The following is a 72089-nucleotide window of genomic DNA, read 5'->3' on the forward strand; positions in this document are numbered from 1 at the left end:
GTGCACTGCACCATAAGGCTCCCTTGCCTTCCTTCTTGCACGTATGCCGGCATAGGGCGGGATGCACAGTTGCACCATCAAATGCGCACAAGGCATACAATCTTTGCACAAGTGACTGTGAGGATTACATCAATGGGTTTCAGGAAAACGCTGCCCTCCTGTATCTATCAACAGAGCGTGAGACAGAGGGAGGGTTGAGTGTGACTGGAGTTTCTTCAATCAATTACCGAGAGGTGAGATTGAGGGACGTTACGACACTTGGAGTCAGGTATGTTCCCGTTTCCCTATGCACCCACGGGATGGGTCTCTACCTTCAACACAAGACACATCACCCTGTTTTGTACACTACAATGTAAGGCTCCCTTGCTTTCCTTCTTGCACTTATGCCAGACGGGTGGGACGCACTAATGCACCATCAATTATGCACTCTAGCATACTTCTTCTGCACTATTCCCCCTTGTCGATTCCTCAACTGGGTATGCGATATGGGTTTCAATCCTTTTTCCTCGAGTGATATTAGTCATGGTGCGAGTGCCTATTCTTTCATTCCACTTGAGTGACTGCGAGTTGAGTGCAATATCCCTCATCATCGATCAATTTCCTGCGCTTCCTTCCATCAGCTACTTCCCTGGGTGCTGCCGCGTGGTCCTTGCCATGAAGGACGTGTGCTGTAAAGATGCCTTGGTACCTCCTGCAGTCGACCACAACCCTGGACGTGCCATCGACACTCACCCTTGCTTCTTGACAAAATGGGCCAAGTTTTTCTAACCCTCCCACTTTGGTTTCTTCGTGACGGTCATGTTTTAAGTGTGGGGAAGTTAGTGGATGGTCTGTGGCGTGGTCCTAGGTCCCTGTTGCTCGGTTAACCCTATCCGTTAAGGTCTTAAGTGTGGGGACGCGTCCCTGCGCGTTTACATTGCATACCCTTCTGCATATGCCTTAACCTGTTCATGCATGTATGCCATGACTTGATTTTACCCTACTGGGATCCCTTTCCATCTACCTGGTTATGTTCCACCCACCCTTGGGGCTGTTCCCTTACAGTTTTCCTTCATTCCCTACTTTTGAGGTCCTACTATGTGAATGTATCCTACGTTCACTGAAGTCCAAATCCCACCTTATAGCCCTGTTCCTCCCTTTGCGCTGACCATTTTTCCTTTTCACCTACCCTTGTTCCGGTGCACGATTTTTGAGTTATTAATTTTTGAAGCATTTTGCACAATTTAGCCGGTTTTCCATGTGACCGCGCTTTGCTTGCTTCGGAACCATGCTCTGACATCATAGCCCTGACAACCACTTTCCTCCTGATATTTTTCCTTTTTACTCTGAGTCATTCTGCTACACGGTTTGTCCAATATTAATTTTCCGGTTTTTTACACCTTTTTCGTGCGTATTTTTGACATTTTTCCATGTGAACCTACCCTCTTTGCATCAAAAATCCAATTTGATTTGACAGTCGTGTCCTCCGTTTCTTCCCCTACCTTTTTCCTTGTTCCTCCTCCCTCTTTCGACTTTCGGATTTTTACTTATTAATTTTTAAATACGTTTTCGAGAGTATTTTTGGTGTTTTTCACATGTAAACCCCTCCTATTTCCACCGGAACTGCGGTTTAACGTGATAACCCTGTGCCACCTCTTCCTACAAATATTTTTCCTTCTTACTGCGTGTCATTCCGGCGCACGGTTCGTCCGATATTAATATCCGATTCCATTTTCGGGTTTGTTTTTTGGGTTTTTCCCATGTGAACGCGTCTTATCTCCGTCGGAATTATGGTTGATGTGATAGGATTGTCGGGCACATCTTTCTACATAGTTTTCCTTTTTTCTGCACCTTATTCCGATGCACGGATTTTTCGATATTAATTTTTCATTGCATTTTTGGTTCGTTTTTTGGGTTTTTTGTATGTGACCGCCCTTTCCCCCTCCCGAAACCTCTGTCATATATTTTTCTTGTTTTCCCCTTGTTTTCCTGCCCACTTTTTGTTTTTACGCTGTTTCGTTTTGACATCCGGATTGGGAGTTATTAATTTTTCTTTATTTTTACGTGTATTCGCGCGCCCGTTTTGCGCATGAACGCGCCCTTTTTCGATTTTACGCGTCTCCACGCGCCCCGGTCGTGTCCGCATGACCCGTACCGTCATCCCGTTGCCATTTCAATCCCGTCACGGTAAATTTTTTTTACCTCGCCCCGCGCACGTGTGCGGGACGGGGGTACGCGTCCCTTTCCTTGGGTACCCCCTACCCTACCCTATCCCACCCCGCCCATTTTCCCCCCTCCCCACCCTGCCCATCCTCCCCACCCCGCCCATTTTACCCCCTACCCTACCCTACCCTATCCCACCCCGCCCATTTTCCCCCCTCCCCACCCCTCCCCACCCCTGCCCATCCACCCCTACCCCTACCCCTCACCCTTCCCTATCCTCCCTCCCCTCTCACGACCCCTCCCTACCCCAATCGTTTCCTTCCTCTCCTTCTCCCTCCCTGTCCTGCGTCCTTCCCTTCCATCCCCTCCTCCTCCCTCTCCACCCTCTTCTCCATCCCCTCCTCCTTTGCTCCTCTCTCCTTCCCTTCCTTCCCTCCTCCTCCTCTTCTTCCCTTATTCCTACTCTCCTTCCCCTCCTTCTCCTCCTCTCTCTCCCTCCTCTCCTTCACGGCGCCATCTGCCCCCTCCGACCTCTTCGCCCCTTTGGTCCTATCCGCCGCCGACGCCACGGTGCCCTGCCGCCTTCGCCTTGGACGCCGCCTCTCTAGCCCTGCCGACGCCCTGTCCTACGCCTTGCCCATGTCGTGCAGCGCCCGCCCTGTTCGCCGCCTTCATCCGCTGCCCCCGCCTGGTGGACGCCGTGACGACCCTGTGCCCCCCCGCTGCAGCGCTCCTGCCCTCGTCGCCCTGCAGTGCCGCCCGGCAGCCCGCGCCAGCCGCGCACCGCCCACAGCGCTCGCGCTCGCCTTGCCCCCACGCCACCATGCCGCCTGTGTGCCCGCCTCCTGCCGCCTTCCGCTTCTCCCCGCCGCCTCCCGCCTTCATTTCCCGTTCAAACCCCCTTTTTCCTTTTTTGGTATCTTTTTCTCAGCTATCATAATATTTAATTTCACACCTAAATTCCTTAGAAATAAACCACAAATCAATAAAATAACAAACAACCTTTTTTATCCAACACACCTCAACTAACCGTCTCGAGAAAAAATCCAGATATTTTTGGATTGAGGAGAGCGCATTCTTTGCATTTTCATACACCCACTACCAGGTATTTCCCTTTTATTCGTTTTTTTAAAAATACACACAAAATACAAGCTACCCCAAAACCCACGGTTAATATAAAAATAAAAAACTAAATAACAACCAGAAAAAAAAAACACACAAACAAACAGACCAATATTTAACATAAATCAAACCTAACTACCACCATGGCACGTGCATTCGCGCTATACACACACATACTTTTTAATTAAAATCAACCCGCCGTTCACTTAGCACGCGCTATGTGCGCTAAAGAGGCACTTTAATTTTTATTTAAAATAAACCAGCTGTCACATGAGCACGCGCTGGCAAACAAGCGCTCCATATCACCTTAATTTGTAATCAATGAACTTGCATTTAGAGACCCCGTCGGGTATCGAAGTCCGGGATTCGAATTAATGCACCACTTCACCTAATAATTGGTAATTTAATTTATAATAAGGAACCGCCGTTTTCTTGCTAAGGTTTATCACCTAATAAAAATTCACCCATTCTTAATAATTTATTAAAATGAACCCTTCATTAAATTAATTCTCCCCTCACTACACTTAATTCCCCTTTTTAATGAACCGTTTCGTGGGATGGGTATGCGCAGTCATTAGAGTTGTTTTCCTGGTCCCGTCCTGGTTTATCAACGATGTAGTCTTGATATGTGTTGGATGTGGTATTGTTTTGGTTTACTGTCTTTGATACGGTTACGGGTACGGTATGCAGTTTTTTTTCTTTTCTTGCCTGATACGGGGTTCTGGGTGTTTGTTTGCTGCATCGCATGAAGCTTTCGGTCGCATATGTCTCAAGGTCATGTCGAATTTTTTCTAGGATGTGGTTTGCTTGGGGTTAGTTGGTCACGTCACGTTTTATTGGTTGTTCTCTTATCCTTGGTTTTTTGTCTGTTGCTTTGCATGCATTCTCCTTGATTGTCTGTGTTTGTGGTGTGTGTGTACCCATCTGAATGGCGCCTTCTCATGCTCCTCCCCCTATCCAGTACGTCCCACTAGTTAGTAGGGATTACTCTTCCCTACTTACTTTTGAGCCTCTCACGAAGGTGGGCCTTGTTGCTTTTGTGGCTACTTCTTTTCCATTGCTTCCAGAGGATCCGTCGTTATGTGATGAGTTTCTGGCCTCTTACAGCAAGAAGACAGGACTAGTCCAGGGAATTTCTATGACTTTGACACCTCGAGGCTTAGGGAAGGCTCTGTCTCTTCCCTCCAAAGGTGAACCTTTTGTGACCACTCGTCAGCTTTTCTCTAATGAAGAGATTCTGAAGCTGTTGCAAAAGCAGACAAGGAAAATCCTCGCTGTTAAGAAGGTGATCAACTCTTCAGGAGTTTCCTTTTCTATGATCACTGATCCCGTATGGAAGACGATCTGTCAGTTTCTCCAGGACAGGTTTATGCCTGCCAAAATGCCATCCCAGTATTTGTCCAAAGAGCTTTTCACAGCTTCCAAGATGGTCTTGAAAGGAGTTGCTATTGATTGGAGCACTTACCTCCTCACTAAAATGGATCAGCATTTCGTTAAAGTCACCAGGGGTAATGTTACCAATGTCACATATGGATCATATTTGTCTGCCTTCTTGACCTATTCAGGATTACAGAAGACTGTGCCTCTACCTCCTCCATCAGATCCATTACCTCCTCCTCCACCTTCAGATGAGTCAGAACCCATTGACATAGAGGATGATGATTCTCCGCCTCCCCTGGTCATACAACGCAAACGCTTGAAGAGGGTAGCGGATAAAGCTCCTTCAGTACTTCCTTCAGTGCCCATTCCTGCTACTTCTGGCAGTGAACTCCCTGGGTATCTCACTTGTACTAACCTGTTCCGAGCACATCGAGAAGGATCATTGGACATATCAGTTCCCTCCCTGAACAATCTAGTCTCAGGAGTTGCGATTCCTTTCCTCTGTAAAGATATTCAAAGTTCCATTGAGTTGTTAGTGATGGCCTGTGTTCAACAGTTGTACGCGTCCTTTTATGAAGAGCTCATGCAGTCTAAGGACCAGTTGCATAAGGCAACATCTGAGTTAGCTTCTGCTAAGGATACCCTAGCCGATTTATTTAAGCAAATGGAACAACAAACCCAACTGGTTGCCACCCAAAGCGATGAGATTTCTTCTTTGAAGACCCAGTTACTCGAGGCTCAATCCCAGGTTACTAACCTTTCAGAAGAGAAGGAGAGGATGTCCAGAGACGCACAGGAATTCCAAGCTATCTTAGATGACAAACTTTCAGCTTTACAGACTGTTAATGACACAGTGGCCAACCAAGCCTTCCAAATCCAGCAATTGCAAGATCAACTTGCAAAATCCTGCTTTGTTCCTCCAAGCCCTAATGTTCCATTGATTCCTTCTCTTTCACAGCAGGACTTGGCTGCTCTTCAGAGACAGGCTACTTTGTGCCCTCTATTCCAAGATAAAGTGGAAAGATTGCAGTCCCGAATGGACTTATTATGGTCTACATTTGAGCAGTTTCAGGAATATGTCTCACCAGACCATTCTTTCTTTGTCCACTATCACTTACAGAAGTTGGTTTTTTACATGAAGCTTTCCATGATGGATTTACCTCTTCCAGAGGATGGCTGGAATGGGGCTTGGTCTACTGAGTTGTTGACAGAGGTAGTCAGAATGGTGTTTGAGGATTCTGTCACGCCAGACACCATGTTGATGTCGTACATGTATCTATGAGGAGACTTGTTAATTCCAGATGAGGTGGATATGGCATGGTATGTGGGGGATGTGGTCTTACAGGCTGTTTTGTATGTCAATCATTTGGACTTGCGCATAGCTGACATGTTCCAAAGTTATTCCTTCAAAGTAGCTGATTGTCATGATAATTCGTGGCATCCCATGATTGATTCGGTGGTCCTAAATCAAAGACAAAACACAGCTCCTACCTCTGCCCAGAGTACTAATCAAGTGAGGATGGATCTCTTAGCCTATCTTTCCAAACATAATCCATTTGATGCTACCTTTTTTGATGCCTATCATCGACGATCTCTTTTGGGACCTTCTGTTCCTACCCTTCTCTATTACCAACAAATGGCTCACCGCTATGCTATATATCTTTCCCTTTGTCAATCTAATTCCACAACTATTTTACCCCTTCTTTTCCAGCCTTCATCTTTCCCTCAAATTCCCATTTTTACATATTGTTCCTTTATTGAGGATAGGGTATTTTCCCCTTCTCCGCCCTGTCCTTCTCCCTCCATTAATGTACCCTCCACATTTCCTATTTATCAGTTAACACCCTTCCTTAGTGATTCCCTCCAAATTTCTACCCCTCCTTCTTTAACCTTTTTTTTCTTTTATGATTTTTCCTATCCCTCCCTACATCCACTTTTCCTTATTCCATTACCCTCTCCTAACACTTCTATATCTCAACCACCTCAGTTGGTTAGTGACTGTGACGGGTTTGATAATCAGATTTCCAGAAGAAGGGGATGGAGTTCAGATGATTCCCTTACAGGACCTCAGATCAATTGGCCAGTCATTCCAGGAGAATGGATAGCTTCCAGTCAAGCTTATCAGAACTATGTTCATTTTGCTCAGCAGTATTCACAGTCTGCAGATCCCTCCGTGAGATTAACTGCTCACTTTGCTTGGTACTTGGCGTATATGCATAGGCACTCTCATAATGATTCCAAGCCTATTCCAAAATTGTGCATGAATGTCAATGTAAGCATTGATTCCCAACAGCTAAATATATTGTATTTTCATGCCCTTTGTTTGCCTAGCAGATACCTGGTCCTGTTGGAAAGGATGTGCTGTCTCCAGTTTTTTCAAAATCCTCCCAAAAACTTTGTAGATGAATCCTTGTCTATGGATCATTTCCGACAACATCAATCTTTTAAGAGGGATCATCTTCATTGATACCTTTCCAATGTATGATGGATGCTTTTTAATGCAAATCTCTCTTTTTGGAGGAGTCATTCAGATGGTTGTGTGTAGTGTTTGTGTTGTGAGTTCATTTATGTAATACAAATGTGGTGGTTTCCTATTGGATTGGATTTCGTGTACGAGCTACATTTTGGAGATTTGTGGTGATGGGGTCGTGGTTGGAGAGTTGAAGTTGATGCTGATGAAGAAGAAGCAAACTCTTATATCCTTTACAAATTTGTTGTGATTTTTAGTTTGCTAAGAGGTGTTAATGTATAAAGGGTTTTTCTTTCTTTGTATTTTTATATCAGAAACAGGTTATAAGTTGGGGTCGTGGTGGATGGATTCTTTGTGGAAAGATATTGAAGATCAAAGTTGTGATTTTAAATGCACTTATATTCCCTTTTTCCTGGGTCGCGAGGACGCTTCCTTATTAAGTGTGGGGATATGTTGAGTGTTGAAATGACTTGTTTTTTGGCTGATTTTTGTTGTTTTTGAGAGCTGAATGGTTGATTTTATGAGATGATTGATTGATTTGGAAGTGGTTTGAGAGTGTTTTGGATGATATTGATTGGGTTTTGGAAGATCATGATGTTTATTGATGGTTCTGTGATGTTTTGATAGGTTCTGATTGGTTCTGTATACCTTCTATTTTGCTCTATTTTGGTCTGTTTTGTTCTGATTGTCTTCTGTAAGGAGGGATGGAGTATTGATTGATGAAGATTGAGATATTGAGAAAGCTTATTGAATGGTTTGTGAGAGTTTGGAATGGTTTGAGAATGAGTTATGTGGTTTTGATGATCTTCTGTAACCTTCTGTAGGTTTCTGTTTCTGTTCTGCTCTGTTCTGTTCTGTACTGTAGCTGTTCTGGCACTGTTCTGTAGACTGTTCTGTATGCTTATGTATGTGTTGTGATGGATGAGAGTGTAGCTTAGGAAAGTTTTCTAGCCTTGGAAAGAGGTGAATACAAGTGCAAAAGAGCTGAAAGAAGTGGAAGAAGTAGCTGTTGAAAACTCAAGTGAAGACTAGAGTGAAGTGACAGTAGTGAGCTATGAAAGGACACTGTAGTGGCTCTGGTGACTTTTCATATCAGACATACCTCTTTGGAGGGGTATCCATGACATAAGAAGGATTATTGAGTGTGATTTTGAGAGATTGTAGTGAGGATATGATGTATTATTGATGGAGTGAGAGAGAGAGAGTCAGAGATAGCCAATTCTACTGAACCAAAGTGATTGTATATGAGAGATTGAGAGAGAAGACTATGAAGATGTTGAAGATGAATATTATGTGATGTGTTTCCATTCAAAGATGGTGTATTCCTTTGCTTTCTTTGTTCTATTGATGGATTTTGTGAAGATGTTGAAGAATATGGTTGATTCTATCAAATCCGTGGGAGATCTACATGATGCTGCATGAAGATTTGTTGTGCCTCGTGTTCTTTTCTTCATTGTGACATATGAAACATAATAAACAAGCTTGTTGATGTTACAAGATAGATTTTCTTGCAAGAGAATTCTTTTTTCTTTGGTGTTCCTCTTGGGGCTCCAGTCTCCAATATGCTTCAAGATTCTATAGGGTCCATAAAATCTGTGAGAAAGTTTGTTAATGGAACCATCTGCAATATTTCCTTAGTGGCCCCATAAGACACCCCTCCTTTTAATTGAAAGAAAAATTTTTAAACGCCCCCTTCTGTCGTCGGCACCGCAGTTGGTGGAGGGAGGGGGAGCTGCAGTGGTCATCAACATTGGGAGAAAGGAGGATGACATGGTGGGGTGCTCGAGCTATAGCAATGAACGAATGACAATTTTGATGGGGGGAGAGGCACATGTGTGCCACATCCAACAACCCCCCTCCCCCCCCCCCCACCCCCCCACCCCTTTTTTTTCCCTTAACTAGGGCCGCATGGCGATGAGTACAGAGGCCGTGGAGTGGACCTAAGGGCTCCTTATCACAATGCCTTTCCCCCCAATCAATACCCATTTGACCTCTATAAAATTCCCCCCTCCATACAACAAGGGTATGATAATTTCTTCTTCCCCCCTTGCTGCTGATTTGAGAGAGAGAGAGAGAGAGAGAGAGAGAGAGAGAGAGAGAGAGAGAGAGAGAGAGAGAGAGAGAGAGAGAGAGAGAGAGAGAGAGAGAGAGAGAGAGAGAGAGAGAGAGAGAGAGAGAGAGAGAGAGAGAGAGAGAGAGAGAGAGAGAGAGAGAGAGAGAGAGAGAGAGAGAGAGAGAGAGAGAGAGAGAGAGAGAGAGGAGGGGAATCTTAGAGTAAGAAAGAAAAGGAGGGAGAGAGAGAGAGAAGAGCCTCAAGGGAGATTCCTTTTTTGGGAGGAGTTTCGAGTATTCTCTCTCCCCATCGCGATTCCCATGATTTCTCTATCAACTACCCCCCCTATACATGGAAAAAGGTTGCAAAAGTCAAGGCAAAGCATAGGGAACTCCGGCACAAAGGAGTGCTCCAAGAGAAGTGAAGGCCCATATTCCAAGCTCCAAAATGGCCAGGAAGCGCAAAGTCTCCCAAGTAATCGGAAAGGCCGCAACCACAAAAGGTAACACGAATGGGTTATTAGGAACAAACACTAATTCGACACTCCAAAACCAGGTACCACTATGATGTCAAGCCCTATGAAAGGAACAATAAAGTCTAATCATCGTAGAAAGAAATCATACTTTTGCATCCTATAATTTGCATAAATGGAAAGGTAGTTGTCAAGGCTTGAATCAAGTTCATGATGATCATATTTTTCCTTGAATTGATTAAGCATCTATGGGTTGTTGCAATACTAAGCTGATTATTAGAAATGAAGTTTTGAGAGTGCATCTTAGGTTACCAATACATACATACATACATACATACATACATACATACATACATACATACATACATACATACATACATACATACATACATACATACATACATACATACATACATACATACATACATACATACATACATACATACATACATACATACATACATACATACATACATACATACATACATACATACATACATATATATATATGTATGCAAGATTGTGTAGGACAATGGCATCCTATAAAACATTAGAGAGATGTGGCTTGTATTTACATTAGGCATGACGAATTCATGTACCTCGCATCAAGAAAAATATAAGTCACAATTTATGAATTGCAGAAGTTCATTGAGATGAATTCCCAAGAGTAGAAGCTCTACATTGCATCATAAACTTAGGAAAGACTTGCATCTAGATTTGCATGGCATTGTGGATAGTGTCAATTGCACTACTTGATAGGGATTCATTCCTAAAAGATATGTTCTGTAAAGTTCTAAATTTCTTCTTCGCGTGAACTAACCCTTTTAGGTAATGGGGATAATGATATATCAATGTTGATAATTGCCTCAGGATAATGCAAATCTTTTTATTATTCCCCTCCCCAACCAATTGTTGTGCTGGAAGGGGAGAGGAATAGAAAGGTCGCAGAAGCTCCTCGGTGGAGCTCGATGCTTCTAGCTGCCATGGTGATGCGACACATAGGAGAGGGAGGATCCCCCTCCCCTCCCCTATTTAAACAGGAGGTGGCGCTGCCATAGGGGGTAGCCAAATATGTGAGGAGAGATCGAGAAGAGAGGGGACGACACTCTGTAGCATCGAGAGAGGGTACGGCACTCTACAACATCGTGAGAGGGTGGGACCTGCTGTGACACTAGATGGAGGGCCCGTGCCGTGAGGGGGGAAAGAGGAAGGAGCACAGTCGCCATGCCGCATGCTGAGTGTCAGAAGGGAAGGCCTTGAGAGAGGGGAGGATGACCGGGAGCTGCTGCAGAGCGTGAACATACCACCGCCATGGAGACGCCCCGCTGCTGGGGACCTACACCAGCCTTAAGGCCGGCTGTTATACTCTCCCCTTGGAAACGTAGAAGCTTCTAGAAGCTTCTAGAAGGGAGCTTCATAAGCCCCCTTTCCCCCCCTAAGCCCTTTCCCTTGGAACCACCCCCCCCCCCCCCCCCCCCCCCCCCCACCCCCCCTCCCCCAAGCCCTGAACCTACCCCCTCCGTGTTTTATAAATCTTAAGCCCCCTTTTTCGTGGATATTGGAACCACAACCCCCAAACTTTGAAACCCTTTCCTTCCCCCCCTGTGTTTAAAACCCTCACAAGCCCCTTTACCCCCTTTCTCATGGCATTTTGGAACCCCCTCATGCTTAAAGCTCATAAGCCCCCTTTCCCTTGGACTCTTCTATGAGGATTGTGTGAACTCGATCCTACATATCGGATGCTAGCAAAAGTAGAATAGAATCGTTATATCTATGAGGAGGTTGTCAAAGTTTTGTCAGCAAATAGAATTAAAGTAATGGGACAAAACAAACATCATGGCCATTAAAAAACGAGGTTTCCTAAACTTCCCATGACTTATGGCTTCCTAAGAATCCATTCCCCTAATCCATATTACTATTTTGTCCCTGTAGAGCTGAATCCAATAGGGAATTATTAACCTGGCGTTGATGTATCTCTTGGAAAGAAAATCATCCCAGCCAATCTCTATCTATTTTCAAAAAATTGTACTTGAGACTTATGCTTCTTTATGGATAAATAAGGATTCTTTGACTATTTGATTTGTTGCACAGTAGTGATGGAAAATAATTTGCTCATTGATTTAAATTATGAAGAGATGTGTAAATGCAATCCTAACATGGAAGTTTAAATTGAGAACCAAATACAACCACAAACGTAAAACCCAAACCTTGTTTCCACACTAAGCCCGACGGAGGCACAAGAGAAGAAGTTTCTTCTCAAACAAATTAAACCACCAGAATTTGACGAAAAAGGGAAGACTGTTGAAATCGATGCCAAAGTATGGATTGAATCCATGGAGGATTACTTCAGTGCTGCAGGAACATCACCTATAAACCAGGCTATGATTGCCAAGCTCAAACTTATCGACGAAGCTAGGCCCTGGTGGAAGCAATGGAGTAAAGACCAAGCAGTCACGGAAAGCACAATAACTTGGGATAAACTAAAGGAACTAGTGTAGGAAAGGTACATGTCACCTGCATACAGAACTCAGAAGATGAATGAGTTCTTTAAGTTGAAACAATTGGGCCTATCTTTAGAGGCGTACTACTCAAGATTTGTCACCTTGTTAAAATACACCCCGACAATGAGTATTCCCTAACAAGTCTCGAAGTTCTTTGATGGGTTGAACCCACCAATGAACACTCGATTGGAATCAATGCGTCCTTCGAATTTACAAGATGCATTGATAAGAGTAGGACCTATCACCCAAGAAGTCCAACCAAAGTTCAGGAATAATAGACCCTGGTCTCACAAAGACCAAAATCCAAGGATATTGAAAGCTCAATTTAAAAGGGCACAAGGACATAGTCAAGGCCAATGGAAGAAGCCAAGGGAAAATGCAATCAGTGACTTTGTCCCCACTCAAAGAAGTGACCAAAGCTTGCGATGTTTTCATTGCAACAAACCTGGGCACTTAAAAAGGGAATGTCCCAAACTTGGCAAAGATCATCGTCAAGGAAAATTTAGTGGCCAAGCCAAAGCTACCCGTGGTAGTGGTCCTGCAGCAATGGGAAGGGCAAAAACTTCCAATATCTCCACTAAGGGAATCAACGAAGAAGAAGACCCGTCCATGGAATATGAGATTGAGAGGGCATCCGTTCATGCAGCTTTCCATAAAAAGGGGCCAAACTGCCAATTTTTGGTGATCCAAACACGGATTACCAAGGTAAGAAATTCAAAACCCTGATTGATTGTGGTAGCACTCATTCTTTCATTTCACCAGCTTGTGCAAGAAGGTTAGGGATAGCCATTGTAGTTGCACCTACTTTGCTTGTCGAACTAGTGAGTGGGCAAGAAATAACTTGCACTAGACAGACTATTAAGGTGGAATTTCTACTCAGAAACAAGCCCACATCTGTTAAGTTCAGGGTAATGAATTTGGGAGTCCATGAGTGCCTACTCTGGATGGACTGACTAGTCCCCAATGATGCTCACATCCATTGTGGGAAGGGTCAAGTCTCCTTTTGGAATCATAAAGGTGAGTTAGTTACAACTCAAGGAGAAGTAGGTAAGCCAAAGATGCAACTAGCTAAGGCAATGCGAATAGCTCAAGGTATAAGGAAAGGATTACCCATCTATCTGATCAAGATAAACACGTTGGAATAGGTAGATGACTCCAATGAAGAACCATCATGGTTAAAGGAGTACGCAGATGTGTTTCCAGAAGAATTGACATAATTACCACCGCCTAGGGAAGTGGATCATGAGATTAAGCTAATACCAAGAGTTGCACTGGTTGTGAAAAGGCCCTACAAGATGTCCATTCCTGAAGCTATTGAGTTAAAAGAGTAACTCAAAAAACTATTGGACCAAGGGTACATATGCCCCAACAGTTCTCCTTGGGGGGCTCCAGTCTTGTTCCAAAACAAGAAGGATGGTACACTTTGCATTTGCATCGATTATAGAGGCTTGAACAAGGTAACCATACAAAATAAATATCCTATTCCGAGGATAGATGAGTTACTTGATCGATTACAGGGAGCAAGAATCGTCTACAAGATTGATTTGAGGTCAGGATACTACCAACAAATCTGTGTCAAGGAAGAGGATATTCCTAAGACAGCATTCAATACCAGATATGGTCATTTCGAATTCACAATAATGTCTTTTGGCTTGACTAATGCCACCTTTAACAAGATAATGCAAGAAATTTTTAGACCATATCTCGATGATTTTGTGCTTGTCTTCTTTGATGATACCTTGGTTTATTCCAAGGAAGAGGAGGATCATGAGTCCCAAGTTCGCATCATCCTTGAAACTATGAGGACACAGAAGCTCTATGCTAAGAAGAAAAAGTGTGCCTTCCTCAAGAGGCAGATCAAATATCTTAGATTTAGTGTGTCAAATGAAGGAATCTCTGTAGATCCTACAAAGGTTAAGGATGTCCAAGAGTGGCCTCCACCAACTACTATTAAAGAAGTGTGTAGCTTTCTTGGATTAATAGGTTGGTACATGATCTTAATTAAGGGCTATGCCTTAATCACAACATCCCTCACAAATTTGCTGAAAAAGTAGGTTTCCATAGTGTGAATCCCCACTAAACAATCGAGTTTCGATCAACTCAAGCACAACTTAGTGACATCACCAATTCTGAAACTCCCTAACTTGAGCAAGGAATTTGAAGTTGTCATGGATGCTAGCTCCATTGCACTAGGCTGTGTATTAATGCAAGAAGGTCATCCCATAGCCTATTCCTCAAGGAAGCTAAAAACCCATGAAAGGAATTATGCTACCCATGATCTGGAGCTACTAGCAGTTATTCATGCTCTCAAGATTTGGCAACACTATTTTCTTGGTAACAAGTTCTCTTTGGTCTCACGGACCATAAGAGCATCAAATGGATATTCACCCAGACTAACCTCAATATGAGGCAACGTCGTTGGATTGAAGTTTTGAAGGAATATGACTTTGAGATCAAGTAAAGACCTAGCAAAGAGAATGCCGTCACCGATGGCTTAAGCCACAAAGAGTTCCTCAACTCCCTTATTATAGAGGAACCTTCAATGGTAGAATCATTAGCAACTATGGTGTCAATGCCTAGCAACCCTATCCTTGAATTAGCTAAGGAGGAAGCTAGCCATGACCTAGAATATCTGAAGATGATGAAGGAGATTTTGGAAAAGGACCAAACCCCAGACTTAAGATCAAGTATCAAGAATTTTCTGTCAATGAGGGACTTGCCTATTTCAGGATAAGATTATGCATACTTTCAAGCAAGAAACTCAAACAGAGAATACTTTGGGAATCACATGACTCCCCCTTTTCAGGCCATCCCGAATATGTCAAGACCCTCAACATGGTCAGAAAGAGCTATCATTGGGAAAGGCTTAAGGGAGACGTGCTCAAATATGTCATGGAATGTTTATCTTACCAACGCATTAAGGCAGAACATGTCAAGATGCCTGGGAAGCTGCAACCTCTTGACATTCCCCAAATGAAGTGGGAATTTATCAACATGGACCTTATTGTTGGGTTACCCTCAGTTCAAGGAGGATACAATTCAATTATGGTTATAGTAGACATGCTTACCAAGGCTACACATCTCATTCTAGTCAAGAAAAACTATAAAGCTTCAGATATTGTGAGATTATTCATCAAGGAGATATTCAGATTCCATGGGTTGCCTAGAAGGATCATTAGTGACTGTGACTCCCTCTTCACATCTCACTTTTGGAGAGGGATATTCGAGGCCATTGGGACTCAAATTTGTTTTAGTATAGCCTATCACCCTCAAATTGATGGGGCCGAATGGAGAGGGTTAACCAAGTCATTGAACATATTCTTATAGCATATTGCTGTCACAAACCCAAGAAGTAGATCCAATATCTACCATTGGTAGAGTTCACCTATAATGCTTCCTACCAACAAAGCATTCAAATGACACCTTTCTAAGCATTGTATGGGCATGATTGCCATACTCCATTGAGCTTTTTAGATCCTACCTTAATGGTAGAAACTTCCAAGAAAATGCTAGAGGAAATGGATGAGTAGGTCAAGGCAATTAGATAAGACATTAGAGCCACCAAGGATAGGTATGAAAATCTAAATAGATAAGAGCTACTCTTCAAAGAGGGAGATATTGGTGCGCAGATCGGTTGCTGTATGCTCACGTAGTGAATCCCGGAAGGTCCCCAAGAACAATGAACTCTACCTTTTTGCACAAATTACAATGTAAAAAGCATGAACAACAAGAGAAAGAGACCAATTGGGTTCAATCTCCCCCATGCCTTGTGTGAGCGCTTCACAAAGCATGTATTTTATGTATATTTCCATCTTCATGCTAAAAAATAGCCCAATTTACAAAAATATGATAAGCTTTTAGCTTTTTGAGTTTGCTTTTACAAAAATAGGAAATAAAGCTAATGGACGGTGCCCATAGAGTCTGGCACGCCCAACACAATGTCCAAATAGAAATAACATATCCGTGCACAAGGGCGCATACAAAAATAATAATAAATAATCGATGCCTCAATAGACATGACAAAATATAGGCGTGGTGCCTATCAAAATATAATCCATAGATCGAATACTCGCTAGACTCCAATGCTTTCCTCCGCCACTGCTGCTATCTCTACACATCAACTGAAGCATTTACAATCGTTAGTAAAATAATACAATTAAACCGACAAAAGTGAATACCTAGCAGTCTTCAACTACATAAATAAATCAACTGGTTAGAAATAAATCCTAACCTTAATTTATTACGAGTGCGCACTCTAAACTCATAAACGTTTATTAAAATCTTCCTGGCATATTCCACGGTGGATTCCGTGAGGTTTTACGGTGGATTCCGTAAACTTTTATGACCGGGGCTCATACACAAAGTGGATTCTTTGTGCGAGAAGTTGATGGGGACGCCTGTCCTTTTCGGGCGTTTCATTAATTTAGTGTGTACATGGGTGATTCCGCAAAATGCATATTAAATTAATAAACGTTTATGAGTTTAGAGTGCGCACTCGTAATAAATTAAGGGTATGATGCCAGGAGACATATTCCACGGTGGATTCCGTGAGGTTTTATGGTGGATTTCGTAAACTTTGATGACCGGGGCTCATACACAAAGTGGATTCTTTGTGCGAGAAGTTGATGGGGACGCCTGTCCTTTTCGGGCATTTCATTAATTTAGTGTGTACATGGGTGATTCCATAGCGGGTGATTTCGCAAAATACATATTAAATTAATAAACGTTTATGAGTTTAGAGTGCGCACTCGTAATAAATTAAGGTTAGGATTTATTTCTAACCAGTTGATTTATTTATGTAGCTGAAGACTGCTAGGTATTCACTTTTGTTGGTTTAATTGTATTATTTTTCTAACGATTGTGAATGCTTCAGTTGATGTGTAGAGATAGCAGCAATGGCGGAGGAAAGCATTGGAGTCTAGCGAGTATTCGATCTATGGATTATATTTTGATAGGCGCCATGCCTATATTTTGTCATGTCTATTGAGGCATCGATTATTTATTATTATTTTGTATGCGCCCTTGTGCACGGATATGTTATTTCTATTTGGACATTGTGTTGGGCGTGCCAGACTCTATGGGCACCGTCCATTAGTTTTATTTCCTATTTTTGTAAAAGCAAACTCAAAAAGCTAAAAGCTTGTCATATTTTTGTAAATTGGGCTATTTTTGAGCATGAAGATGGAAATATACATAAAATACATGCTTTGTGAAGCGCTCACACAAGGCATGGGGGGAGATTGAACCCAATTGGTCTCTTGCTCTTGTCGTTCATGCTTTTTACATTGTAATTTGTGCAAAAAGGTAGAGTTCATTGTTCTTGGGGACCTTCCGGGATTCACTATGTGAGCATACAGTGACAGATCTGCGCACCAGATATGGTTTTTATTCATGTGCGACCCAAGAAGAGTTCCTTATCATTGAGAGAATTTAAGAAACTGAGTCCAAGGTATTGCAGGCCCTATAGGATCCTCAAGTGCCTAGGGCCCAATGCCTACAAACTCCAACTCCTCGAGAACATAAAGGTTCACAATGTATTTCATGTTAGCCCACTAAAGAAATATGTATCCAATCCTAGCCATGTACTCAATGATCAACAAGTTGTAATGCCATGCCAAGGAGTCCTTGAGCTTTGGCTAGATAGAATCTTAGACATTTGGGAAAAGAGATTGAGGAGTAGAACCCTCAGAGAAGAGTACCTCATCCAGTGGAAGGACTATCTAGAAGAAGATGTCACATGGATTGATGAGAGTACTCTCAACCAACAATACCCCCAATTCCTTTCGAGATGAGAACATCTCGATTCCTTAAGGGGGGAAGGATGTAATATTTCCTCAGTGGCCCCGTAACACCCTCCCATTTTAATTGAACATTTTTTTTAAAAACACCCCCTCCCTGTCGGCACTGCCAGCACCAGCTCTGGAGGAGGGGGGAGCTACAGTGGCCGTCGACTGGGAGAAGGTAGGATGATGTGGTGGGGTGCTAGAGTTGCAACAACGAATGGTGGGGGGCGGGGCACATGTATGCCACCTCCAACCCCTCCCACTACCCCTTCTTTTTCCGTTAACTAGGGCCCCATGGGGATGGGTACACATGCCATGGAGTGGAGCTAAGGGCCCCTTGTCACAATGCCTCCCTCCCCCCCCCCCCCCCCCCCCCCCCCAATCAATACCCATCTCACCTCTATAAAATTCCCCCCTCCTTATGGCAAGGGCACAATAATTTCTTCTTTTCCCACCTATTGCTGATTTGAGAGAGAGAGAGAGAGAGAGAGAGAGAGAGAGAGAGAGAGAGAGAGAGAGAGAGAAGGGGAATCTTATAGTAAGAGAGAAAGGGAGAGTGAGGGAGAGAAGAGCCTCAAGGGAGATTCCTTTCTTGGAAGGAGTTTCGAGTATTCTCTCTCCCCATTACGATTCCTGTGATCTCTCTATCAAGTACCCCCCCTCTACATGGAAAAAGGTTGCGGAAGTCAAGGCAAAGCGTAGGAAATTCTAGCACAAAGGAGTACTCCGAGAGAAGTGAAGGCCCGTATTCCGAGCTCCAAAATGGCCCGAAGTGCAAACTCTCCCAAGTAACTTGAAAGGCCGCAACCATGAAAGGAGGATCGGGTAAAGATACCACCGCTAACATGAACAGGTTATCGGGAATAAACACTAATTTGACACTCCAAAACTAGGTACTACTATGATGTCAAGCCCTATGAACAGAACATCATCGTAGAAAGAAATCATACTTTTGCATCCCGTAATTTGCATAAATAGAAAGGTAGTTGTAAAAGCTTGAATCAAGTTCATGATGATCATATTTTTCCACAAATCGATTAAGCATCTATGGGTTGTTGCAATACTAAGCTGATTATTAGGCATGAATTTTTGCGAGTGCATCTTAGGTTACCAATATATATATATATATATATGCAAGACCATGTAGGATAATGGAATCTTATAAAACATTAGAGAGATGTGGCTTGTATTTACATTAGGCATGACGAATTCATATACCTCGCATCAAGAAAAATATTAGTCACAATTTATGAATTGCATAAGTTCATTGAGATGAATCTCCAAGAGCAGAAGCTCCGCATTGCATCATCAACTCAGAAAAGACTTGCATTTGGATTTGCGTGGGATCGTGGATAGTTTCGATTGCACTACTTGATAGGGATTCATTCCTAAAAGATATATTCAAGATGCACATGTAAAATGTTAAATTGCAAGAGACAGATTAGAGAATGAAATCCTATATGATAAGTAGGGCTAGGGTTTAATTTGATTTATTTAGGGTTAATTGTAAATAAGCTAAGCTATCGTTACGATCATAGGTTGACCTAGTGTCAAGTAAATACGCTCACAGGTCTCTATCCTAGCAACTAGCCGTGATAAGTCCAATAACACCTTTAGGGGTATCATTTTTAATCATGATACAACTCGATGACAATAAAGAAAAATTGAGTGTCATACCCGCAATAAAGAATGACCATTTGCTACATGTTGTTTAATGCTCGCGATTGCTCAAGGATTGCAAATGACTTAGTTTGCTCTTGGCTTGTGGAAGGAATGAGCAAAAGTTTATGTTATGAATTTGTAAGGGAGTGAAACCCTAGGGTAAACTTAGAAACACTATAAGGTTCTAAGGAGAAAAATGGTTACCAAATAACAAATTAAAATCCCTGATTGAGTTATTTAGGGCATGTGATTCCAAGACAAGAACTCTGGACTAAAGGCCAGCAGATTAGGGAAGCTACCATCCGAAAACTATTGGATATAGATCAAATAGCAAAATTTCTTGCTCCTATCACACATGAATGAGGTCGAAATGAGGATATACTCTATCCCTCAGAAGGTTATGGAAATTGACACCAAGGCAAGAAAGATCAAAGAAGGGTGAACGCTAAGCATTCAAAAATAGGAACTCCACCTTAGCAAATGTTTGAGCACTCACCTTCATTATTGTTTATGCTTGTAAATTTAGAATTATTGTACGTGAAAGGATTGTATAAGCTCACAAAAGAAATTTGAATAATGAATCAGGTTGAATTCATGGAGAGGGCATGCCAAACCACCCCCAGTTGGCTGCCAACCCTATCCAAGGGGTTCTAAATATCTGTGACGGGAACATGGAATGAACCCATCATGAGAGGCCTCTTTGTGGATAAGTTTGAATGTAGGAGGATGCTTGGATGCCAAAAGGAACTCTGGTTGTAAATTCCCTACCTTGGGGTCCTACTCAAATGATCTACATGACTCGAGATGGATTCTCGAGGCCCTGTTGCTAGTGCAAGGGTGAAAACTTGGAAGGAATAAGACACATCCTCATGGATTGCGGGAACGGTCCTTTTTGGACAAGATTTGTATCTCAATTAAGATGCATATATAAAGTTTACTTCCAAGGAACCTGTCTGAACTGCTTTTGTGTTAGTGCCATAAGTTACGTGAACGAACCCTGTTCCCTAAAAGGCTTAATTAAGGAAGTTGATTTTAAATGTCACACATAGATGTGATAGGACCTAATTAGATAACTAAAGAATGCCTAAGGGAAGTGGGTGGGTGGAACCCTCGATGGGTCTGTCCTACGGAAGAGTGGTCCTAGAGGACTAGGAGGCTTCTCACAATATTAGGTTAGAACCCGATTCATGCGGGTTTAGGGGACCGGAATGGGACTATGACCTAAGGGTAGAGAGGTTGAGTGGTCCATCCCTCTCTTTTCCCATTGTTTGTGAACCAAGTGCAGTATGGGTTAGCTTTGGCTTGGGTATCTTTGCATGAAGTAGGATGTCCAGCACCCGATGCTAGAATGTTGTCAAGAGATCTTGACCACTAGGAACCCAAATTTTAGGTAGATCCTAGTGGGTTCAACCGTGAATGTTTTGTTGCGAGGTGGACTCGGGAAACCCTAGGCAACAAACCCCGTAACATTCCATGGGAGTTTTGGGTGGCGTTGCTTAGATTCATCTGTCGATGGATTGCTAAAAACATGCTTGGACAACAGGCACATTACATCATCCTTCAAGGTAGAGTAACAAGACTTGGGTACTTTTAGCAAAACTAACTCTCCTTTTTGAAACTCTAAAGGTCACCTCTTATTATCACAACATTCATCTTCATTTTGTCTTGGGCTTTCCTGAGATTCGTCTTGCACAGCTGAAGAGGGGTCTGCATTCTTTCCAGTTCTTCTTTGCTATGAGGATTTATATTCTCACTGAATATGACTATGAGTAAAGACACCCTGTAACCATACATAGCCTCAAAGGATGAAATCTCAATATAAGCATAGGTAGAGTTATAATAAGAAAACCTAACCAAATGCATCTAGGAATCCCACGCATGCTACACATCATGATAAAAATTGTGAAGGTATGTCTCCAACTGCTATTTATTCTTTTTGTTTGGCCATCAATTTGCGGATGATAGGCTATAGAAGGAGCCAACTTAGTTCCCATGGAGCTGAATACTACTTCCCAAAAGTTACTTATAACTTTGTATACCTATCATGAACAATCACTTGTGGTAATCCACGTGGTCTAAGGACATGTTCCATGAGCTGACTAGCCACATGTGAGGTAGTAAATTGTGTCTTTGTGGGAATAAAATATGCTACCTTGGTGAGTCTATCCAAAACCAGATATATGTTGTTATATCCCTTTTTGGTTATAGGCAAGCTATTATAATGAAATCGATGGTTATATGCATCCATTTTCCTTTAGGGATAGGCAATGGCTGTAATAGACCACTTGGCTTATGTGTGTTGTCCTTATTTTGCTGACAAGGCATACACTTCATAACATAATCCTTCACATATCTCCACAATCCTTTCCAATGAAAGCTTTTACTAAATTTGTCATGTCTTAAACACTCCAAAATGTCCGGCTATAGGCAAATAATGCAATTCTTCTATAATTTTTGGCTGAAAGGAAGAAGTAGAGGGAATAAAAGTCTTGCCATAAAGCTAGATGAGGCCATTTTTAAGCTAAAATGTGCGAGTTTTCCTCCATGAAGCCTTGTTGTAATTTTTGAAATATATGAATAAGCTCATCATCCAAAAGGTAGGCCTATAGCTCTTCAATCCAATCACTATGTAGCTGAGTCATATCTAAAACCTTGTATATCCACATCCTTCAAAGAGAATCAACTACTCTATTGTCCTTGCCCTGTAGCTTCCTCATTCAACTTGTTAATCAAAGGAGTTGCTATGGCCACATAATGCTTAATAAACCTATTGTAGAATGATGATAGACCAATAAAACCCCTAAGTGAAGTTGTAGTGCTAGGTGTTGGCTGATACATTGTACCTTCCTAGGATACTTCTTAGGATAAGCTTGTATCACTTCCTCACTAACAGTGTAGCCTAAGTACTTCACCTCTATCTGCATGAATGAATAACTATTTTTCCTTAACAAAGAGTCTATGGTGCCTCAATACATTAAAACCCTCCTCATATGTGACAAATGGTCCTCCAATGTCTTGTTATAAATCGGTATGACATTGAAATACACAAAAAAAACTTAAAGAGAAAAAGCTATAAAATTTTGTTCATCAAGCTCTAGAAGGTAGTCAGGGTATTAGTAAGTCCAAATGGCATCACCAAGAAATGGTATACCCCATGCAAAATCTTAAAGCTTGTTTTAACCTCGTTAATCTCTCGCATACGAATTTGATGATATTATAATCTCAAATCAATCTTGGTAAAGAACTTAGCCCCCTTGAGCTCATGAAGTAAATAATCTACTCTAGGGAATCTGATAGCTATTCTTGATTGTGATCTTGTTTAGATCCTTGTTGTCTATAGACATCCTAAAGGATCCATCTTACTTCTTCACTAATAAGATAGATGAAACATACAATGAAGAACTAGGCTTAATGAATCCCATCTCTAGAAGCTTCTTGATTTTTTGGGCCACTTATTCATGTTGACATTTAGAAAATCTAAAATGTGTCTTATTGATTGGCTTGAAATGTGGCTCTAAGTCTATAGAGTGATCCACTACTTTCTTGGGAGGTAATGACGCATGCACTTCAAACAAGTCCCTATACTCAAGTAGACCTTTTAATGCTGGATCTAATTGAATCCTTGACTGATCAACCTCTTTATTTGTTTGTAAAAAAAAAAATTAGAGCACTTATTATACTCTTTCTTGAGCTACTTAATGGTGATAAGCTAAAAATCAGATTTACTAAGAATTTCCTATAGATAGATAGGTTGTCCATCAATGGCAAACTCCATGTACAACTGTGAGAAATCCATAGCAATCCTCTCTAAGTTCATCAGCCAATCACACCCAAGTACCACATCTATGGATTCCATTCCAAAATCACTCGGGTTCACCTTTGCTTCATAATTTTTAGCCAACTGTATGGGACCCCTTGCACACATTTGGGTGATAATTTCCTCTTCACCATTGGCTACATAAACTCTTATGGGATATTGTAAATCAAAGGGAAAACAATGTAACTTGTCAAGAACTTTCTTATTTACAAAACTACATGTATTGCCAATATCTATTAGGATAAACACATCCTTTTCATGAATGATACCCATCATACCAAGGGTATTAGGGCTCCTACAACCTGTCCAAGTATCCATGGAAATAGAACAAATAGTAGTGGCAGAAGTATGCAAATGTGCCCCAATTGGATCAAATGGAACATGCCCACCAGGATGAAAGGGAAATCCATGAGCTAGCTCATAAGACTGATCTTGCTCAAGATCCTCATTATGCTCTTCAAATTAGCTTGTGCACTCACAATTGGCTACTCAATGATTGCCTCATCAACACCCTTAAGTACCATCATGTTATAGTTCTTGGCTTTAGCATTCTTGTAAGTGCATTTACATGCGTGATCAATAGTATACTTTCATTACATTTGAAACATAGACCCTTCTCTTTGTGCTCTCGAAAAATATCCATATGTATAAACTTGCAATTTCTTGCTAAATTATTTTTGGGTCTAGTGTTATCTTATTTAGGCTCAACTTTATGGTCGATTGTTGGCTTTGAAGCACTTTGTTGCGAAGCATTAAAAGTAGGATGTGTGGGTACTTTGGGACCACCAAATGAAGTGATAAACCCACCACAGTTGCCACCAAAGTTTCCTATTTACCAATATCCCTTTGCTATCCAAAGGAAGCTTCCATAGGGATATCCATTTTGTACTTGTGAGCATACCTCTATGTTAGCTCAATAGCCTAGAATATTGTGGTGGGTTTTTGGGCCATAACACTAGATGATAAATTAGGGCTCAGACCATAGATGTACTCATGCAACTTTGCATCATTGCTTACACTCTCTACATACATAGTAAGGTTTAAGAATTGATTGGTATACTCTCTAGCTTATAGTCTTCTTTGGTCCAACAAATACCATCTCCTAGCCAATTTTCGGGACTACCAAATGAAGTGCTAGATTCACCACAATTGCCACCAATGTTACCCGATTTACCAATAGCCCTTTTCTATCCAAAAGAAGCTCCCATAGGAATATCCTTCTTATACTTGTGAGCATACCTCTCTGCTAGCTTAATAGCCTAGAATAGTGTGGTAGGTTTTTGGTCCATAACATTAGTTGATAAATTAGGCTCGAGACCATAGATGCACTTATGCAACTTTGTATCATTGCTCACACTCTCTACATATATCATAAGGTTTAAGAACTGATTGGTATACTCTCTAATTGATAGGATTCTTTGGTCCAATGAATACAATCTCCTAGATAATGTACTTCTACTATATATGAGCAAAGCCCTCAATGTAGTAATGATCAAGTCATCTATATAAATAACCAAGAATATATATCCTATCTTTGTCTTCTTAGTGTGAAAAAGCTATGATATGAATTTTACATATGCAATCCAAGTTGTTGTAAATACAAGCTAATTTGAGCATTCCATGCTCTTGGTGCATGTTTTAACCTATAAAGTGTATTTTTAATCCTATATACATGATTTGGATAATCATGGTGTACATAAGCCTCAGGTTATTCTATATACACTTCCTAAATCAAATCTCCATTCAAAAATACATTTTTGACATCCATTTGCCAAAGCCGGATTGAACATCTCCTCATAATCAAGACCATACTATTGTGCATAACCTTTAGCAACTAGCCATGCTTTGTATCTCTCCAAAGATCCATTTGCTTTGCATTTCACTTTGTAAACCCATTTATAGCCAATGAGTGTTCTATCTTCAGGCAATCGAAGCTTATGCAAATTCCGACAAGAGTCATATACCTCTGTCAAAGGGTACACAAGAGCCTTTGATGACATTTTGAAGCTTTGGCAAAGGAAAGTTAGTCATCATTTACCAAAAGATGTGTTTGCTGAACTCTTTGTTAGTGGCTTGAAAATAAATATGTAGTTTCCAGTTAGGATAAGAAACCCTAAGTCACTGAAGGAGGCCAAGGTTCAAGCAGAAGATTATGAGAGATATGTTCAAAGGTGTTGGGCGAGCTATTAGAGTTTTCCTTGCACCCTTGAAATTTATATGGATTGGAAATATTTTTTGAATGTTAGTCATGATAGAGGTGCAAATGATAGGCATACTAGGGAGCATGGCATTAACCATAAGACCCCAAGGCCCAGGAACCTTGGCATCCTAGTGCAACCAATCATATGTTCCAAAGCCATGAGCTAAATGGAAATTGGTGTAGACCTAATGGGGGAAGCAGAGTGGTTAAGAAACCCCTCAATAGTCTAAGTTTGACAATGAGATCACTCCCCAAAACATAGCTAATATATGCTACCCTATGGAGGCTATCTCAACTATTGAGAGCCAAGGTGATAGGAAAGCTAGGGTTTATGATGGCAAAGACCCATTTAGGGTTGGATCTAGTAGAAGGATTCGATTTAGAGAAAGTGATAGGGAGCAAGTGAGCGATAGTTATCATGAAATATTATAAAAATAGGAGTACTGGCATCTATTCAAGCCATGCAATGATTAAAAGGAGGTGGGTTTGGAGGCCCAAAACCTCTAAAAATAGGAGTACTGGCATCTATTCAAGCCATGCAATGATTAAAGCAAGTGAGCGATAGTTATCATGAAATATTATAAAACTAGGAGTATTGGCATCTATTCAAGCCATGCAATGATTAAAAGGAGGTGGGTTTGGAGGCCGAAAACCTCTAAAAGTGTGGTTGGTGGATATACCATGGTCAATTCCTGAGTGGATGAGACCAGAGGCCATAATGATACATCTAACAATATGCATCACTCTGGGATGCATCAATGTGATGGGCCTAGGATTGAAGCCCTACCTAGTTTGGGTTGTAATAATGACACATTCAAAAATCCAAATAGGGAAGGTTTCAATGAGCATAAATCTACGATTCTTTCTGTAGGAGGGAAATCGGGAAGAAAGGTTGGATGATCAATCTCTTGGAATGACAATCAAGGTAAAACATATGAGTCCAAGGAGGTCATTCATTTAGCTAATAGCACACAAGAAAGAATAGCCCATATTGATGTTATATTAGTGGGAAGACTTGGACTTGTGGATATACAAAAATTCCAAGATTGAAACTCAATGATTGAATTATAGTGAGCTAGCTTGCATATGTGGCATGAGGCTAGCCCTTGCATTTTGTGGCATTTGGCTAGTCTGATTGGGATGCAATGTATATGCCAAGAAAACCGTGTGTTTGATGAGTTAAAAGAACCCATTCTCTTAAGGCCAAGAGCGCCATGTGTTTGTTTGGTGCGGGTACACTTAATGGTTTTTTGTTTTTGTGTTGTACCAAACACATCTGATGGAGTACCTAGAGCGATCCTCTTGATGTATCGATGCTTCTTATGGCAAAGTCCAAGTGATCTTCTTCCTTTATTATGAGTTATTTTCCTTTATGCTGAATGGTTATATGTATGTGAGGACTTTTCTTTCTTTTGTTGGGGACTAGTGATCAAGGCATGAAATCCCAAAGTTTAGGTTAGGTATGTCTCGGGAAGTTTGAGCAATTGGCTACCTCCTATGAAGACATTGTCGAGTACTCTAAGAATTGTTTTAGAAGGTAGTCCTAGTGACCCTGTTCTGCTAGCTTGCTCAGCAGCTATTTCTAGGAGTTTTTGTTAGTTGTGAGGCTATTAGAGAAGCCTGTCAAATAAAAGAAAGAGAAGAAATAATGCATATATTTGAAGACTATGGTATACAAATGTGTGTAAAAAGGGGTTCTAATCCTTGAAAAAAAAAGAAAAAGAAAAGAAATAAAAGAAAAATCAAAGAGCAGATAATCATCATCTTACGAAGGCCTGGTAGGTGTTTGGGGAGGAGTCAAATGCCTTGTCTTCCTGGGGGTGATGTCTAGCCAAAATAATAATAATAAATAAGGATGTTTGGAGTGAAAATAAAAGTGACCAAAAGAAAAAGATTTAGTGCATCTTGCGAGAAATTGGTAGGTTATTGGGTACCGAGTCAGGACCCGAGGTCGATGCCCTATTCTCCTTGGGTCACTATGCTCAACTCCCTTCTTTTTACTCGCATGAGTATCATGTCTTGAGGTCAGTGATGCATCAAAAGTATTTGCAAATAGAAGACCAAGCTATAGTAGTCCTCGCCTAAGTAGGAGTTCTTGGTCTAGTTGTCCTAGGGTAGGTAGGTAGTTCAAACCATCACTTGTGTAATATTTCCATGCAATAAAAGTTAGTTGGTTAGTTAGTCAATTAATAAGTTAGTAAGATTACTAACTAACGACTAATTAAGGTAAAAATTGACTAGCATTAATAGCTAATAATTTTCATTCAATTAAAAATATATTAAAAAAATAGAGAGTCATAAATCTAACATTTTCCTTAGATTGATAAGGGCTGTAGCCACCCTTCACGAAAAGTACAAGGTGAACGGGACTTATGAGCCATATTAATCACTAGTATTAATGTGTATAGTTGAATGGTCCAAAATATTAGATTCTTGGGGGAAGGGGGGGGGGGGGGGGAATTATATTTTAGATATTATCCTAAAAAGATAGAACTAAAAGTCATTTAAAAGTAAAGACAAGTGATGTTTTAGTTAGTTTTGGAGATTTTATAAAAAGAGAAATAAAGAAAAGTGACTGGCAAAATCGCGTGTGCCGCGATCACAGTCTTCAGGCAATAGACAGCACTTCGAATAGAGAAAAGAAGGAGTGAACTAAGAGCTTTCTAATCAAGTATCTTGGGGTTTTACCCCCCTTTTGGAGCCAATGCAACCATTAGATTTATGATCTGAGCATCAGATCACTGAGTCTTCTAAGAGCCCCTCTACTCTTGTTCTCAGACTTATCCCCTTCTCTCTAATTCATTATAAATATGAGGCATGGGGAGGCACAAGGGAGCATAAGGAGACCCCGAAAGGCTGCAAGAGAGAGGGAGAGAGAGAGTATGACCCTCCAAGAGATTGAGAGAGAGAGAGAGAGAGAGAAGAGTTACTCTGAGAGACTACACAATTTCCCTCTATCTCGATCCTCGATTTAACCATCTTCTCTTACGCTCTCCCATCTCGAATCTATTCCATCTTCTTAATCTCTTGAGTCTACTTGCAGACGATGGCCTCCAAGAAAAGAATGTTGCATGTAGATGACAATCCTACAACCAGCAGTAGAGCTTTGGGCGAAGGAATCATTGTCAATCCAATTGCAGTACCGGTAATAAGTAATGTATTTTCAAATTGATAGATGCTTGTTTTAATGCTCACAAGAGATACATTAGGCTCCGTACCTTGTGATGCTAGAATAGGTCATTGAAAAGGATAAATCGCATCTCAAATATTCAAAGATGAAGTTTGTGAAGTGCTTGTATCAAAGGGAGTTAAATTGCACCTAGTTGCTATGTGATGAATCCATGCATAGCATAAGCAACATATGGGACACTAAAGTATTAAGCACATCGATGAGTCTTTGATTAATCTTTTACTAAGGATAATATTATTTAAAGTTCGCAAATGCATATACATGGTACATAAATGGGAGAGATTATGTAAACTTTACATCGATGACATGTGACTCCTTGCCTTAGGAGAAAGGAAGATAAAGCCAATAAAAAATGTTACATAGTAGGGAAATGCTAAAAGATAATTGTCACTTAGAGAAGAGGCATAAATGCTCTTGCTAGATTGATTAATTTGCATTGGAATGATAGGTCTTACGTCATGTATATTATTGGAACCTTTAGCATATGCCTTAGGCTAAAGGAGGGAATATTAAGTAAATTCTACTCTTTGGCCCCAAGGGGGAGAGTGAATATGCGATGTAATTATTGTCGTATCTATTATTGTATTTTTTGGGAAAAATACAATTAGTTTTGTTGGTTGATTGAACAACACTCTAAATGTTTTTCTTTCAATCAAGGGATTGTTGCATTGTGATTTGGATAAATACTCCAAGGCTTGTGTTGATGGCAAATGCTGGTAGGGGTCTGTAATGACAAGTTGCCATGGGAATAAAGGAATGTTTTTCTAGAATATAAAATTAGGGCTGATTGCTTTGATTGTGCTTGAATTTTAATTGGATTAATTAAGGAAGGATATTTTGCATGCGTGGATCATCTCCAAGATCACATCGCGGATTATCCCGAGAGGGCACTGCTCGATTCACAGGCCGATGGTCGAGTGGTGAAAAGGCCAACCACAGAAATGGCATCTCACTCCTAGACCGCTTGTGGGTCAGGTGGAGCTCTGGACACCCCTTGCCTATCCAGAATGGAGTTGGAGATCCCCGTGAGCCCAACGTCTGAGACGTTGGAAGATCCTATTCTAGATAAAGGATGGAAATTTCGGTGCCATGAGATTTGGACCGGGTACTTCTATTGGACAGAAGGGATATGTAATTTCTCCTGTATGGGTAGGAGAAAAAGATTAACTTAAAGATAAGTTAAGGAACTTGTTTGATAAAAGGACTGCTTGTTTTGTTTTTGTGTATGTGTTGTAAATTACGTGAACGAACTCTGTGCCCTAAAAGGCTTAATTAATGAAGCTGGTTTTAAATGTTGCACATAAATGTGGTAGGACCTAATTAGACAACTAAAGCTATCGAGGAAAGTGCGGTGGATGTGACTTGGCCGTCCTACGAAAGGGTGGTCCCGGTTAGCTCGGAACTTTTCTCAAAAAATGTAATAACAAAATTGTGAAGACCTAGAGTCAGTAGAGTTAGAATCCCGATTTATGATGTTTTAGGGGAGTGGAATGGGACGATGCCTTATGGGCAGAGAGGTTGAGCTTCACATCCCTCTGTTTCCCATTCTCCATGAACCAAGTGCAACATAAATTCGCTTCGACTCTGTTTTTCCTACACAAAGTGGTTCATCTGGAGCTTGACGCTAGCTACTTCCTAGAGACTTGGCTGATAGGAAAGAAACCTTGACTTCAGGTCGGTCCTAAGTGGGAACAACCGAATACTTCCGCTTCGGGGCAGACTCAGGAAGACCTAGATCGCAAACCCCCTGTGACATTCCTTGTGAGTGCCAGGTGGCGCTTTCTAGACTCCCCTCTCGATGGGCTGCTAAGACGTGTCCCACAAGTGGTCAAGCGGACACGTTACAACTTGGGATGACTTCTTTGATAATTCTTTTCAGTCAGTTAGTGTTGGAGCAATTGGTTAGTGACTAGCTCTAGATCTCTATCCGGTTATACTTGGCCTATCCCTTGTGGATCTTCATGCCTTGATTTGGTCAATGGGTAGGGTGAGAGATGTGTTTGTGTTTGGTTGGTTATTCTTCTTTGAAATAGCTTGATGCTCTTTACAGTTTCTTAATGTGCAAATCAGTTGGTAGATTAGATGGGTTGAGTCACCCTATCCTGCAGTGGTCGCCAATGAGAGCGGGATTTTAAGCCAAAAAAGAGCCAAAGACATGCCAAAATGTGTCATTTAAAAGTGGAATTCAAAGATTGGTGGAAGCGAAAGACACAGATTCGACAATTTTAAGTGGTCATGGAAGACAAAAATTAAAATTATTTCAAAAAATGAACCTTCATAGTGGTTGCAAAATTTTTATACTTTTTTTGGGTACCGGATCAAAGCAAGAGAGACCATAGGATCTGAAGGAGTACTAATGGCCATAATCCAAGAGGCATAGCAAAGGAAAAAAGAGAATTAGTAGAGGAAACCTCAGAGCCATCACCTATCCAACATGAGCATTTCTCTCCCACCCCAACAAGCCCGCTTATTTCACTATTGCACTAAAAGAACAAGGGGAGAACAAATTCCACAAGGATCAACAAGACAAAAAAAAGAGCTACTAATGAAAAGGAGGCTCAAAGTTGTCAAAGCCAAGGTAGGAGAAGGAAGATCACTCTTAAAATCCCCATAAGAAGAACCCAGTCTAACTTTGAAGAAAATAGAAAACTGCAAAGGGTGGAAGAGGAATTGAAAAGGCTTGAACAAGAGTGTAGAAAGAAACAAGAAGAGGAGGAAGAGTGGCTGAAGCAACAAGAGGAGGAGTAGGTAGTCCTAGCCATTCGCAGATCAGTGGAGCAACCCTCCCGATCTCAGGGATTGACGATGATGAGCCTAGTACAAGATGTGTTGGGACCAACAAAACTGGGCTCATCGACCCTGGCTCTAAGGCTCTATAACCGGGGGCCTCTATGGTCAATCAAAATATCGCATAGCCTTGTGGCTAGGAGCATCTTGAGGCTACACACACTGATTTAACTTAAACATGTGCTTGTACCATTTATAGTCCAACAGATCCCTTCCTAGCTCCTCACAAGGAGTACCCAAACGTAATGGTGTCTAGTACCTCATAGCACATACACAAGGAGCACCCCTCGGCTAATTGTTGTAGCACCACCTATGGCTCTCCTACACCTCGGGGATTGACCCCAAGATGCACCATCCAAACATATAACACACGTGATACATTTTCCTCTCTTATCATTAATAGTTCCAATAGATATTTTTTATCCTCACTTTATTAGTCCCCAAAGAAATGAACATAATAACCCTACAGCTTGGGACTTCTCACACTCTCAAAATAGGTCGACATTTAGGAAACCAAGTGCTATGCAATCCAAGAGCTGATACTTGTTTGAAACCATGTGCATGGAATGTGATGCAAAGGTGAATGCCCACTAGTGCACAAATAATTTATTTAATCAAATCAGCAATGTGGATGTGCACAACCAATTCTTTTCATGATTTCATAGTGGCATTATATAGGGACATCACCAGGTATACTCGTGCTACTGAACCCTTTAACTTTAAAAAAAAATGTATTCTATATGTAAAATGCTTTATAAAAAGCAGATTTGAAACCATGATCAACACTCATAAATCCCCCCCTCTCCCTATTGTTTAATGTTATGCTTGCGGTGGTAGGTGTAGAGAATGTTTTCACGTCATTTTCTTATTCGAAGAGCAACAAATCACACACTATAACATGAAAATGGAGCTAAGCTGAGGCTAAACCTAATGCCTTAGGCCAATTATACATCCACAAACACATTTGTAACTTTTTGGCGCATGAAAACTATTTTTTCCCATTTAAAACTCTTTTTTTCATTTTTTCTATTTTTAATTAATAAATTACTATTATTTTTGATTTTTTGATTCATCATGATTAGGATTACTAAAATTTGCCATTATCTTTCATTTTAATCCATAAGAACATGATTTTTCCACCTGAAACAAAAAAATCCTTATTTTTCCATTAAAATACTATATTTTGGGCCTTAAATTATTAATAAAAATCATATTTAATTACAAGTTCTATATATTACACTCACAGCCCTCAAAGACATGTCAAAAAAGTTTCATACAAATTTTCATACCATATGCACTTCATTTGGACCAGACTGTCAAAAATAAGAAAATTTTCTTCATAAAATGGACATACCGCTAAATTGTGTGTTTTGGCACATGAAATCTAAATGCCTGGCCATCAGACCCACCATTGAATGCTTGGACAACCATTAGACCCACCATTGAATGCCTGGACAATCATCGGACCCACCATTGAATGCTTGGACAGCTATTGACCCACCATTAAATGCCTAAGACCCATCATTGAATGCTTGGACAGCCATCAGACCCATCATTGATCTCCACACATCACTTGACATCAATTCTCAGCATCCTCTCAGCCTTGCATCAATCTGGTGGTGCATGCTAGACAAGCATTCTTCATCCCATTCTTCTCTTTCTTTTGCCCGCATGAATGATCTCTTGGAGGAGAAAGAGAGAGAGAGGAGAGAGAAAGACTAAATATGGATCTTCACAACCAGGCAGCCATTGCCCGCATGAATGATCTCTCTTTCTCCTCTCTCTTGGAGGAGAAAGTGAGAGAGAGGAGAGAGAAAGACAAGCTGGATCTTTACAACCAGGCAACCATTGCTTGCATGAAGACTGGCAATAGAGAGAAAAAAATTGGAGAATCAAGCCTTCATCTTCCAATTGGGTGGTTGTTCTTTAGCCCAACCCTCGCTCTCTAGAAAATTTTCATCATGGCATCATGCTATTTTCCAAAATGTCCCCCTCCCCCAATCTTTTTTTTTTGCCAATGGCCCCCCCAAAGGCCCAAAGGCCATGCCCACTCCAATCTTGGCCACTATTTGACCTACCGGCCTCCAATTCCTCTCATGTTCGGTACCTAATTCCACATCTGAAAATTTCTTTACCTCCATCTTGAGGTCCTGAACTACTGGCCTTGGAAGCAAGGTTTTTCCTTTTTGACTCCACTGTGGTAGCCAGAGACTCCCCTCTTGCTGCTGCTGGTGCTGTGGCTAGCACCTTTGCTGACGCTTATATTGTCTTCCAGACGTAGGCATTCCAATTTATCTCATCCATGGCATTTTCTACAAGGCTCTCCATCAATGGTACTCATATTCTGTTCATGAGAGCATTAGATCTCTAGCTTAAGAAGAGGGTATGGACCATTTTTTCTTGTAGTTGGATAGTGGGGTCAGGAATGTCAGCATCTAGGTGGATCCCATCATATGTGTAGACCTTCTTTTTTTCCATCCCCAACATCTCATAGACATCCTTCTTTGACCTCTTCTTCAACTTATCTACTACTCCTAGGGCCTTCTCCACAGTTTCTGGATTAAGGACAACTTCCACCCTTCTAGATGTCTCTCCTTGCATGATGGTTATCGTGCCACTATTCCTTTGGGTATTAAAATTTCCTGGGAATTCTGTACATTTGCTGTGGTTGATGTCTTGCCCCTCCAAGTACTTGGCAAGATTACATAATTCTATCATCTATGCAATTGCCTCTTCATATGTGAGCACTCCTTCTATATAGTGTTGTTTGTCCTTGCATACAACCATAGAGAAGTCAAATTCCAACAGCAGAAGTAACCATCAAGCAATGCATCCTGTTGCGTAGGGTTTGTTCACAAGATAAAGAAATGCTTGATGATCCACAAAGAAGGTAAAGGGTATTGGTAGAAGATAGTGTCTAAACTTATTTATGGTGAACACCATGGCTAACCCTTCCTTCTCTGTTGTGGAGTAGTTCATTTATGTATCAGTGAGTTGTTTGCTAGCAAAGCTCATTGGATAGTCTAGGTTATGTTTACCATGTTGGCACAACACTACCCCCACGACAAATTTTGATGCATCGATGTGCACATGGAAGATAATGGACCAATATGGGGTTGTTAACATAGGAGCTAAAGTTAGAGCCTGTTTAAGCCTTTCATAGGTCTATTAACATTCTTTAGTACACTCGAATACTATTACTACCTTGCACAAAGGTCTAACAATCAATGCATAGTTTAGAACAAATTGTGAGTAGTATCTTGTGTGGTGTAAGAAACATTGAACTCCCTTGAAGTTAGTCGAAGGGGGAAGGTCTATAATCACCTTGACTTTAGAGAAGTTTGTGGCTATCCTATTCCTCAACACAATGTGTCCTAAAATGCAACTGTACTTCACCCAAAACTGGCACTTTAAGGGATTCAATGAGAGATTGTATTGTTGACACTGTTTAAAGACTATTCACAACTTTTCCAAGTGCTCTTTCAAATTGGTGTGGATGCACAGATCATCGACAAAGACTTCCAACCATTTTTTGAGAATATCCTTGAAGATGGCACACATGAGGTATTGAAAGGCAGCGGGAGCATTGGTCAGTCCAAATGGCATGACTATGTAGGAAAATATCCCCCATTTGGTGGCAAATGTTGTCTTGTGCTATCATCTGGATGGACTTGCACTTAGTTATAGCATGAGAAGCCATACAAAAAACTATAGGCTTCCTTTCCTACCACTCTCTCTAGCATGTGCTTAGTGTGGCAATAGGTAGTTGTCTCTCTTTGTAGCTACATTGACCTTCTTATAGTTTACGCACACTTAAATCTTCCCATTCTTCCTCATGACTATGACTATGGGTGATACCTAGTCTATGAGCTCTATCTCATAAATGAATCCTACCCTCAATAGCTTATCAATCTCTTCCTTTACTATGTGTGCATGCTTAGGATTCATCGCGTATGGTTGTTTCTTGATTGGTATTGCTTTGAGAGTCATGGGAATATTGTGAGTCGCTATGCTCAGATCTATTCCCTTCAGCTCTTGTCTAAGGACTATGCAAAGACATGGGAAAATTTCCTCAAGAGATTTATGAGATCGTTCTCTTCCTCCTCTATTAGGCCGTTAGCTATGTACATGGGTTGAGGATTGTCCTCCTCTCTTGCCAAGTTGACCTCCTTAACCTTGGTTCGATGGGTTCACTTGCTTGCCCTTTATGTTTGGCTCCTACTAACACCACTATTTGATCACCCTTTTTATACTTTATGAAGCACTTGTGGAGGTCATGGGGTTTCTTCTGCCGTTTCACTTCCAAAGTCTTTCACTATTTGTTTTTCTCCTCCTTTAGCTTTCTACCCCTTAGTGGATTGAAAGATCCCCCTTGGTATGTCAGGTCCTAGGTGGTTGAGGTATTTTGAGGTCACTATCAAAGCCCACCTCTGACTCAGAGGAGGTGTACTTGTCCTCCTCACTAGAAGATCCTGTCTTCCCTAGTGGTCATAACTTTGAAGCTGACTCTACTCCAAATAATGGCATGGTGTAAGGCTGAAATAATCCTGCTCATTCATAGTCTATTACCTAGAGGCATTCTAGCCAAGCTCAATCACAATCTACCTTGGCAACTCCTTTGCTGATTCAAAAATTGTTGACCTCTTCGAGTTTAGTGTCTGATATGATTTGCTCAATCACTCTTCCATCCATGTCATATTATATGGTCTCTAATTCCTCTTGGCTCTCCTCTCATCATTGATGGAACATCAGTCTTTGTATGCATCATCAGAATCCTGATACTGGGAATGTGTGTCACTTGCAAGGTTCCTATTCTCAAGCTCTGCCACACTTGTCATGAGAGTCCAATTATATGACGTGTTTAAGTCATGTACCTTAGTCCATTTCCACTCTTTGCTTTCCATAAGATCCTTGAGGGGATTTAAAGTGGCAGTTGGGTCGCCAGCTAGCTCACTTGATAGGTACTCAAGGATTTTGTGAAGTTCCAATTTTTTTGTTGGGATGAGATAGTTGATTTGCATTGGTTGGCTGATGAGACTCCCAACCATCATGCACAAGAGCACTATGGGTAGATAAGAAGTGATGGCATTGTTGGCCTTATTAGTTGAATTCACAACTTTCCTATATTTATCCTCATCCTCCGAGAATGGGAGATCAATGGTTGCCAATACATGCATCCAGTCACGCTCATCCTTAGGACAAGGAATGTACCTTGTTATAGGTCGATAATCACTTCTAGCCCTTGAGTCACCATTTAGCATGGTAGAGATGGCATCTAAGTCCAGTGGTGAGGTTTTCCACGTGTCCATCTCTACTTGCACTACTTCTGAACTATTGCCTAAGAATATCAAGCCATTACCCTAGTCCTCTATCACTCTCGCATTCCTCATCCAAGGTCTATGCCTAGCAGGATATCATAATCCAGTCCCTTTATGACTATGAAGCCCACAAAGAACTAGATTCCTGCTATCTTTAGAGGCCTATCCTTCAAGACTCTAAAAGGTCTAACCTTCATCCCATTCACTAGAGTGATATTGAATAGTGTGGTTTCCACCGATGGGTTTCCCTAGGCTTGCAGGACTAAGTGACTTAGTATACTAACCCTTGCCCCTATGTCTACAACGACGTGTAAGATTGCATACATCTCAGTGCCTTCCCAAAAGGCATTCACTTGTGGGGATTTAGACATTGGATTCAATGGTAGTCTTGGTATGTGTATCATGATGTCGTGATTCGGGAAGTCCTATGGGTTATATTCATTACTATGTTCTACCCATTGCTTCAATTCTTGCCAAATGTGGAGTTTTTCTTAAGCAATTCTCCCAATGACAATGTCATAGGATTTGTTACTAGTGTGGTTAGAAATTTTCCATTTTTCTTTCCCTCCTTAGCTTCAGGGGCTCCCTACCAATGCTTTTGAGCCGTTTTCCTAGTCGTGGCCCTTTCATTATGTCCCCATATAGTTGTTCATGTGGTGGTGTTGCCTCTCTTGCTCTTAGATATGTGGGAGAGATTGGTAGGCTTGTGGTTGAGAGTTCGTTTCTCCCATCCTCAATGATAGGTTCAGCTTCTCACAAGTGGGATTGTGCTTCCTTCATCCATTCCTTGGCCTTATCCACAACTGTTAGTGCTGTTTGGAGTCAGGGTATGCTCCAACCCTAACACTTCCCTTCTCTCTCATCCTAGGAGGAGATGTTTCTGCTTCAGTATCAATGACTTGTTTTCCTTTTTCTAACATGGTCTTTCTCTCTGTCTTAAACATTATTTTTGCCTCGATCCTCTTTTTTGAAAGGGATGCAGGAGATGCGGGAGAGAAGAGCACACACAATGTAGGTGCTGTCAACAATGTTATGACAGCCTTATTGCACTTTCATATATATATGAATAAAGAAAATGGGTGATCATTGTACACGGGTAGGCCCAAGGGCCTTTTACCCCAACAACCTCCCACTAAAAGGCCAATGGGCCAGGGAGTGAAAAAACAAAACAAAACAAAAGAGACAGGGTAAGGAATCATGACATCTCACCCAATGCCCAATCGAAAAGTGAGCTGTGCAATAAAAGACGGAAACCTCCTCACAAGAAGATTCAAGCATCCCTGAGTCCATGACATCCAAGAGATAAGCAATCCCATAGCTCTAGACAATAGAGCAATCCATGACTGCTTCCCATGAAGCAAGCAACACAACTCATAAGTTCACGGCTATAAAGTATTAGAGTGGCGCATAGCATCAACACAACACATAAAAGACAACAGAGAGCATACAGACTCTCCAAGGTCAATCATCGAAAGAGGGCCAGCATCCCAAACACAAGTCGTCAAACGGTGTCTCAAGACAGTATGCAGCCTCAACAAAGCAAAAGACTGACATATAGCTATAGAATCAGCCATAAAGCGCACTCAACGTGCATCAAGAGGCCTGAAAGGTGCCTGTGTCTCATAAAAGACAACATGACGGCTGCGTATGACTAGTGGGCATCCAAATCCCATAATATGTAGGCCTTAAAGTCACCAACTCCATAACTAAGGAGGATACATCTACGTGACATAGGCTCATGTGGCATACGTACATATGCATGACAACCAAACATCCTCAAGTAATCATAGGAGGGCTACATACCACTCCATGTCTCATGGGGTGTAATACCATCCAAAGAGAAACACGATGTCTGATTAACCAAGTAGATTTCCGTCATAAGGGCTTCAGGCCAAAAGCCATAAGAAAACCTAGCTATGGTAAGCATAGAAGCAACCTTTGCCGCCTGTAAAGTCAGGCACATGCCATGAGCAATCCCATAATACCGTGGGCATAAGAAATCAATGCCATATTGTTGACAAGAGATCCGTAAGCCTATTGTAAGTAGTTGCTAACCAGGAAGAATCCATAAGCTTGTTAAGCATAGTAACAACATCCTCAATCCGTACCAAAGGGTAAGCCCAAACACGGTTGGGTAGCATGATCCATGAAGGTCACAAAATATGACGCTCCACCAAGTGACAAGGAAGGCATAAGTCCATATACTGTAACATGGACTAGATCTAGAGGAGCATGCCTCACACGATCGCCATAAGCCAAAGAGGCTCTGCACGGACCATGAGTACAATGAGGGCAAGTAGCATGGGGAAGAGCATGCAATAAGCCCATATCACATAAACCATCCATCTCAGTGTGTCGTACATGGCCTAGGTGACAATGCCATAACAATGCATGTGGTATCTACATAACTGCAATCATAGAATCTCCCACATGAGAGACATGCACTACATAATCATTGCCATATCTAGCACCTCTGGCCAATACCAAGCAACCACGGCGGATTTTCCATGAATTATCCCCAAGAGAGATATAATATCTTGCACCATGCAACTAACTGACAGAGATCAGGCTCTTACTGAGCGTAGGTATATGCAAGACATCACGGAGTATAAGAGAAGATCCATTTGGCAAAGCCAAGTGTATATCCCATGTACCAATAACATGACAATCCTACTCAAGGCCCAAAGAAATACATCCATCAACCTCCTTGTAAGAAGAGAATCAAGCTCTATGCGGAGTAACATGACAAGATGCCATACTATCTAAAAGCCAATCAAAGGTATAGGCTGTATCATTGAGCAAGTAATCTACAAGGTAACACGATGCCAAGAGTCTAGGCGTAGTTGCATCATCATGGGTAACTACATGCACCATACTACTATCAACAATGGTCTCACCTACTGTATCACTGACTCTGGTTTCATGTCTAGTGCGGCACAATCTTTTCTGCTCTCTAATCCACTTGAAGCATTTACGCTTCACATGCCCTGTCTTTCCACAATGAAAGCAAACAAAACCTATAAAATTTGTAGAAGAGGACAACTGCTCTGTAATAGCATAAGAGTAGGGCTATCCAATACATCCAAGGAGCTCAAAGAATCAAGAGAACTCTCATAAGAGAGAACAAGCTCATCAAGAGGACTGTCTACATGACTAGAAGAGTTGGAAGTTGTCATAGCATACTACAAAGGGGACTCATCCAAACCAGAAGGGGAGAACGCAAAGGCATCAACCATGGATGCAAAAGCTCCCACACGGACAAGCCTAGCAGACAAAAGCATGACATATCCAACCACTATAGCTCACAACCATAAAAGCATAAGCATGCCTCGGAGCCATAAATGCATAAGCATCCCCAAAACATAGGAGTATACATAACTTTGCAGTGTCTCATACCACGTACTGACATACATGTCCAGCCAAGAACGACAAGTGGCAAATAAACCTGCAAGAATCAAGCTCCAATAAAAGCCCAAATATGTATGTAAAAGCATCCAGGTAAGAGGCTCTACAAAATACATAGCAGCAGACCAAGTGCATACATAGGTGGCCATAAAGATCAACTGCTCGTTGATATACACGAGAAATAGCAGCCCAAATAGCATAGATGGCATACAACAGAGAAGCACGATGACCATGATGGTAAATCCCAAGCACTATCCATGTCCACTGATTAGTAAGTATCCTGCATATTAAATGCAAATGAGCAATCACAGCTCAATAGGAAACTGTCAAAACAAGGGAGCAGTTCACTGCTCAATACATGTAAGTGCATCCAAGTAATAGCCAAGATCCATAATCAGAGAATCAAATCCCATATAGCATCTAAGGTTGTAATGGAAAAAGCCAAGTCCTAATGGAAAAATCCAAGTCAATGTCCAACTGCTCAAGGAAATACTCGAATGAATGTTGAGATGAGCTCAAACAACAGCCATCCACAACCAAAGCATAAAGCATTCACCAAGACATCATAACCCGTAATGGGTAGCCTAGACACAAACCATGTCATAGATGAAATGCCAGCTGCAAAGAAGTGACAGTCAAACCCAAATCAAGCTCTAATCTCAGCTCAAAAGCATTCCAGAGCATAAACAAGTCATGTGGCATAGTCCAAATACATCATGACATCATATCGAGTAGCCGGGAGCACCCTGTAACCAATAGGCATATAACCCAACTGTAGCATAAATAGCTTTAGCCTTGAAGTTTCCAGCAGCAAATAACAGTCCAAAATTGAGTAAAATAATCCTCAAACAGCAAATAACAGTTCAAAATTGAGTAAAATAATGCTCAAACCAAGCTCAAATCAAGTGCCAACTCATAGGCATACATTCCCAGACATGTAGGCACCAACCGGGCATAATTAGGCATCAAATGACCACGTAGCATGAGCATAAAATGTAATGATAGGGGGCTGCCCTGTTTGGGCTGCCTGTGGACTATGTAAAATAGTCAATGGCTTAGCAAGATCAGCTCTAAAACCATCTCACATGATAGGCATACATTCCCACATCATTTGGGGAGCATTCGGGACCAATTGGGTGACCAATGTCAATGCCAATTTGGTCCAAACATAAAATGCTGATGTAGCGCTGCTGTAAACTATCTCTGAATAGTCTTGGACTGAAGAAAATCAGCCCAAAAATCAATGCCAAGTCAAATGCCAAGTGCCGGGGTCAAATGCCAAGTGTCAGGGGGTCCAATGGACCAAGATCAAGTGCCAATGAGTAGCTAAGTGGGTGGGGGAGTTGGAGAATGATCACGTGCTATCCAGGGATTGCCAAAAAATGGTGCAAACTATTCTGAAGGGGAGGCTCAAGGGAGCCACAAGGGGGCTCAATAGGTGTCAATGAAGGCCCAAACAAAGCCTCAACAAGCCAAGCAAGGTGGGAAGCTTCAAGCTTCAAGGGGGAAGCTCATCAATGGTTGCCCCAACCTGTAAACCCTGCTGTACCTGTGTGGACTAAAGAATGAGAGAGAACAAGATCTCATACCTCGTGTAGATTCTGGGAAGAGCTTGTGAAGGAGTGGCTCTGATACCAGTTGAAAGGGATGCAAGAGACACGGGAGAGAAGAGCACACACAATGTAGGTGTTGACAACAATGTTATGACAACCTTATTGCACTTTCATATATATATATGAATAAAGAAGATGGGTGATCACTATACACAGGCAGGCCCAAGGGCCTTTTACCCCAACATTTTTCCTCCTTTTTCGACTCTTCTTTCCTATAGAGGATGCAGCCAGGTTGCTAGGTAAAGATTGATGAAGTCGACTACATCCAAACAATTTATTGTCATTGCTGCTTTTTTTGAGTGGGTTCTTCTTACTCCTAACAGTTGAAATTGGATCCTCCATGGGTTGTGACAGGTGGTCTGACGACGGGAATTTAGCCAAGTAGGTCAACTTAATTCTCTATCCAGGGTAACAGCCAATGGTTATTCCTTTCAGTTCCCCCAGACTGCTAGGTCAATGTTTTTGAGTGCAAAAAATTCTATGGTTTCCTACTGGTCTAGATTTCAACTTGGTTGCTAGTTAGCTAGCAATAGGTCCTAATAGGTCTCAATGTGGCCAAAAAATAGTCAAAAATAGGGTTTTGGACAACTTGTTTGAGTTCTAGACTCGGTTGTCCAAGTCCTTAATTCGGCCTTCCGAGTGGGCTCCTCAAGGTATATGGCTATCCGAGTGGTCATCACAAGGGATGCCTATTTGTGTGTTTGAGTGGTTGTCCAAGGCCTAAGATTTGGCCATTCGAGGCCTCAAGTGTGATGACTTGGACCAAACTCTTGTCCAAGTTAGACATTCAAGTGGGTCAACTTAAGTGGCTTGGAAATTTGAGCTAGGTCTTGCCATTCAAGGCCAGTGGTTGTTGTCCAAGCGACACCCAAAAACATGTCGAATGACACAAATATCCACATTAATGGCTTGATACTCACTATCTTATGCACCCAGGGTTCTAGAGAAATGCAACAATTAGTAGTAAGGATTGAGAGCATACTTGGAAGGCCTAGATGTGTCAATGGCAAAGATCATAGGTGTTGTTGCTTGTAGACCTATTGCTCCATGTCTCTCTCTCAATCTCACTGAGTGCAAATGAGCTCTCTCTTCCCCTTTTTCACATTTTGTGTTCTCTCTTTCTCCCCTCACACTCTATTTTCCTTCTGGACATAAAAAATCTATTTCCTTTCTTCCCCTATTTCCCTATTTCTTGGTTATATAGAGAGTTGTATTTTCCTTCCTTTTCTTTATTTCCCAAACCTTAATGTCTCAAATCTAATCAAAATACACATCTCCTACTCTAACCAATGCACAAAAAGCTTCCTAAACCTAAATTAATCCACAAAAGAGATCAAATAGCCTTTGACTCCCTTGCTTCCTACATAAAACAAAGTGCCATTTCAAAGATGAATTCTTACTTCGTCACTCGATTTGGATTGCACAAGCACTCAAGCTTGAATCTATTGATCCCTGCCCAATGGAACCAAAATGTCATCGCCCTCATGGGAAAACCACCAAGACCCACGAACTGCTTATTGCTTCAAGTGTTTCAAGCTGAGAGATATGGCTACCTGCCTCATAGCCATGTGTGCAAGAAGGGGAAAGAGAAGAAGAATAAGATGAAGAGAGGAGAAGAAGAGCTTCTCCATGGTCCCTCACTCTCACACACACACTCTCTCCCTCTCTCACACACTCCCTTTCCCTCTCTCATGCACAAGAAGGAAGAAAGAGCAAGAAGCAAGAAGAGAGAAAGTTTGGCCATACACAAGAATGAGCTTTTTCATTCATTTCTTGACTTTTATATATGCCCTTATCCCCTCCTTGGGTGGCCATCCCCTTTTTGGTCTGGCCTTTTTCCATTCTTCTACTCTCTTTTCTTTTCCTTCTCAGGCCTCAACCTGCACCTCTCACTCTTTACAATTTGCTCAGGAGAGATCCCAAAACTCTTTTACAAAATGAATTGCAATGCGTCCGACACTTTTCTTGCTAGCATATCATAGTGTGGTTATCATTGCATGCTTCCTTTTACCTTTGAGACTTTTTCCTGCACTTCATGTCTTTAGATTTTCTTTAATGTTCCCTTCTCTTTCATTTTTCTCTTTCCTTGGGAATGTCTTCCATTTTTGATTTTTTGACTTTTCCATCCTGGTCTTTCGAGGGTGTAACACCTTAAGAAGAGGAGTCCTATCTCCTCAAATGCCAGGAATGATGTATCCACCAAATGCAATCTTAGGGACCGTTCTCTATGCCTACCCATAGACACCAACAATGGCCCACTATAGTGCACTAAATCCATAGTGGCCACAAATAGTGCCTCAAATGATGGTCCCCAACCACAACAATAGTGGTCTCAAATAGTGTTCCCAATGCCAAACTACAACAATAGTGGAATCCTACCAAATGGAATCAATAACCAAAAGTCCAAGAAAAATCTCTAAATCAGAATCAGAACAGATGCCCCTTTGTATCAATCCACCTAGTGTATGCAGTGATTACAAAGACTCCCCAAAACCCCACTACAATTACTCCATGAGGAGAAAATTTGAAGGACTACTTGTCGAACTCAGTTACAAATATCAAGAAAGAGTTGTTGGATGTGATTATAGAATAGTTACAAACACTAAAAGTGAATATTACTAGCTTATCAAACACTACAGGAGTAGGAAGAAATCACATCCACTTTGATTTTTCTTTGATTTTTCTTTGTGGATAAGTGTCCCATTTGATATCACTTTTCACACCTAGTTTTTGTTCAAAGAAAAATCAAAGTGGGCATTATCCCATTCCCTAGTTAGTTGAAGAAGCCAATGGATTCCGTAAAAGAGTATGACTTGGTGAAAGACAATGATACTTTCCATCCTAATTTGAAATTCTGGCAACTATTGATGTTATCTCATAGTTGTAAGAAAGAGGTTCAAAAGCATTCTTACACAAAGAAGTGGCCTAAGGGTTTCCCACCCCTTGCAACTACTACCTAAAGAAATAAGGCCCTGGAGCCTATAAAAGAAGTATATGTGACCAACACTTTCCTAGATCTTGGCACCCCAAAGACTAGTGTTTGGATAGAAGGATGCTTTATTGCAAGTGCATTGATACACGAAGGTTCCTCAATAAATATAATGACTGATGTGATGATGAAATATTTGGGTCTACAATGCAAACAACCGACTCATCATTGGCTTATCGGACTGTCAGATCAAAGAAAAATTAAGCCCTTAGGCATCCTTCCTTATGTTAAGACCATAGTTATAGGATGTCATTATTGACTAACATACTCAGTGGTGAAGCGGAATTCTTATGGAACCTCTTATCCCTTGTTACTCTGGAAAGATGATGTCTTTTTGAAGCATGAACAAAGATGGATTGGTTCAAAGGAACCCTAACCCTAGGTAGGGCACCCAACAAAGTGGTTCTAATGATCTATGGCTCGTAGAAAGGACATGGATCCACCTCCATAGAAGTCTCATCTGACTCTTTCAATGAAGTAGTAGATGGAACATCAGCCGAAGAAGACATTGCCAAGAAAATTTTCCCAAAGAAACCTGAAGCGATATGGATAATCACATTTTAGATTATGATGCATCTACACATGCAAGGTTGAGTTTGTATGTATCTAAATATCTTCTTGAGTTTATTATATCTGCTTAGGTTTGAGATTGATTTTTTCTAATGCTATTGGTATTTTATTTTATAGTTTCATGGGCATGAGGTAGCTAATGAGCATCATTGTAGCATGCATGATACATGGATGCAATTTTATGAAAGGAACCTTTTCACTAAGATAATGTGGTGCAATAGCATGATAATTAGAATTTGTTATGTTTTTTTTTGTCATATACACTTAACCTTTTTGTTATTGCCAAAATTTTTAACACATCTAAAGGGACAAGGAAATGAGGCAGGAAAAAGCAAAAGGGGCCAAGAAAAAGGCAAACAAGAGTATAATGAGGAGGGCATTGAGTAGAAAGAGATGAATAAGTTGCATTATCCCATGGCACTTCACATACTCTTTCTCAAACTTGGCCTCATCGGTGAAGCTATGCTACAAAACATAGACACATGATATTTTTAGTTTTAAAAAATAGATAGAATATTGAAATGAAATTTTGATTCCAAACTTAGAATAGCATAAAACTTACAAAGTCGGTTTTGAAGGAGGCCTAACTGCCACTCCTAAGATGTGATGATGAGCTTGCTACAACATGAGTGCATGCTTCTTCCACTTGTTAGGGTTTTCCTTTTTAGCCATGATCTTCTTCCATTGCCTCTTATCAAGCCTCCTAGGTTTCTCTAACCCATTTCAATAGGCATCACATGCCTTTGTCAGCTAGGTGTCTACAAATGTGCATGTATATATAATCACTTGAAAACTAATCACAATGTAGTAGAGAACTATGAAAACTCAATATGTGGTCTATGTATGATATAATTTTGGTGGATCAGGTCTTCGTTTCTCCACTTTTCAATGATTCTATGGTAGTATACCTACACAACAAGCTCATCAACTTGATAATAAGTTTTCTCCCTTTGTTGTTCATGACCAATTAACTTGTTTTTTGAGGGATCATGTACAACATACTAGGAGGATCTTAGAGATGCTGAGCATGTGAGGTGTGGTAGTCTCAAAGTGAGGGATGGTTACTATTGATGGATGGACTGTATCTCACAAGAGGAGGGATGACCCCCAATTAGGGTTAATATGGTCAAGTTAAGTGGATGTAGGGATGCCATAATGGTATTGCCAAGGGTCCTCTAATCAAGGATGGGAGAAGGAGGGCTTGAACCATATGGTAGGTGAAAAATCTTGAAACCTACTTAATAGTACCAAAAATTGTAAAGATATAGTCGTATAGATCTAGTGTTAGTCCCTTAAAGTAGGTAAAGTGTATGAGAAGTAGTTATAAGGTCAATGTGATAGGTTGGTAGATTGGGGAAGTGGATGGTCATGCAAAGGCCTTCCAACTTGTGAGGTTGAGGAGGAGGTAGGAGTAGTAATATTCTAAGTGTAAAGAAGATGATGAGATAATATGGTTGCCTTGATTAGGATTATAACCATGATGGCTATGAGAAGATGAGGAGAGTAGCAATAATGTATGCATTGATTTATGCATAGCATTATGAGCCAAGTAACCAACTAAAGACTAACTAAGATAAAAACTAACTAACATTAATAAATAACAATTTTTATTTAATTAAAATTATTTTATTTAAAAATTGAGAGTTGTAAATATAATATTTTCTTCAAATTAACAAGGACCATAGCCACCTTTCACAGAAGTTACAACATGAACGAGAGTTATGAGCCATATTAATCACTAGTGTTAATATGTATAGTATGGATGGTCCAAAAATATTAGATTTTGGCAAAACTAGCATATTCTTGATATTTTAGATATTATTCTAAAAAGATATGGAGATTTCTAGAACTGGATGTCGTTTAAAAGAAAAGACAAGTGATGTTTTAGTTAGTTTTGGAGATTTTATAAAAAGAAAAAAATAAAGAGAGAGATTTGGTGAAAACCCACGCGTTGCAATCACAGTCTACACTCAGTAGACAACAATTTGAATAGGGAGAGAAAGAAGGAGTGATCGGAAAGATTTTTAACCAAGTGTCTAAGTGTCTTGGGGTTTTACCCTCCTTTTGGAGCCAGTGGAACAATCGGATTTATGAGTTAAGCATCAGATCACTCATTTTTCCAAGAGTCCCTCCACCAAGAAATCTTGTTCTCAGCCACATCCCCTCTTCTCTAATACATTATAAATATGAGGCATGGGGGAGGCACAAGGAAGCATAAGGAGACCTTGAGAGAGAGAGAGAGAGAGAGAGAGAGAGAGAGAGAGAGAGAGAGAGAGAGAGAGAGAGAGAGAGAGAGAGAGAGAGAGAGAGAGAGAGAGAGAGAGAGAGAGAGAGAGAGAGAGAGAGAGAGAGAGAGAGAGAGAGAGAGAGAAGATTCTTCCTCCCTTTTCTCCTCCTTAGAGGGTGGCCACACGCGTTCTCTCTTTTCCTTTTCCCAAAGCCGATTTTCCTCAATTTCCCTCCTCTTGAACAAGTAGTTGTTGAATTCTTGTGCGAGTTGTGTTTAAAAGAGAAAAAGATCATGGCCCCCAAGCAAAAAATGTTACACGCACATGGCAATCCCTCAACAAGCAATGGAGCCTCGGGTGAGGGCATCACTACCAATCCAACCGTGATTCAGGTCATAAGTAATGTATTTCTAAATTGATAGATGCTTGCTTTGATTCTCACATGAGATACATTAGGCTCCATACTACAACATACAAGAATAGGTCATGTGAAGGGATAGGCCTCTTCTCACATATTTGAAAGATGGAGTTTGCAAAGTGCATGTATCAATGGAAGTTAATTGCACTTAGTTATGTATGGCTTATTCATTGATAGAGAAATTGGTCAGGGATTATGAATAGCATAATCATAAAAAGAACAACATTAGAAATTGTGCATACAAGTATTAAGTAAAATTTTCATAGAATCACTCTTTGATCCCAATGTAGGGAAGAGCGAATATGTGACAGAATTATTATCATGTCTATTCTTGTATTGTTTGGGAAAAATACAATTAGTTTTGTTGGTTGATTGAACAACATCCTAAATTCTTTTTACAATCAACTGATTGGTATCAAAAGAAAAGCTATTGGATGCATAGTATCTGTATACCTAGTTGATACCAACACTAAGTGTGTAAGATTCCTTTGTTGTAGAGTAGCAGGGTGATCTTAAGGGAAATTTTGTATGAGGATAATAAATATATCTCCTAGTTGTGCATTATCAAAAGAGAGGGCTGTATCCCCTTGTTCTTTAAGTTTGAGACAGTGCGTCTTGGGGGCAATTCTTGGGGTGTAGGAGAGTTGTAGGAGCCACATCAATTAGTTGGAGGGGTGCTCTATCTGTGCATATAATGAGGTGTTAGTTATCTATATATATATATAGAATAATCCCTCTACTTGGGGTCAGGATCGGTAGTTGGACTACAAACACATTCATTAGACAAATCATTTTGTAGCATCTAGATGCTCTTGGCCGTGAGGCCTTGGGGGTTGTTTGGAGTGTGTATGGAGCCCACCAGGTAGAGCCTTAGAGCCAGTGTTGGTGGGCTTGTTTTTCGTCTCGAGAGGTGGTACATTTTCTAGGAGCTACTAATAAGTGGAAATTTTCAAACCTTGATTAATAGGAACCTAGTTGGTTATGCCAAAAAGTATTGGGATAGATCCAATATATCCTAATAGAGACCATCAAGCTAAGATTCAATTTCAAGAAAGAGCTAAAAGGGCTAGATTGAGAGTAGAGATCCTTAAAGGTATTTTTCTAAGTACATCAGTCTAATATAACCAAGAGTGAGAGGTCTTATTGACCCAATTAATATCCCAGTTAGTTTGTCAAAGGGAGAAGGAAGCTCTAGCATTCACCTTTCCTTGAAAAGTTAGTCTATCACCTTGAGTGGGAGTGTAAACCCCTAGAGCAAAAGCAGTCATTATGATGGCACAACTAATTGCGATACTTGCAAGAGTGGTGGATTTTCCAATGCTTGGTTTTCCCCTATTCATTTCTAATGGGTTAGCAGAGAAGGATGCAGAACTCTATATCAGTGAGTTCCAAAAGTTAATATTTAATTGTCAGATTCAAAACAAAGGACATTTTATGATGCTCTTTAATATGACTTTGAAAGGAAGAGCTGCAATGTGGTATCATGGCTTGGAAGTCAGAACTGTAACTATGATAGATCTATTTTATGTAGCCTTCCAAAGAGAGTTTACTTGCAAGAGAGGTGGTTAATATTGGTTGCATGTTTTGAATGTAACACGTCAAGAGCCTCATGAGAATGCTCAAGCTTACGCCAAGAAGTTGAAGGAGGTGTCCTGCAAACTGCAAGTCTATTTCTATTCCAAAATACATTGTAAATGTCCATAAAGGGTTCACATAGCCGGCCATGGTCAAAATTCCTCTATTCATGACTATGATAATCAAAGTTTAGCATATTGAGAGGATGAACCAAATAATTCATTCCACCTTCTTTATTGAGACCTACAGGGATACTTGTCAAAAAACTTGTATACTGATTGTAGAAGACCATAATTGCCCAAATAAATGTCCCATCTTCTTACTCCAAATAGGGAATCAACCACCCCATCAATCAATTATGGCATAAACATGCAAAGCATTTGTCCCACTAGTATGCTTATAGATAATAAGGTTTAATATTCTTGTTAAGATTAACTTTATTCTTACATTCCACCTCCTTTAAATCTACTAATAATACGGTGGAATTGTTTTTACCTATTCTAACTATTATGTGGAAGGGACATCCCACTTAGGCTCTAATTTTCCAGGAAAAAGATTCCTACATGCATCATAGTATAGGACATGTTGTCCTTTTTTCAAGGTGTATTTCTTCACTTGTATATCACAAGTTGTTCCATGTGATGCTTTGTTGTGATGTAATAAACTCTAAAGTTTAAGCTAATCGAGATGTGCTAAGGTCATAAAGTGTTCAAAAAGTGCATCTTCATCCTCCAGAGAATGGTTGATCGTGAATCATATTCTAGGTAACTCGATATCAAGGGGTAAAATATATTCCTCTCCATAAACAAATTTGAATGGGGTATAGCATGTGGCTCATTTAAAGGTCGTATTATACATCGATATAGCCATATATAGTTTATTGTACCAATCTTGTTTATTTTCTAAGATGATCTTTGATAGGATGGCCACAAGTTGCTTATTGGTACTCTTAACTTGCTCATTTGCATACGGATTGTAAGGTGTTGCTTTGTTATGCTTTATCTTCTTAGTTGGCTTTTGATCACCTTATTTAGGAAATGAGTGCCATGGTCCCGACACTAGCTCTAGGCCAAAACCAATAGATTATTTATTCAAGAAGGAAACTAGCACTCTCCTTTGCATCATCCTTCCTCATTGATCTTGCTTTTGACCATTTTGTGAAATAGTTAGTCGCTACTATGATATACCTCTTTTGTGTAGAGGATGATAGGGTAATTGGACCTACAAAGTCAATGCCCACTTTTGAATGGTAATAAAGCCATAAAAGAGTTAGTGGTGGATGCTTTTGATTCTCTCAACTATCATGTGTCTAGTATATATCACACCTCTTTACATATTCAAATGCATCTTGGAATATGAACAACCACCAATATTTAGCTCTTAAAACTTTTTGTGCAGTCAACTATTTAACAAAGTGCCCTCCATAAGTAGAGTCATGATACTCTTCCCCAAGACAAATGGAATCTCATTAGGAATAACACATTGACAATAAACAATATCTACCCCTTTCCTATATAGATTTCCTGCAATTAAAGAAAACTTTAAAGCTTGCTAACTAATTTTCCTTTTCTTAGCCTTAGGTAGAGGGTCTCCAGTCCCTCCTATAGATAGATAATGTGTTCTTGCAGTATACTAGGATGAAATGGAGGATGTGTCTATTTTCAATAGACCCTCAAGGTTGCTAACTTTAACCAATACTTCTTTTGGCTCCTTGAAGTCTTCAAGACACTCCATGATGCCTTGCAATCTTATTGACTTACTCTTAATCTCATAATCACATTATTGCAAAGTGATTAACCACTTTCCTAAGCGATTGGGTGGTTGCAACTTGTTCAATAGTAACCTTAGTCCTTCTACCTTTGTATAAAATACTACTTTCTCATATATGATATAGTGCTTGAAATTCTTCATATAGAAAAGATCATCCCAAGTCACAAAATTTCCATATACATATAATTAATTTTGAACATAGCCAATTTGTGATTGGCAAATGTAGTCAGGTGATACCATTTCTTCTCCTATATTCTAGCTAAGAAGCAGTTCATACTATACATCATGGCAATCGAAAACACATAGAATGTCTCACCTCTTTTGGGTACTTTCAAGACTAGTGTTTTAGCCAATTCTTGCTTCACATTCTCGAATGATATTTTGCATGTATTACTCCAAACAAATGAACGGTTGTATGATAATAAAATTGTCAATGGCAATGTCTTTTCAACAAGTGCATAAATGAATCATCTTTGTAATATTTGACTGATGATAGGAAACTATGCACTTCCTTGGGGTTTCTCAGTAGTTTCATAGTGATAATGACTCTAATAATTTCTAGATTAGTTGCAATTCCAATAGAACTAACCATATGGCTCAACAATAATCCGTAGGGCACTCCAAAGACAAAATTTCTTAGCTTTAGAGTAATGCAAAACTACCTATAGTGCTAAATTTTTTTTCACAAAATTATGAACTACCTCTCCCTAATGGTGGCTGCCTCAAGATCATCAATGAAAAATTTCAACTCTTTTAGGAAAATGTCATCGAAGGAGGTTTTGCTAGCTATATGTTGCCAAGAACTGGGTGCGTTACATAATCCAAAGGGCATGACATGATAGACAAATGTTCTAAACACAGTTAAGAAGGTCATCTTTAGTTTGTCATCCTCTTTGATGGTTACCTGATTGTAGCCAACAAAAAAATCCATAAAGGAGTATATATCCTTACATGCTAGCTAATCTAAGATTTGATCAATGAATGGCAACAAATCATAATCCTTAATTGTTTGCTTATTGATTTCTCTAAAATCAATGCAAAGATGAATTTGACTATTATTATTCTTCTTGATAACCATTGATGAACACCACTCCATGTGTTGTACAAGAAATATTAGGCTAGCCTTACGTAATTCTTGCAACTCTTTGAATAGCCTATCCCTTAACTCAAATGGCATGCATCTCACTTTTTGTCGGCGGGGACATGTTGAATTCTCTCTTTTAGGGAAATAGTATGTATGACTAAACTAGGGGGAAATCCCTCAATTCATCATAACTCTAGGTTAATATATCACAGAATTTGTGGATCAAGAACACATAGTCCTTCCTTTCTTCCACGCTAGGTATAGACCCTAATTTGATCGGTCACGAATCATTCGACGTACTAAGGTCTATCTCTATCACATCTGCATCTTTGATTCTATCCTAAGATATGATAGGCTTGTTTAGTGTTACCTAATAAATATCTTTTGTAGTGAACTCGTCTCTTGATTCATCACTTGACGAAGTCTCACTAGTAGAAGGCCCCTCTATCACATCCAATTCCTTTGAGGATATGGATGCTCTCTCACTTTGAGGTGATTCTAGGTAAGCATAAATTATAACTCATATGGCACCTTTGCCAAAGATCAAATGACCACCGATATATCAACTTGACATTCAGCTTGTAAAATCCATGGCCTATCTAAAACACTTGGTAGCTTGGCCACCCTACAAACCTAATGAACCTAAAGTCCAAGATACATTCAATGTTAGTGATAATTACATGGACCTTGGTAATACAACCTTTTGGTTGTCTCAAACTATCATCAACCATCCTTAGAATTATGAAGGCATGTTTTTGGACCTCTAATCCTAGTCTCTCCATCAATTCCAAGCTCATAATGTTAATGGAGGATCTTATATCCACAATGGCATGATCCACCAATATACCGTCAACATAAGCTGATATCCTTAGGCAAAAATTTTCAGCATTTTCAAACCAGTCCACCAACATGGGCTATACCCAAGGGTTTGACAATATATCTAGTGTAAAGGATCTTCTTAAACTCCTTACATACTCCCCGTGATAGTTTAATGAATTGTAGGAGGTTAACATCGGACTTAACCTCACACAGAGAACTTGCTAGATCAAATTCCTAAAAGTTGGCTCATAGGCTTAGGCACCTCTTTCTTAGGCTTTACTTTCTTCTTCGTCAGCTACTTGTTCAAGTATACTTTTCCATCAACACCTAGGGAGTGCACTTATAAAATATCATCTATATAAAATGTGTTCAAAGGGTATTAAGAAATACCCTTTCTTTACATGCTATAAGACCATGAAATGATATCTTTTACTTTATTAAACTTACGGGTTTTTTTTTCAAATTATAGTTAAAAATACCATTTTGTAAATAATCCTATAAATTTTACTAAATAAAATACCCTTTCCTTTGAACTCGCATGGTATCTTACATGTTCTATAAGGGTGGACTCCCTACGCATCAACAACCTTCAAAGGGCCACCTTGCACATCAAAGTTAAGAATTTTCTTGCCTTTATCATCTTGTTTAGGAGTTTCCTCAATAGGTTTTACATTATCTTTATCTCCTTCTTTGGAATTTTGACCTCTTGTAATTATTCATAAATTAGAAGCATCAGTGCCATTAACACGCAGTGCGTCAATCAAACTTACACCACTCCCACTAAGCAGTTCTTCCACTATAACCTTTTCCCTTTGCAAAATTTACTTTGGTCCCTCATCTTGGTGACTATTGTTTTCTTGTCCTCGATGATTAATAGGACATGGCTGTCTACTCCCTTTGTTGAATGAAACTAATTTTGCTCAGCAAGTGTTGCCTAAGTGGCTGGACTTCCTGCATATGTCACATTTAACATTGGAACAATTTCGAGAAAAGTTTTGCCCACCACACCATTTATAGCTAAACCTTGATAGACCACCCTCTTTGGGGTGGGGGACTTGTATACAATAAATGTAGGCAACTAGGTACAAGTAGCCTTTAATCGCCAACAAGGATTGTAGGATCAAGAGGTCAATATATCTATGTTCAACATGTACCAAAGGATCTATTTGATGATCCAAATCTTTGTTTTTTAGCTACACTTGATGTCATTTGATAAGTTTAGGAATCAACTTGGAGCTTGCAAGGAGCAACCATTTCTTCAAGTCTCTCTCTCTCTCTCTCTCTCTCTCTCTCTCTCTCTCTCTCTCTCTCTCTCTCTCTCTCTCTCTCTCTCTCCCCTTTCTTCTACCTCTTCCACTATGTTTCTTTTTGGGAATGCTAAGGAAAGAAAGGCAGTAGATTCATTTTTCATGATGTCAATGAAACTTTCATGAGAAGTTGAATAGTAATGGCAAGGATGGCAAAAACATTGAAGATGGTGAGATAGTGGTGGAAGGGGCCAAAAAATGTGGTTTGGAACTGGTCATGATTTTAAAAGTGTGACAAGCTAGGGAGAAGGGGATTAGGAGTGTTAAAATCAATTGGAACATGTTATCACACCATCACATGTCAAACAAATGTGTATATCAATTGTAGTAGATAGGAAAAATTCAACCGAATCTATTCCAAGGATCTAATAAAGATATTGAATCATGTTCAAAGATCAAGTCGTGTATCCCCTCAAGCTAATACATGTATCATTAAATAAATTCCCAAGAAAACTTGTCACTTTTTGTGTAAGGATTAGAGATCAATCACCCACCTTGCTCTACACTTTGTATAAGATACATGCAAATGCTCTTGTAGTCAAAATCAAGTTCTTATTGGATGAAATAATTCATTGTATGCAACTTGGCCTTGTACATGGGTGCAAGCTACATGAAGCTATTCTTAGCTTAGTATTGTCTCTTAATCTCACATTGCTCCTCGATCATAAATCTATCACAATCAACATGGATCTTGGTAAAGAATATGATCAAGTTTGTTGGGATTCATGCTCCTCATATAAGCTAAATTCTTACATTTCACATTGACATTTTGTAATATGGTTAATGCTCTATCCTATAATGCTTCAACTTGAGTTTGTGTTTATGACTATTCCAAAATGCATTTGTCCTCAAACATTTAGTGAGATAGGGTTGCCCTTAAATTCCCTTTTGTTTGGAATGATGATTGATTCTATGCTAAGGAACATTCAAATTTTGATGGAAAAGAACTAATCAAGGGTTTTCCTCTATCCAATGGATCTGTGTTTAGTAGCCAAATGTTTGTAGATAATAACACAAACATTATTTGGGAGGAATGGGAAAGCATTATGCATACGTTAAATGTTATGATGACTTTGTGATGTCTTAGGTTAAAATATTAGCTTGAAAATAAAGAAATTGAAGTTTTAAATGTGAATTTTGGTGAGGATGATATTTTTTGAAGGCCTTTCACCTTAAGAACCTAGAACTAGGGGAGAATCATTATATAGCTTGATGCCCACCATTGGTGTTGAGATTACCATACAATAGAAATTTGAGTGGTTGATGCGTAGAATCAAACCGAAGGTTACCACATGGAAGGAGGCTTAGCTTCATTTACTATAGAATATGGCTATCGTTAAATATATTATTCAATCCATGACTCTTTTTGTAGTATGCATTTAACCTTTTACAACTGAAGGGTGCTCTCTTGATCAACCCCCGAGACCCACGGACTGCTTATTGGTCAAGCATTTCAAGTCGAGTGGCCATGGCTACCTCTCGCACAGCCAATGTGCTCTCCCTACCTATGGGGTGTAGTGAGATTACCTTGATTCCTGATCGAGTACCCTCCTCTCCGGTGCACACCAGTAGCTCCATGATCCTCGATGCAAGCTCAATCCCTCTCCATCAAGCTCCATCCTCCATAGCCGTGCGAGACAAGAGAAGAGAAGAGAAGAGAAGAAGATGAAGAGAGGAGATGGGAAGCTTCTTCTCCTTGATCCCTCACTCTCACACACTCACTCCCTCACTCTCTCACACTCCCTCACTCAAGCACACACAAGAAGGCAAGAAGAAGAGAAGAGGAAGAAGAAGCTTTTTGCCACACACAAGAATGAGAGTTTCCATTAACTTTTTGGCTTATATACATGCCCTCTTTCCCTTGGGCGGTCATCCCCTGTTTACATGGCCGGCCTAGGCCCTTTCTTCCTTTGCCCTAACTTCCTAGCTTAGTCCTACTGCCCGTCCATGGTTATAAAGTGCACAAGAGGGAGCCTGGCACTCTTTTACAAAGATTTTGGCTGCACCTTTATATTTAGAGGTGCACCTTCTCACTTTTGGCTCTTTTGCAGCTTCCATGGTTGCATCTTGGACTCCTACTAGTTGTTACCATGCTTTTGGATTTTTTATGGGTCCATTCCCTTGTGAGGCACCTTTTCCTTTTTTCCACCTTTCACTTTTCCTCTTGATGCCTCTTTTTTTGTTGTCTCTGCTTTGTAGTAAATATTACCCCCCTCCTAGCCAAGTGCCAGTCCCATGGCATTGCTGGGTGGTGAGTTGGATGGTGGTGATGGGGTAGCTAGGTGGATTTTTGAGTTTGTATACAAGCCCTGGTTGAGGATGTGTTGGAGGGATTCATGCTTGAAATTAAAGATGGTGTTGGAGTGAGTCCCTCCGAGGAGCTGGTTGTGGTGGAGGTCTACCTTTGAAACTGACGATGGTGTTAAGGCAAACCCCCAGGCCAGGGGTGGATCTACCATTGAAATTAAAAATGGTGTTGGACGGATCCTCCTTGTAGAAGTCAAAGATGGTGGACATATCCTCGAGGTTGAAGATGCTGTTGGATGGGTTTCCCTCATTGTGCCCTCTCCTTGATGTGACACGATCTTAACTTGCAAGTCAAAGTTGTGCACTTCCTAAGGGTGTGTTTGCTTACCATGTAGTGTGTGGTGCACGTGCTTGTGGAACTAGGAGATGGGTCTAACGCCCTTGGTGGTGTTCCACACTTGAGGACCTAGTTTTTGTGTTGTTGTATGTGTGGTGCATCGCTTAGCGAGACATGTTTGGGAGAACGTCCTCCCCTTGATGTGCCCTAAGCATGTGCAGTGGGGGATGGGGCTAGGTATGTAAACCCTAGGTGTAGTGATTGTGACACTAAATATGATTTTGGGGGGGTCCAGTGTTTCCACTTTTTTCTTTATTCATTTTTTTCTTTTTCTTTTTCTTTTCTCTCTTTCTTTTTTTCCCTTTCTTCCTTTTTTTTGGGATTAGATGATTACAGTCGGCATTCTAACACAGGGGTGTGCTCAGGCTGTGCCCTGATCTTCCTCCGACGATGCACAAGGTGGTCTTAGGGACTTAGTCAAAAAGGCGCGGCTTTGCGGGTATTCTTTGATACTAGCCCTTACATTAAGAGGTGTGGTTGACAAGAAAGGATGGTTGCACCTTGTAAAGCGGCTATCGCTCATGTCCTCAAGGATCTTCATACAAAAAGAGGGAAGCAGGGTTGCCCTCATCATGAACCTAAAGCCATAGCGTACTATCTATTCCTAAGTTAATTTCAAAAAAGAGTGGGGGGAAGGTGGGCTTCCTCATCTGTTGGCCTTTGCTTAAGTAAAAACCTAATGGGCCTAAGGTAGTTACAGGCGGTTATAAATGCAGGATCTAGGCATGAAGAGAAATCCTCAAGGAAGCGATTGATGGATGGGCACAAGTCCCCTGCTTTGAAAGTCATGCATCCCTGAGGAGTGTTTGCGTTGATGTTGTAGATCTTTGGAAATCATATCTTCCATGCATATTCGTGTCATAATCTACTCCATATGTGTGCGGGTAGGGCATGTAGATAGGATCATTCTGTTCCCTTAGGTAGCGTGCCACAGAAGTCCATCCCTGCATCAAAATTGGTATCCCAAATCCTCCTCCACCACTTTCGCTGTGCCTCGTAACCTAGACGGACTTGGGAACCTAATAGACCTTGTCCTACTAGTAATTTGCAGGCTCTTGCCTCCATTGCATGATTACAATGCTCCGCTCCTCGGCCCATCCGTTTGCTAGGGTGTTGCCTAGGTGAATGATCCTTTCTACCACATCCAAAGATAGGACTCATTCCAAGGCTCATGGGTAGAGAAAGGAGAACTCGAAGGGTCAGGATTGGAGTTCTTGCTATTGCCAGATGGTTAGCTCCTACAGCCAGTTGACGAGATGGCAATCCTCGCGTACTGGCATGGGCTCGTTCGGAAGCTGCCATGGCCATGCTTGCGCTCTTTGTTGGGATTGCTCCATAAGTTCCTGTCTTCTTCTTCTGGCAGGAATGGTGCATTCAGGGACTTGAGCACCCTTTGGATCTTCTGAGGGTAGGTCAGACAAGGGCGGACTGGGCTCTTTGGTTTGCGATTCTTCTTCGAATTTCTGCTCAAAGTCTTGGCCCTTCCTTAGTGTCTTGTTCCATCATGGGTTGGTGTGGATGGGACTGCTCTTGTTCTTGCAATCCAAGTTTACTAATCTCATCAGTGGAGAGGCCAGCTTGCCTTAAGTAGCTATGTTGCTACTCCTTGGTTATGCTTGTGCTAGTTGGTAGTGTGCGCTCTTGCAGGCCATACCTCAAGGCTATGGTCATCAACTCCAGCTTCCTTTTCATTCTCTCCACCGAATCCTCACCTTCAACTTGGGTGACATGAAGCTCCGTGCTCAGAAAAGCTTGCCTTTGAGTGTTTGAGCACACTTCTGTAGCTTCTGCTCTAGATTTTGCGAGCACCATCTCACACTCTGCCACTGCCAGGCGCTCTGTTAATCCTCGCTCTCTTTCAAAATTGTGCCTCTCCCATTGTTGTGCTTTCTCTTCCAGATCTTTCTTGCCTTTTTCCATCTCCTGAGATAGCATCATTACCACCTGCTGCTGCTCATTCCACACTTCCAGCATTTGGGTCTTCTCTTTGTCCCGGTAGTTTAGCTGCTCTTTAGCTATTCTTCTTCCTTGATCGGCCATAGTGAATTGCATGTGGGTTTCAACGAGCCTTTCTGATAGTTCTTTGTTGACTTGCGCTTGGCTTTGCAGTTCTGCTTGGTGCAGCCTTCTTTCGGTCATGGCCATGGCCATCAATGCCTCCACTTCCTACTGGGCATTTTCCAGGTTGTCTTGCAGGCTCCTGGTAGCTTCCTCGATTTCCTCTTTCTTTTCTTGCACCACGGCTTCCATCTCTCTCTCGAGCCTTCCATGCTCCTCTAGCTCCATCATCAACCTAAATTCCATGGCATCGTCTTGCTCTTGGCATTGTTCTTTGCATGCCTGGTCTCTGTTGCTTTGGTTTTCTCACAATTCTGCATTCATCTCTTCTACTTTTTGTACCCTTGCCTGAAGCTCATCTTATTCTAGGATGAGCACCTTGTGGCTTCGCTACTCGGCCATCAGGTCTTGTGCCTCATCTTCTAGCCTCTTTCTTAGGCTATCTTCATTCTCTTGTGCCTCCTTTTCTTTGGCACTAAGTTTCTCCTTCAAGTTTCAGATTTCTTTTTTATGTTTTGCAGCTTGCCATGTCACCTCTAGCCTTAGCGTCACAAAAACTTCTCTTTTGGCCTCTAATTCTACCATTGCTGGCTTATTCTCTTTCTTAGCCTTCTCCAGCTAGGCTAGAAGTTTAGCTATATATGCATCGTAATTTGCAGCTGGGGGCACTGCAGGTGGTGTTGTGGTGGTGGATGCTTCCAACCTTTGCCGCTTTGGGTCTTGCCTTGACTCGGCATTTGCTGTAGCCGACCTTTTGGCTCCTGCCTCTGGCAATATCTCTTGTACTTTTGTGACTAAGAACTGTATCATGGAAAAAAGTTTAGTGGTGTCCATGGCAGGCTCTAGCTCTTGTGTTGTGGAGGAGGTGGTGGCGGTCTGAGGTGTGAGAGTCAAAGGGAGCAAATGCAGCAAGGCTTTGCCGTGGCCATTTGTTCGGCACCATGGGTCTCCTCTACAAACTTGTGCATGGCCTTGTCCATGTCTTCATCCTCCTTTCTTCTCAGCTTCTCTACCTCTTCTTCTGCTCTTCTTTTTCTCTCCTCCTTAGCTCTCTGTGATTCTTCTCTCACCCTCTTCATTTCTTCCTCCTCTTTTCTCTTTCCTCATTCGCTCTTCTTTTGCCCTTTTGGATTCTCTTTAGGCTCTTTTTAGTTCAACCCGTTCTTCTTTTGTCATCTCCTCCCACCTTTGTTGTTGGGGTTTTGTGGCCTTCTTCTTCTCTTGTGCCCTGACCTCCTTCTGGGTCATCTGCATCTCCTGCTCTCCCGGGTTACTAATGGTTCACTCGCTTGATTGCTCTACATTAGGGCAAGGTGATCGATGGAGTGTCTCTCCCACTTCTTCCTCAACTCCTTTTGTCTCCCTGACTACTTCCTGAATGATTGCTGTCAAGACCCCACCAAATCTGATTACGGAGGCCTTGGAGGCAAGCTTCTTGTGCATTGACCTAGCCGTTGAGTCTGGGGACTCCCCTCTTGCTAGTGTTGCACTTGTGGCTAGGATGGCAACTGAGTTCTTGATGGTTTTCATGACAAACCCATTCCAATCTATTTCCTCAGGGGACCTTGTGGCTAGGCTCTCCAACAGTGGCACACCAATCCTGTTCATCAACATGTGTATCTCTGCGGTGCCAAAATTTGATGATGTACGTGCGCGTAGTGAATGTCAGAAGGTCCCCAAGAACAAATAACTCTACAAAACCTTCATAAAAGGAAAAAGAGAGTTTACATGACTTGAGACAAAAAGACCAATTGGGTGCAATCTCCTCCCATGCCTTGTGTGAGCACTTCACAAGGCATGTATTTATAGATTTATTTATCTCCAAGCTAAAAAATAGCCCACTTTACAAATAGCATGCTTTTGGCTTTTTTGTTTGCTTTTGCCCAAATATAAAGTAAGGTGTTTGGGCGTTTGGGCTATGCCCAAACACAAATATTAGATAATGAAATATTTAATCAAGCGCCTATGCGCATATAAGATAATCAATGTTTGTCAAGTGCTTTAATAAGCGTGCTTAAATAAATATTGGTGCCATGCCTTTAATTATAAGGCGCACACCCATCAAAAATTATTCTAGGCATTTGGATTTATGTCATTGCCCAGTGCTACCCAACACCATCACTGCCTACTCTACACATCAACTGAGGCATTCACAATTGCTAGAAAATAATAAGATAAAACCCAATAAAAGTGAATACCTAGTAGTTTTCAGCTACAAATAATTAAATAGGTTGGAACTCTATCCTAACCTTAAATTAATTCGAGTGTGCACTCTAAACTCATAAACGTCCATTAATTTGATATGTATTTTGTGGAATCACCCGTTGTGGAATCACCCACTTGCACATTAAATTAATCTGACACCCAAAAATGACATGAGTCCCCGTCAACTTCTCGCACAATGAATCCACCTTGTGTATGAGTCCCCGCAAATAAATAGTTTTACGGAATCCACCGTGGAATATGCCTCCTAGCATCATAGCCCTGAGGTGGGATAGCAATTGTCATCAATTGCTATTAGCTCAATGTGGAGCGAGCAGTGAGGGATAAGGACTTAGGTCGCGGGTGTGCATCCATTGGGCCTCTTCAATAGGATGATTTTTAAACTTAACCAAATATCTAGAATATCAATGGCTAGTTCTAGTGATCATAAAGTCAGATTCTAGAATAGTTTCAGGTTCAAGGATTTTAGTTTCTTCTTCTAACAAAGGAGGGTTTTCATAGACAGGGTGGATAGGTAATTGGCCTCTAAAAGGTTGTAGAAAACTGATATGAAAAGTATTATGGATCTTCCAATATTGGGGTAGTTCTAATTTAAAGGCATTGTCATTGATCTTGTGAATTATTTTGAAAGGTCCATAAAACCTAGGTGATAATTTAAAATTTGGGTGTTTCTCAACACTTTGAAATCTTCTCTTTTCAATGCGTAACCATACATAATCATCAACATTGAAACTCATGGATTTTATTTTCTTATTAGCTTATTTAGTGTATGATTGCTAGGCTTTCACAATCATATCTTTAACTTGAGCAAAAATAGTAGCATGCGTATTGGCAATATCATCAGCAACTTTAACTTTGTTTGACAATGATGTAACATGTGTAGGCAATCTATGTCCATAAATGATTTCAAAAGGTGCTTTATGAGTAGTTGTGTGTGGTGTATTATTGTATGCAAGTTGAAGTAGATACAAATTTGTATCCCATGTTTGTGGTTTTGAAATTGTGTATGCACGCAAAAGATCTAGAGCTGTACTATTAATAGCTTTTGTTTTCCCATTGGTTTCAGGGTCGAATGTAGATGAGAAATCAATCTTAGTACCCAAATTAGCAAACAAAGTAGTTCAAAAGTTATTGCAAAATCTAGAATCACGATTAGAAATAATAACTTTTGGCAAACCATGATTAGTGAAAATAGTCTTAAAAAACAATTGTGCAGCTTGAGATGCAGTTAATGTTTTCTTGGATGGTAGAAAATATGCTTGTTTGCTAAATCATTCTGCTATAGTCCAAATCATATCATGATTAGCTTGTGTATTAGGCAAACCAGTTACAAAATCCATTGAAATATGTTCCCATGGACAGTAAGGAATTGGTAAAGGCATTAACAAACCATATTACTTACCATGGTCTCACTTGACTCTTTGGAAAATTAAACACTTAGAAACAAAGTTAGAAACATTAGATTCCATTTGTGTCCAGTAAAAATCTTCAACCAATGTTCTTAAAGTGAAAATAATACCTCTATGTCCTTGATATGGAAGACAATGAATTTCATGCAACACAAATGATCTAAATTGAACACTGACACATAATCTTTTCTCACAAAACATAAATCCATTAGAATAAGATAAAGAATCAATTCGAATCTAGTTATTAGCGACTAATTTGTTTCAATCAGCTTGAAAACTAGGCTCATAGTCATAGGTATCCTTCATGGGAATAAGGGAATCAAAAGATAGAATAGAAATATGATTGATACTTGGTCTTCTACTCAATGCATCGGCAACAACATTCTCTCTACCCGGTCGATATTGGATAAGTGGATGAAAAATTTAAATGAAAGTTACCCATTTAATATGACGGTCAGAAATTTCTGGCTGGCTAAGGAGATGTTTGATACTTTGCTCGTCAATTTTAATAATAAATTTGGATCCCATCAGATAATGTTTTCATTGACATAAGACTTGAACTACAGCTAACAATTCTTTATCATAGGTGGAATACTTCAATTCAAAAGGTTTAAGTTTGCAACTAGAATAGACTATGGGATGTGAATCTTGCATGAGGACAACTCCTATTCCCGATCTGCTAGTATCAGTGACTACTAAAAAGAATGGTAGATTAAAATCAAGTAATTGCAAGACAAGTATTTGTGTTAAAGCATGTTTCAACAAATCAAAAAACTTTTGCTGGTTGTCAGACCAATGATACACAACACCTTTCTTTAACAATTTCATCAAAGGCAATGCAATCAATGAAACATTTCTCACAAATTTTCTATAAAAGCTGGCAAGGCCTAAGAAAGAACATAACTCATGCACATTTTTAGGGATTGAACAATTCAAAATTGCCTCTATATTTTTAGGATCAACGCAAATTCCATCAGAAGAAACAATGTGACCTAAGTATTCAATTTGGGTTTGGAAAAAATCACTCTTGTCAGGGTTAGCATACAATTGATTCTCTTTCAACAATTTGAAAACTAAAGATAGATGTTCACAATGTTCATTCTCATCCTTATTGAAAATCAAAATATCATCAAAGAAACAATCACACAATTCTGATACTTCAAAAATATACGATTTATCATACAACTGAATATAGCTGGTACATTGGTCAAACCAAAAGGCATAACAAGAAATTCATAATGACCAAACTGAGTTCTAAATGCAGACTTGAAAATGTCAGGTGTATCCAATTGTACTTGATGATATCCAGATTTGATATCTACCTTGCTAAAAACAGTGGCCCCTTGTAGTTTATCCATGAGGTTGTCTACCCTAGGGATCAGATATCTATTCTTAAATGTGAGTTTGTTTAGGGCATGATAGTCAATGCACATCCTATAGGTATTATTTTTCTTCTTAACTAATAGAACATGTACACCAAAAGGAGAACTACTGGGTGTAATGAGTCCTCGATTCAATAGTTCTTCAACTTGTGTTTGGATTTCTTTTTGTTCAATCTAATTGTGTCTATAAGGTGCTTTACATGGTGGTTGAGAATCTGTGATTAAATCTATTTTATTGTCTTCAAGATGTGTAGATGGTAAACTAGGTGGTAGATTAGCAACAAAACAATCTTTAAATTGTGAAAGAAATTGTGCATGTTTAGCATGCATCTAATTTCTCTTAGCTTCAATTTTATTCACACATACTACATATGATTTACTACCTTTTCTCAATGCACATTTAGCCTATATGTGACTAAGAAATGGAAAATTATCAAGGGTGTGCAATCCATGTAATGTGATTTGGCTCCCTTTAAAATGAATTTTCACAGAATGTGTGGAATAATCTATGTTAGGTTTATATTTGTGACGCCAAGGCATTCCTAAAATAATATCACTAGCTTATAGAGGCACAACCAAGAAATTTCTGCACTCAACATAATCACCAATTTTAATATCTAAATCATGAACCTCTTCTGTACCATTGTATCTTGTGCCTAAGAATGCAGCCTTTATGTGATAATGAGTTGGAGTAGATAAATTCAATTCTATTACCAACTTTGCGAAAATAAAATCATGCATGCTTCCATCATCATGTAAAATAATATTTTCTTGACTATGCACTAAACATTTCATTGTTAATAATGAATGAGGATTTGGCATACCTGGTAAAGTATCTGAAGCATCACCGATATCATCTTGTTCTTCAGTGAAGTTTGGCATGTCTTCATGGTCCTCATCATCATTGCTCCCAAGTGATTGATTTGAATAGCTTGCTTCTTGGACTGGTAGTTCATTGCAGGTTGATGACACTTGTAGCAAACCATAGGTTTTGCTTTGGAGATATTATTAGTAAGGGTTGGAAGTTTGGGTATATTGGGATTTTTGGTTGAAGAGAAGGCTTAGAATTTGAATTAGTAGTTGATGGTAAAGCAGGAGGTCGAGTCCAAGGTTTACGGAAAGAAGAAGGAGCAAAGCAATTTTGATTGAATCTTCGGAAGTTAGAATTGAATTGCTTTGTACCAAAGTTACATTTCATAAAAAATTATTGCGATCACTTTTCTCGTCCACGAATTTTATAATGTGCATCATGTGCTAAAGAAATCACATATTCCAAAGTCTTTGGCTTGAACATATTCACTTCTGCATAGAAGTGACCAAGGAAACCGCACATATACTTGCGCTTGTGGGTCATCTCATGAACATCTTCAAGCATTCAAAGTTAAAGTAAGGCACTCCAAAAACGCTCAGTTTATTGCGGGATGGATTCACGATCTCTTTGTTGCAGGAGAATCCATTGTTTGATAGCTTTTTCATGGAATTGAGGTGGAAGAAAATTTTGCAAAAATTTCTTTTGAAAGGCTTCCCAAGTAGAGGGACAATCAACACTCTTGCGGATAACAATCCACCATAATGATGCTCTATCTGCTAGATGGTTAGTGATGCATTTAAGTTTATCTTTTTCAGCATATTGCTCTTCATGAAAATAGTCGTCAAACTGACTGATGAAAGCAAGAACAATTTTGCCATCACGTTGCCCATTAAAAGTACGGAATTTGAAATTTCTTTTACTTATCTTGGCCTCTTTTCTAAGAGCATGTGCATCAAGTGTCGCATCAATTGTACCTTGAATAACATGTTCAGGTTGCGCTCCGTCTTGATCGACAATGGATTGTTGAAGTGTAGCAAATTGTGGTTGTAAATTTTGACATGCCCTTCACTCTTCTTGAACTTGTATTATGATTAGGTCCAACTTTTGCTCCATAGTTGGCTCTGGCAAATCACCTTCACCCATTAAATCATCCAGGTGATGATCGGACGTCTTGCAAAAATTGCAAACAACCTCACACACTCGAAATCTTGTAAAAGGATGAGTGTAGCTCAAATTTGGGTTTACAAGGCTTGCTTTTTTAAAAAAAGGCTTTTGCTTTTACAATCTTGCTTTTTTCTCAGGTATGGCAATTGATAACGGTCTTCTTCCAAGTAAAAAAGTCTTCCACATAGACTACGCCTGATAGCTTGCTTTGCTATGAATTAGCTCTGTCAAGTTGCAGGTAGAAACAGGGGCTTGCTGGAACTTCGAAACTGATTCGGGAGTACCACAGTGTGAACAACCGCTATGGAAGAGATTGAAAATTAAATTTTAGGATTTAGTAAAGCTTAATGACTTTAAGCTTTTTAAAGAGCTTAATGATTTTAACAATTCGTTGTAGGATGCCAGCACATTTTGGCCGGAATCGATGCCGATGAGTACATACTCCCATCGCAAATCATTGAATTAATGAAGCTTAAGCTCTTTTTAAGCTTATCAAGCTTATAAACTCCAAACTCCTTATCTATTTCTCTGCCAACAAAACGACTTGCAAAGAACTTCAGAAATGGTCCTCCACCTCTTGGGAGAGGTCCTTCACGATTAAAGGGTACATCAGAGGGTTCTTCACTGCCAGGAACATGCTTGTATTGTCTCGTCACAAGATAGCCTGTAGAGCCCGTTCATTCTAGGAGCTTTGCCTTTGCGCGAGATGGTAAGCGATTGGAAGCTCTTGATCTTAGCTTTGCTCTGATACCACTGGTGCACAGATCGGGTGCTGTACGCGCACGTAGTGAATGCCGGAAGGTCCTTAAGAACAAAGAACTCTACGTGACCTTCATAAAAGCAAAAAGAGAGTTTGCACAACATGAGGCAAAAAGACAAATTGGGTGCAATCTCCCCCGATGCCTTGTGTGAGCGCTTCATAAGGCATGCATTTATAGATTTATTTATCTCCAGGCTAAAAAATAGCCCACTTTACAAATAGCATGCTTTTGGCTTTTGTGTTTGCTTTTGCCCAAATATAAAGTAAGGTGTTTGGGCTTCCAAAAGTCGAACTATGCCCAAACACAAATATCAGATAATGAAATATTTAAATGAGCGTCTATGTGCATACAAGATAATAAATGTTTTGTCAAGCGCTTTAATAAGCGCACTTAAATAAATATTCATGCTACATCTTTAATGATAAGACGAGCGCCCATAAAAAATGGTAATTCTTCTAGGCATTTGGATTCACGTCATTGCGCGGTGCTACCCAAAGCCATTGTCGCCTGCTTTATACATCAACTAAAGCATTCACAATTGTTAGAAAATAATAAGATAAAACCCAACAAAAGTGAATACTTAGTAGTCTTCAGCTACAAATAATTAAATAGGTTGGAACTCTGTCCTAATTCGAGTGCGTACTCTAAACTCATAAACATCCATTAATTTGATATGTATTTTGCGAAATCACCCATGTGCACATTAAATTAATATGACACTCGAAAAGGACAGGCGTCCTTGTCAACTTCTCGCATAAGGAATCCACCTTGTGTACAAGTCCTGACAAATAAATAGTTTTACGAAATCCATTAAAAAACCTCACAAAATCCACTGTGGAATATGCCTCCTGGCATCACTCTGTCCTGAGAAGAGAGCATGAGCCATCTTCGCTTGCATCATTACTTTTGGGTTTGGGATGTGTGCTAGACTTATCCCCTTGACCGTATGCACATCATGCTTGTTCACTCCCAGCATGGCATATACATCTCTCCAAGGGCGTTTTTCTTTCTTGATGGCCAAAGCCTAGGGCCTTCTCCACCATTGCAGCACTTAGGGGTACCTCCACTTGACGTTCTTCTTCTCATGTGTCCTGTTGACTGTTACTATGACGTAGTTCCTTGCATCATCAAAACTTCTTAAGAACTTTGCACACATGCCATAGTCCACTACGTGCCCTACTTTCTCCACGTACTTTTGGAGGTCACATTTCTCCATTAGTTGCTTTACAACCAACTCCTCTAGGATGGCCTCATCCGGGTTCAGTGTGTGTTTGAAGGTGAAATGACTAAAGCCCCTTGTCTCAACACTCACGCCATACCTAGTTTTATCTTCTTCCGTGAAAGGGAGCCGGATCCTCTAGGATGGTCTCATCTAGGTTCAGCGTGTGTTTGAAGGTGAAATGGCTAAAGCCCCTTGTCTTGACACTCATGCCATTGTTTGCTCTTCTTCCGTGAAAGGGAGCTTGCCACCTTTATCTTGCCCTGCCATTGTGGATACCTGTCATTTACCATAGTCCAACATTAGTATTCCTCATATGACTTTTCGGTAAGTAGGAAATTGATTTTTCTTCCATGAAGAGAATAAACAAGCTGAATTAGAGACATACAATTTTCTAACAGCAACCTATTCATTCCAAAATATTTTTTGACATTTTCTTTCCAACCCTTTTTTAATTCTTTCCTACTTTTAACTTTGATTAAGGCTTTTTGTTTCCTTCTTGCCTATGTTTTCTTAATCACCTTATCCCCTTCCCCCTCGGAAAATGACGAGAATCCTTCCTAGGATTGGACGTGGGAGAGGCAAGGGCATTTGAGCACAGTATGGTGCTATCTACTTTGGCATAAGCCAATCGTAGAAATTAGGGTTGTATTCCAAGTGGGCATGACGATCAAGATTACGAGGGATAATGCATACTTCAGTAATGTAAGTTAGGACATTGATTAGCAAATCACCTGAATTAATGCGGCTAGCCACATGTAGCTCCTCTTCTATAAGGATGCAATCAATGTAAGGGTGGGCCAACACCTGGTCATCTAGATGTTCGTTTCGAGTGATGGCCAAGACCCTGAAAGAGGTTGGTGCTATGCAAGTTGGGTCATACTTGGTTGTTTTAATCGCACATCGCTGCTCAGCATTAGTCATTACTTGGCAACCATGTTTCTCCCATTGGAGACGTAGGTTACACCATGTTTATAAGAATGATGAGTTAGAGTCAACGAGGAAAGTGAGTTCCTCAAGCTCAATGGGTGACATAGGCCTTTGGGGATTGCGATATGATGTTATTAGCCATCTGATGAGCACGTGCTCTTTTGAAATTTCACCATTATCGATCAACTCCTTAGTGACCTTGGAGAAATTTACAGTCATGAACTCGTATTCTTCCCAAGTGTAGGATAAGGAACGAACATTAGAGGCAAGGGGTTCATCAAGCAAGACGAGGTCAAGTCTTTTGTAGCTCCTAGAGAATGTGGTAAATGTGTTATCCTAGAGCTTGATGCAAGTCACCAAGTCATCTCTTGTATTCTTAGCAAAGTCCTTGGCGACCGATAGAAATGACCGTCACTCGTAGGAAGGCCTAAGACATGCTAGTGGTTGGGGTGGAATTGAGCTAGACATTGATGGTACGAGAGGTAGAAGAATAGATATAGTGGTGTATCTAAGGTTAACTCTTTAGTCTGATCCGTGTGCCCAGTGTTGCTTTGGGATACTGAGGGTGGCTCTAGTGGCATAGATGGTGCATTGCCTTCCTCTTGCGCAACCATTGGGGTGCCAAGCTCTCTAGACTTAGATGATTTCGGGGTATCAGACTGTTGCATTGGTTGATAGATTGATTGGGGTTTTTCGACCATAACCATCGTGGGTTCTGTGGGTCTTGCAACTTGGGTTTCTTTTGTGTTCACTGTCTTAGCGAGAGTGGGGCTTCCTGGAGATGGGGTGGCAAGCGATGGTCATGATTGGGCTATGCTCTTACGATTTTCCTTCTTGGGCACCCATATCCATGTGTTGCTTTTGTAGTATTCTTGGGTTTGCAATAGATCTATGGGGATCCATCATGATTATGCAACTACGTCGATACTGTTGTCATGATGCTATGCGGACATAGTGTGAAAAAGCATGGAATGCATCATCATCATCTGACTTCTTATTGATCAAGAGAGTCAATGTGATCTGAGTCATTAGTATTAGTGTGAGTTGCATGGATTATCCAAAAATACTAGATTTTTGGATAATTTTAGCCTATTTTTTATATAATTTAATGTAAAAAACTAAAAAAGTTAGAAAAGCTTCTAGATTAGGATGGCATGCAAAAAGCAAGTTGCTTTTTTAGCCAATTATGGGTTTTTCATAAAAAAGACAAATTGACGAAATCGGGCGCGTCGCAATCGTTGTAAACAAGCTGAAAACTGCACTTTGAACTGAAAGAAAAAGGAGTGATCAGGGAGATCCGTGACTAGGTGTTCTAGAGTTTTAACCCCCTTTCGGAGCCATCAGATTTGGGTTCTGAGCAGTAGAGAAGGAGTTGTAATTTTGATGCACGTTTTGTTCTATGAAGAGGCTCCAGGAGATCTAATGCCTAGAGATTGATTCTGAGTAGTGCAAGGATTAATACATATTGATTCAGTTCATTATGCTTTGTTTTTGTCATGTTTACCTCTTGTCTATTCTCTTTCTTCTCTTCCATCTCCTATCTCTACTTCCTTCTACCTCTAATCCTCGATGGATTCGACCTTTCGACAAAAAACCCTTTGACATTGGTGAACCCGACGTGAAAGGTCGTCAAAAGAAGGAAAGACAAGATGGGAGAATCTTCGAATACAATCTCCATTGATGTTTTGCAATAGTTGATGCAAAATATGAATATGCTTATGCAGGTACACCAACAACAACAGGTGATGCAAACTTCTGCTCAAACAAAAAGTACTGTGATGAATGCTTTGCAAGCAGTTGAGCATGAGGTGAAGTTATTCAATGGCAAGAATACATCTGCATATGTACATACCTATGCTCAAAAGATGGAATTCTTTGGGGTGGCTCAACCCGCATGGAGCCGGTATTTTGTACGTGTTATTGTTCATCAACTAAAAGCACGGATTAGTGAATTATACTTGTAAGATGCTGACTGGGTAGCCTTCAAGAAGACACTCAGAGAAGAATTTTACATTGAGGACACCAGTTTGATTACACACAAGACTTTTCAGGAGTGGGTTTTACAACCCAATAAGGGTCTTGTGGCTACAAAATTGTTAAGAGAATTTGAAAGTTGATTTGAGCAGTTGAATCTTGCAGAACAGCAAGCACTTGCAAGTCAAAAAATTGAATTGTTTCTATAGGCAGTTGGTCCTGAGCTTCAAGAGAAGCTTGATGATTTGTTGGAGGATCACACTATAGAGACAGGTTTGAAAACAAAGTGGAGACATGTCAAGGAAGCTATTACTGCACTTGTGAAGAAGCATAGAAGAAGAGAAAGATTGTGTGTCTCTAGCTTGCCCACTGTTACAGGCAAGACAGTTGATGTATCAAATAAGCTACCTACTTCTGTGGCTAACCCTATGGCTATACCTGCTATTGTTCCCTCCATTAGGGAAGATGTCTTAGATGAATTGGTCAAACGCATGTGGGATCTTCAATTGAAGGTTGCAAAATTGGATGAAAAAGGACAAGAGAAAAGGGGACGAGGAGCAGCCCCTAAGCCAGGAAAAAGATGTATGTGATGTGATAGTTTGCAGCATGAGAGAAAGGATTGTGCTGCCTATCAGGAGGCCTTGGCACGATAGCTCATCTTTTGGAAAGATGGCAAGATCCATTCACAAGAAACGAAATTTCCTCTTGCTTTGAATTTCGGAAAGGGAGGTATGCAGAAGTTGTTGGAAGACTTGGCATTTCAAAATGCTTATGTAGTGGTACATGCTTCTACTTTTGGTCTACAGTTGGATAGAATGCACGGCCAAGTGATGGTTGGT

The sequence above is a fragment of the Lygodium microphyllum genome, chromosome 6, assembly GCF_053477565.2.
Source record: "Lygodium microphyllum isolate KBCC chromosome 6, Lygodium_microphyllum_v1.1.10, whole genome shotgun sequence".
NCBI classification, from domain to species: domain Eukaryota; kingdom Viridiplantae; phylum Streptophyta; class Polypodiopsida; order Schizaeales; family Lygodiaceae; genus Lygodium; species Lygodium microphyllum.